General features: G+C 34.7%; 1 protein-coding gene and 1 long non-coding RNA gene across 2 annotated transcripts; both read right to left on the bottom strand.

Moving 5' to 3' along the window:
* Nucleotides 1–19,870: 19,870 nt before the first annotated feature.
* Nucleotides 19,871–57,980, bottom strand: LOC131845242 (oxysterol-binding protein-related protein 8). Its single transcript, XM_059194282.1, has 20 exons — nucleotides 57,861–57,980; nucleotides 56,994–57,060; nucleotides 55,356–55,462; nucleotides 53,996–54,166; nucleotides 53,409–53,495; nucleotides 52,504–52,648; nucleotides 51,772–51,892; nucleotides 51,046–51,143; nucleotides 35,639–35,787; nucleotides 35,017–35,195; nucleotides 28,734–28,914; nucleotides 27,781–27,877; nucleotides 27,264–27,403; nucleotides 25,467–25,523; nucleotides 24,834–24,959; nucleotides 23,946–24,086; nucleotides 23,320–23,440; nucleotides 21,980–22,022; nucleotides 20,937–21,098; nucleotides 19,871–20,475 (listed from the first exon to the last, which is right to left on the bottom strand). Exons 1-20 carry the CDS (start codon nucleotides 57,972–57,974, stop codon nucleotides 20,235–20,237), a joined length of 2,547 nt encoding a protein of 848 aa, XP_059050265.1. The 5' UTR covers nucleotides 57,975–57,980; the 3' UTR covers nucleotides 19,871–20,234.
* Nucleotides 32,307–33,251, bottom strand: LOC131845243 (uncharacterized). Its single transcript, XR_009357629.1, has 3 exons — nucleotides 33,192–33,251; nucleotides 32,733–32,867; nucleotides 32,307–32,554 (listed from the first exon to the last, which is right to left on the bottom strand). It is a non-coding gene; the product is annotated as an uncharacterized LOC131845243 (long non-coding RNA).
* Nucleotides 57,981–58,199: the final 219 nt, after the last annotated feature.

Below are 58,199 nucleotides of genomic sequence, written 5' to 3'. Positions count from 1 at the left end.
AAAATTGATGTGACGTTATATTCAAATAAAGGCAAAAAAGCAGACGAATTATTTATATATAAATGGAAGAGTCAGTTTGTTTGTCATGCTCAATCTATCATGGTTGATTGTATACAAAATCTGTTTATAATTGCAATACGGTAGAGTTGCATATATTTTGGTCAGGCTTTATATCGTCGCTTATTGCGGAAAAGTCATGGGCATTGCTAGATTTTCGTATAATTTCAGACTAAAATATTCTCGTTTTATTGCTAAAACTATCAAATCAAATCAAAATATATATATATTCATGTAGATCTAATACAGACTCATAATTTGTTAAAATCTATCGTCAGTATGAAGAGCATTCGGGCTAAGAACTGACAAGAAACTCGGCTTTTATTCTATCTAGAACATTCTTATGATATGTTTATAAATTTGTGAATTGGTTTGTGATAGTAATCAGCTTCATAGTAATGTAAATCAGTATTAAACAGTTAAGTTAATGAATATAGAAACGCAGTGGGAGGTTTCTTTACCTTTCTCCCTCGCCGCTAATATATATTTATATGTATAAACAAGGAACTTTATTTATGTAAGGCAGGTGTAATAAATCCTCATTTGAAACCGATAGAAACTCAGAATATTTCCATTATTCACAAAATCACATGTGTGTAACGGATTGTCAAACTGTTTTATCGAAAGAAGGTTACTGCTGTGTTATTTTATCAAACCTAAGTTATATATTCGGGCTGTACCGTAAAGGATGCGATAATTAAAATTCAGCGATAGACCTTATGAATAATTTTCTCCTAGGAACGTCCGTCGAAATATGAATGTTTTTTTAACTATAATTGATTTTGTATATATATATATATATATAAGTTTAAGTTTCTGTAAATATATATTTATGAAATATTGTGTGAAGTATATTTCGAACAATTGTCAAGTGCCCATTGTGTGGCTCCAGATTTGCTTAGTTTGGGACTAGGTGGCGCTGTGAGAATTATCCGGAATTAATTATTTGCTATTATTTATTTATTAAATTTAATTGTTGTAACAATTAAATTTAATGACATGTAATATTGTAAACCAATAAACAATATTAACATTCATTAATTTTTAGTTCTGCTTAGTTTTTTAAATATATTTTTTATTATAATTACAATTATCATAATTATAACTATAATAAACAATAAATAAATACATTATTATTTAGTATATATTAAACAAATATTTTGATATTTCGATTGTTTCTTGGAGAAACTGCATTTAGGATTAGAATATATAAAAATAAGTAATCTATGTATGTAGGTATATGTATATATACTTAAATATCTATAATATATAAAGCTGCATTACGGTGACTCACTCACTGATTGACATAGTTGTTCTCCCAGAAGGAGCGTCCGGGGGTCGAGACGATGTATGGGGGAAATGTTCCTTTGGCTAGGGTGACCACGAGAAAATTCCGAAATTTGGGAAAATCCAAGATGGCGGACAAAGATGGCGGCTAACTTTTACAGTTTCGCTCGGATCGATTCCGTTCAAAGAGTGATTTGGCACGTCTCGGCGGGACCCAGAATGTGGCGTAAAAACAAAAAATTAAAATCCAAGATGGCGGCGAAAAAATTGCCAAAAACTGGTTGAAAATTTTCTAGGGCGACAAAAACCGAAATTCCCAGGGTAGTTGCGGGGTGCTGGCGACACCGGTTGTAGGGCATAGGAAACTCGAAGGACCCGACCTCTAGGGAAAATTATGAAATTTCGAAAATCCAAGATGGCCGACGAGTTGGGGGCGTGTGAATTTGGTCCTAAAAATCCGGATTATTTTCAAAATCATTTTTTAGGTACAGGGCAACCCCGCAGCGAGTCGGCTTCTATGGGGCGATGATGGGTCTCGGTAAGAAGTATTGCCAGCGATAAAAAGAATTTCCGAATTTAGGGTAATTTGGGAGAAATGTCCCAAAAAGTGGGAAAAAATTTTTTCGCCATTTTTGACAAAAGAGGCATCAAGGCCTATCGAGAAACATAAAGGGTTTTAGGTGGGTTTTGTTGGAATTTGCTGGCAACACCCATACATGGTTTGACCAAAATAGAAATTGGGGTGTCTCTCCAAAAACTGAAATTCCTAGGGTACTTGCGGGGGAGCTACCGATCCCTATTATAGGGCATTGGGAGGCTGAAAGACCCGGCCTCTAGGGAAAATTATGAAATTTCAAAAATCCAAGATGGCGACCAAGCTATGGGAGATTTAGTTTTTGGAAAAAATTTGGGATATTTTCAATCGAGTTTTTGCTGCACATGGCAACCCTGCATCTAAACGCCACCTACTGACATGGGTAAGTCTGAGTAAGAAGATTTGCCAGGTCTAAAATTTTTCCCCGATTTTGGGTTAATTTTGGAAAAAGTCCCATAAAGTGGGAAATTTTTTTTTTGACATTTTAAATGAAGAACTCGTTTTGGTCTACTACAAATCGTCCCCTGAAGGGTTTTAGGTGGATTTCTTCAGAATTTGCTGGCAACACCCATACATCATCGGACAAATTTTGAAATTGAGGTCTAGCTTCAAAAACTGAAATTGATAGGGTACCTACGAGTATGCTAGCTCAACGCACTGTACGGCGTCGGATAGCCGAAGGACTCGGCCTCTAGGGAAAATTATGAAATTTTAGAAATCCAAGATGGCGGCACAGATAGGGGAGTTTTGCTTTTCGGAGAAAAATTGGGATATTTTTAAATGTAGTTTTAGGACACTTGGCAACCCCACAGCCAGTCGACTACTATGGAGAGATGATGTGTCTCAACACAAAGTATTACCTGGTATAAAAATTTTCCCCGATTTTAGGGTAATTTTTGATATAGGTCCTAAAAAGTGGGAAAATTTTTTTTTAGACATTTCAAACAAAAGAATGATGAAAATCTGTCAAAAACAATCCCCCTATTGAGTTTAGGTGTTTTTTGTCAGAATTATCTGGCAACACCTTACATCAGTTTTCTTAGAGAATAGAACTAGAAGGAGTTGAGGCTCTATACAATGTATGAACGAAATGTTTCTGTCACTGGGTGAATATGTCAAAAGTATTAAAAAGTAAAAATCTAAGATGGCGGCCGAGTTAGGGTACTTAATTTATGTTGACAATTTTAGGGACTTTTTAAAATTCAATTTTGGGGTACAATTAATCCTGACGCGAGTTGACTTCTATAGAGCAATGGAAACTCTCGGTGGAAAATTTTACCTGGTCTAAAAATTTTCCCCGATTTTGGGGTAATTTCGGAGAAAAGTAAAAAAACGTGGGAATTTTTTTTTTCGTTAATTTGAACAAAACAGTGATGAGCATTGGTTCAAAATCATCCCCCAAAGGATCCTAGGTGGTTTTTGTCAAAATCATCTGGCAGCACCATACATCGATTTTCATAGTAAACCGTACTAAGGAACTAGAGGTGTAACCTTCTGTACAATGTATATATGAAGTGTTTCTGTCACCAAAATGTATGTGTTAAAAGTATTTAAAAAGGAAAAATCCAAGATGGCGGCCGAATTAGGATACTTTATTTATTATGACAATTTTAAGGTCTTTTTAGTAAATTCAGTTTTGTGGCACCTATCAACCCTGCAGCGAACTGACTTCTATTGAGGAATGGAAACTCTCGGTGCGAAGTATTAACTAATTTTCATAGTAAACAGTACTAAGGAAGTACTAGAAGGAGTCACCTTACATCTGTACAATGTATGGACAAAATGTTTCTGTCACCAAAGTGGATAAGTTAAAAGTATTTAAAAAAAAAAATCCAAGGTGGCGGCCGAGTTTGAGTATTTTTTCTCTGATGATAAATTTACCTGGCTTCCCTGCAAGTCGACCTTATTGAGCCGTGGTAGATTTCGGTTCGAAATATTACCTAGGTTACAAATGTTCCCCGTTTTTTGGGTAATTTTGCAAACCCAAAATGTGGGATTTTTTTTTTTCGACAAACTATATATAAGAGCAACGGAGATCTATAATAAATATCATTTTAATAGTTATATGCGATTTTTTGTAAAATTAGGTGGCAACACCATGCATCGATTTTCGTAAAAAGTAATATTTACTAAGGACCCACTAGAAGGATCGTGTCTCTGTACAATATATGGACGAAAAAGGAAAAATGGTATGAAAATTTTCCCCGATTTTGGGTAATTTAGAAGACAAGTCCAAAATGTGGGATTTTTTTTTCGATATTTCAAACAAAATAATGATGGATATCTGTCAAAAATCATCCCCTTATTGGTTTTTGTCACAATTATTTGGCAACATCTTAGATCAGTTTTCTTAGGGAATAGTACAAGAAGAAGTCACCGAGACTCTACATAATGTATGGACGAAATGTTTCTGTTATTAGGGTGAATACGTCAAAAGTATTAAGAAGTAAAAATCTAAGATGGCGGCCGAGTTAGGGTACTTTTTTATATATAAATTTTCAGGTACCCATCGTCACTGCAGCGAGTTGACTTTTATGGAACAGTGGAAACTCTGGGTACGAAGCACTATCTGGTCTAAAAATTTTCCCCGATTTTAGGGTAATATCGGAGAGAAGTAAAAAAAACGTGGAATTTTTTGTTTCATCATTTTAGACCAAACAATGATGACGATCTGTCAAAAATAATCCCCAAGGGGTCTTAGGTGTTTTTTGTTAAAATGAGCTGGCAACACCATATATAGATTTCCATTGTAAACAGTATAGGAACTACTAGAAGGAGTATATATATGTACAATGTATGGACGAAATGTTTCTCACCAAGGTGTATATGTTAAAACAACTATTTAAAATGGAATCATTCAAGATGGCGGCCGAGTTAGGGTACTTTATTCCCGATGACAAGTTTAGGGACGTTTTAAAACTCATTTTTGGGGTAGTATTTTATTTCTTACAGCAAGTTACTTCTATGGAGCAAAGACGTGAAGTATTATATAGGCTACAAATTTTCCCCGATTTTTGGGTAATTTTGCAAACCTTAAATGTGGGAATTTTTTTTCGACATTTAAACATAAAAGTGACGGGTATCTATAATAAATCTCATCTTAATAGTTTTATGCAATTTTTTGTAAAATTAGGGGGCAACACCATGCATAGATTTTCGTAGAAAGTAATATTTACTAAGGAACCGACCGAATATTTTAAAAGGACCGTGTCTCTGTACATTATATGGACGAAATATATCTGTCGTCATGTAATATATACGTCAGAAGTATCAAAATGGAAAAATCCAAGATGGTCGCCGAGGTTGGCTTTGAACAAAATTTGGAAGATTTTTTTATTTTGGTACATTGTAACCATGCAGCGAGTCCGCTTTTATGGGATGGCATTGAATCTTAGTATTGCCAGCGCTAAAAACTTTCTCCGATTTTAATATTTATGATATTTTAATTAAAAGAGTGTTGAGTGGTTATTATTTATATATATTTATATATAAATAATAACCCTAAGGCTTTTATCAAAATTATATATTTACTATGAAAACCGATGTAAGTTTGATACATCGGTTTTCATAGTAAACTATTAGAAGGAGTTGACAATGTATGGACGAAATGTTTTTGTCACCCGGGTAGCTAAGCCAAAATAAAAAAAAATAAAAAGTCGAAATGGTATATAGAAAGGTAGGTTAGGTTAGGTTTTGTATTGCGACTCTTACAGTAGAAATTATGGCCTCAGAATAATATAGTAAACAAAAAAGTAGGTTAGGTTAGGTTTTGTATTATGATTTCTACATTATAAACTGTGAACCCAAATTAATATAGTATACAGAAAGGTAGGTAATGTGAGGTTTTGTATTGTGCCTATTGCAATAAAAATTAAAGCCACAGGTCGAAATGGTATACTGAAAGTTACGTTTGGTTAGATTTCTATTGCGACTCTTACAGTAGAAATTATGCCCTCAGAATAATATAGTAAACAAAAAGGTAGGTTAATCTCTACATTAAAAACTTGACCCTAGACTAATATAGTATACAGAAAGGTAGGTTAGGTTAGGTTTTGTATTGTGAACATTACAACATAAAGTTTTGCCACACTGTTACAATTTGAAGTCACATGAATGATTTCGTATCAAAACAGACAACTCTACTTGCAAACCAAGTATTCTAAAAGAAAACCGTCTTCACAAAAAAAATCAGCGACAACGCCTCGCGGGCCTCTATATATACGCGCACACACGCACCCCTAGTATTATATAAAGACAGTTATCTCTTCACAGTTAATTGCGCACAGTAAATATATTTTTATTCTAAAATATAAGATTACATAGCTTTATTCTTTTAATTATTACTTGTGTATAACAAAGGAACAAAACTATACAGTCTAATATTCAGATTGCATAATACTAGTGAAAAACGACTTCCAGATTTTGTATTGGTAATAAACTTTTTTTTTGTGAAATTGACATTACTGATGTAGATACAGTGAATTTAAATTTATACTTTGGAATGTATAAATCATAATTTAATATTAACTATTAATTGACGAAATCTAAATTTTGATATGTAGATATATTTTTTTTTATTAAGTTAATTTTTTATTTTTCATAACAAAAGAAATATTACGACTGTATTCACAAATAGAAATAACAGAGCCAGAATAAGTATTTTGTATCGAAAAAGGTATACAGTTCCAAATAATAGTAATTATATAATTTAATATTATTTGCTCGACAATAGGAAAAATTAATAATACAAAAGAAACATTTTTTTTTTCTTTTTGTGGCTTAGCACGTTGATGCATTTGCCAAAGACAAAAAAAAACATTCTAAATTAAGTATTTACAGGTTCTTGGCGGGAAAAATCTTGACTAAACAAAACCATAGACGAAGCAATTGCGCAGTGGAATATTTTTGTATCTAAAATTGTTACTGCGCATGTCACGTGGTTTCAAAATGTCGGCTCATGTTTTTTGCCGGTATTCTATACTTAATTGTAAAATAAATAATTGTCGCATAAGTGGAATAAAATTATCATTGTTAATCGTAAATTCTGTAGCAAGTCTGTCATGACACTTGATATTTAGTGAATAGTCCAAATATTTCTAAATTGAAAATTGTAAGGTTTTAAAATATTTGGCCTTAGTAAAAAAAAGTAGCAAAATTTTTACTAAGACATCTAGAATGATCGATTAGTAACTTCTTGTGACCAAAATTTACAAAAAAAAGAACTTTTTGTATATTTTTGTAGCGTGATAAAAAACAAGTTTTTATATGTGACTTTTTCTAGACTTCGTGTGTATTTCGATATTCCGACCAGTAGCGTTAGAATGTTGGCAATAGACAAGTTTTTATAAAAATTATATTATTTTCTTAATATAAATAAATTATTATTCTTATGAAGTAATATTATAAATGCGAAATTTTATCTTTTTGTCTTGTTACCTTTTTACGATACTTTTTATGTCCGAGGATAGAACTATCATCTTTCTTGAACAATAATCTGTAAAAGAAGCAAACAAAGGCAGGAAAAACTGGTAGTCTGCAATAAAAATGACGACGCCAAAGAGACGCCTATACAGACTATAATTAAAAAAAATTGCTCTTGAAAAAATAATGTAATTTTAATAAAAGCTTGTAAAATTTCATGTATCAAATCGGTTGTGCGACATTCGCGTTCGATGTTGCCATGTAAATGTAAAAAATGCAAATCTAGCACAAAAAAAATTATGAAAATGTGTCTTGAATTTCGTAGTTAAGTATAAATGTAAAGTGTAATTGCCTAATTCTACTCTACATTGTTTATAAAACTGGAAATTACCTCTTCTATAATCTAATTTAACAACATTTGTACAATAGTCACGTGGCATGCCTGCATGATGACTTCTGGATGAGGAATGAACATTTAATGAATTATAAAAATAGAAAACGCAGGTTTTTAAAAGCAAAAAAATTGTATTAACACTTTTGTCGTTTTATTTTCTATAATACCCACCGAGGTCCACTGCTGGACATACTATACCTCTACCAAGGCACGCCATTGGGCACTATCTTTAACATATAATACATATTATTTATGTACATTAATAACTTAAAACTTAAATAGAAAGGTAATTTCCAGTACTATTGTGTAAATGGTAATCAATCCGTCATGAATAGAATATAAGCTACATCATAATATTTTCATTATTTGGCATCGCGAACTAACACTAGCACTTCATACGCCATAACTCGCCATATGCTATGCATATGCATAGACGGCATATGTTTCACATGTTATACAAGTGTTGGTTTATACTTTTTATATTTATTTATTTATTTACACGAAACAAGCCCATGAGATAGAACGAAACAACAATATCATTCGTCCTGTTCTTTCTAATGTGCAGTTTCGGATCCACAGATAAAAAATGCCGGAATGTTTTGCGGTAAAAGATAAAATATAGGTTAGTCGATAAAATTTATTTCTGCCAATCTAACCTGCCGGTCTACTCGTCTACTAGACGAATTTAATTTAATGACATTAGATAACAGCATTTCTGCCTATTTTATTATATACTAGCAATGTAATAATTTAATATTTCATGATCAATAAAGGAACTAGGTAACTGATATTATAATAAATTTATTTGGTTTTAAAATTGATTTTTATATACTATTGCGATCAAATGTAACTACGGCTGTATAATCTCATCCATTAATTCCTTGCCAGCTTTATATATATTTCTCATACATAATGTACTTGTATGCTCATTTGGATGACTTTGTGAGTGAATTGTAATTGTAGGTCGTTATTACAGGTGGAAAACTTACTTATTATTTCTGATTATTCACAATTAGGACAAACCTAGAGAAATGACACACATTAAATAGAATTTTGGTGCAGTAAACTCAAAGTAGGTAGTCCTATAAATTACAAATCAAAAGTAATTGTTGTAAATTATTTTTTTATTCAAATATCATGTATTGCTACATATATAAAATCAAACATTATGAATAATTTCCCGCCAAAAGTTTTTTATTCCAACCAGCAAGCAAAAATACCTCATCCATACTGCCGAATTTCGTAATTATAGTAGGTTATAAGTACCTAAATGTTTTCTACGCCCAAGACAACGACCTATTATTACATTATGTATATTAAAGTATGTGACTATAAAGATTTTGTATCTGCTTTTTGTAATAAACTTTCCCAATGTAATAGTTGTTTTTTATATACTATCCTCATTGACAAGTAATACGATAAATACTAGGAGAGCATAAATTATAAGGCGAAACAAAGACGGTGTCTGCATTGGTGCGAGCGAATACAACTGATTCGAGCGAGTCGAAAAGTAAGCTGTTAACTTCGCCGTCAATTAGAAATTCAACAGACTGAGTGAAATAAACCTATATGAAGACAACACGATAAAGAGGGATAGCATCAACTTGTCTCTTATTTTAACTAAATTAACTAGGATAAATACTTTGATGCATGCAGTCCGCGTATACTCATCACCCCATCTCTTTTACACATCTTTTTATTTCAGTAAACTTGTGAATAAAATAATGTAACCTCACATAGATTATGCTCGCCTGGTACAGTCCGAACAAATTTTACGAAAAACTGACTACAAGCGTTTAGAATTTCTACCCCATGTGGTAGAACCTCTTTTAATTTATGTGTACCTTGTATATAGTAATGCTAGAAACGCTTGATCCCAAATCAAAAGTAATTTTAATCGCTTATGAACTTTTTGTGTTAACATTTTATTCCCTACCGTCCAGTTCAGTTGATAAGAAACTCAACAGATGTCTTTATAAAGCCAGTTTACTACTTAATGTCTAACATTAAATGGAAATCCTGTATGCGATAGGGGGCCCTTCGTATTACTGCTTTGCTTATTTTGGATGAAATGAGGGGTGGGGGAGTCTAGATGATGATTGCGTCATTGGTAGTTATTTACTTTTTTTACACGAATGGCAACCCTCACATTGTCTTTGCTAAAAAACAATACATTAATTGAAAAATGTTTACGTAAGCTTGGGGGGAGGGGGTACGATCTTTGCATACTTTTGCTGACACAGGGGATTGGGGAGGGGGGGGCGGTATATAATTGTGGTAAATCTGCTTACGTAATACTTAAACGGCTCCTAGTTGTACAATAAATATGATTTAACAGGTGTTAAAAAAATGTATTTAAGTATTTCATTTAATAGTTTACCCATAATACAATTTGGCCTTAATTTGGAATTAAATATATTGTTATAATGAAATAGAAGGTGGTGTATTTAAACCCATTAATAAAATTCTCCCCTTCATTCTACAAATTCTATTTTGGTAAAATTTCATCCTAAAATAAATTTCATCTAGCCATTTTTAAACGAAAGCTCAAATGCAATAACGAGCAATGAATTATGTACTTCTTAATTATTACAATATGCAATTATAAACGCATGAGGCGAAGCAAGTCAGGCGTTGTATTACAACGGCCACAGATTATTAATAATATTGCACTATTGTTTGCATACAGCATTGTTCACAATACATAATAAAAGCGTTTTTCATGTTTCGGCACTGAATATTAGGTATGATAATATATTTATATATATATATATAATATATAATATATATATATATATATATATATAATATATAAATTTATATTCAGTTTTTTGTATAGGTATTTTATTATAATAAAAGTAAATTGCAGACATAAATAGTATAAAATAAGTAAGAATTACGAGTACAACAATTAATCAGTATGTCTGAAAAAGAAGCCAGCCATTAGTTTTTATTTTCCCGCGCAAACGCAATGCGCCACAGATTCATAATATTGCACGGCGTGCAGCAGCAGCAGAAACAGCAGGATGACGAGCACGTCACACATGCTAATGGTAGAGAAATTAAAAATAATTTTTAGTAACTAATTAGGTAATGGAAAATAACATCTATTTCAGTAAAATGTGTAGACGGATATGTTTTATTGACTTCAACAAACAAATGTCTGCATTATACTATGTATATATATACACTGATAACTACGTAAGTAGGTATGTGTGTGTGTGAGGTAACTCGGCTAGTAGCAATAAAATTGATTGCAACAAATTTTGTTTTAACAAACATTGTGTGAACAAATTAGTATGTTGAGTATATACTTCAATTTGTTATTTCATTCTCTGTTCACTTTGGGTATGTAGTTTTTATTTAATGAATGATAAAGGAGTAATGCAACCGTTTGCGCTAACGGTATACGATGGCGCTGGCACCAGTTGAGGATGATAAGAGGAACATGAGGTCAAGTCAGTTTGCACATCGTGATAAATACACTAGGAATTTATCTATATATATGGTTTCTATGTAAAAACCATATATATAAATAATATATATAGATATTATAGATAATAACCATATTATATAAAGATCAACTTGACATAGTGCATAGCTGGCAATACGTTCATCAGTTTAAATTACTTACAAACCCCTTTCCCCCTGGTACCATAGTACATTTATTAACTACGGCCTTGATGATCTAACGGTGTCGCACACCGCCATAAGACGGTCGCGGGTTCGACTCCACGTACGATACAAACATATGTCATGAGTATGATTGTTGGTATCCATCTTGGTGTTTTCAATGTATATTATGTATGTATTTACAAAAATGTAGCTATGTACTCAATACAATCTCTACTTAACTTGGGCACCACACGTCATCGAATCTTCATATCACACCTATGATACCGCCAATGCGTTGCAATTCTGAAGGACAAATATATTCAACCACATCACACAAAGCATGGCGGTTGAAATAGGTAAGACTGAAGATTTTATACAAAAAAGACTGGATGAGACTAAAGTTTTAGCTGCACAATAACCATATTAATTGAATTTCAGTTATATTACGACCAATAGATGGCACGGTGTTACTTATAGACGTAACAAATAAATTAGTGGACGCGGTAGATCTAAATAAATTTAATAACAAATTAATACCATCAGTTAATGAATCGCAAGTAGAAACATTTAAAAAAACATCACACAATCATGAAAACAAATCAAATGACTTATTAAAGAATCTATTACGATTAATTACTAAAGATAATAATGAGAAACAGACAATAAACTGCAACAGACATTTTGGCAGTATGTACGGTACGAAAATACAAAAGTTACTTTGCGTTCAAAAATTGAAAACTATCAATAGAGTTGTGAGAAAGTTAAAAAACCAAAAACATAAAGATGTTTGGAAATATACTAAGCATAGATCTCTAGAGAATCTGAATAATAACGGAAAGAAATTCATCGATTTAACTAGGGCGGATGTGACGTCTGTAGAAGATTTTGTGAGGAATAATATTAAAGGCCCACCGTACACGCGCGATTTTTCAATGGACTACATTGATTTTAATAATTTAAGATCTAAAAGCCGTTCATTATTAAACTTTACTATAGATAGCAACGAAAATAACTATTTGAGATCAGATCGTAGAAAAGGAGTAATGAAAGTTAAACCGAAAAAGTACTATGATTCTCGTCAATCATCAGCATTGAAGAAAAAAGACCATAGACACAGTCACAGAAAACCGAAAAGATTTAAAATTATTAGCAAACATAAATCAGAAAACGATTACTCATTTAAAAAAAAGTATAATAAAAAGAAAAACAAAGGCAAAGACAAGTACTTGTACGTCCAAGGAGGCAGTAACGTTGTAGATTTAGACTCGAACGATTACAGAAGGAGGTTAGAACATTTTTTGCCAAAAAGATACCATTGGAATGAAGACGATATTGGTAATTTGGGTTATTATTGGTTTAATGGACCCCGCGGAAAATATTCCGGTGAATACTTACCTTAGTTTTATGGGCATAATAAATGATTTAATTAAAGTTTTCATCAGTTTCAAAGAATATTTAATATGCAATTTTATTTTTACATAAAACTATGACTCCCCTTCTTCATTAACGGTGGGTTCATAATCAACCCTTTCTCCAACCATAGGTGTTAGGATAGTTTTTTTAAAATGGCGACCAATCGTTTCTTCGGAATTTCGATTTGACATTTGTACGTGCGATTTGTTCTTAGTAACCCCGTAAATCAAAAGGTTTGTTTGGTATTTTATGTTAGTGCTAGTTAATAATAATAATAATCTCAGGACAATTCACACAGCGCCATCTAGACCCAAGTTAAGCTATCTAAAGCTTGTGTTACGGGTAGGTACTAGATAACTGATACAAGTACATAGATATTTTGTTTTCGTAAATACATACTATACATAGAAAACACCTAGATGAAGAGTACAAAATGTTTGTGCCGTGCGAGGAATCGAACTCGCGACCATCGGACTTAAAGCGGTGTGCTAGACCGCTAGGCCACCGAGGTCGTCACCGAAGTTAGTTTCTGCTTAATAGTTCTCTTCTTGTGCCTCTGTAAATGGTATGGTATTCGCAAATAAAACGCATATTAATTTGGAAAAAAATATATAATTCACTGGATAAAAACAACAAGATATCAACAATCTACAATTTATGTCTAAATACTCACATAATAGTCAACATAAAATATTCGATAGGTACCTACCGTGGCCGGTAGGCGGGAACCCCAATACAATTAAATTAACTACACTATAGGGAATAATACTTATAAAAGAATGGCAACCCTACATTCGGACGACAGTCCGCACCGGACGTCCTATTCATAGAATTCTATTTTATACATAATTACATTAATAGCAGACTAAAGTTATAATAATTATAATTCAATTTTAATTGAAATTGTAAACAAGCTGACGGCCTATTAGTAAAATGGAAGTTTTTGCTTATATACGCTGGCAATACCATAGACATCACATGACGCCCGTGATTTTTTATTTAAATTACGTATGGAAGCATAACTTGAAGGATTGGCAAATAATTCTGCACCACAGGCGTCACATAATGACGTCCTAACTTTTATGTATATAAGCAACAGTTGCAAATTTTATCAGGTAGGACGACAGTTCCTTTGCCATTTCAATTATATAAAAAAAAAGAATAAAGTGGCGGGAAATCATATATTCATAATACTAGAAGGTTATATTAAATACAATTTGAAATCAAGGCATAGACAATATGACGCCATCTCCAAAGTGTTTTAAGTCATAGACAAATAGGACGCCCGGAAAAGAACACAGCCGGGACAAACACCGGAATTCATGCAAGAAGATTTTCACAAAAATACCTTCGAGATTCCGTTTTTGGAAGCGCACGTTGGCAACACTGGCATTCTAATTTTGATTTTATCCGTAGCGTATATCACAAACATGTACTTAGAGCAAAATATTGTTAAGAAAATGTATTAAATTTCTTTAGCATTGCAACATTTTTTGTTTGTAATAACTTGTATACATTATTTGGAAGGTTTCACCATCATAAGCAGACCCGCGTCACTTAAAACTAAACAATTTTTGTATGAAATTGTACAAGCACATTTTTTTTAATAACATCTCTACACTACCGGTGATTGTAAAAAATTATTCAGATATAATTCTCATTAAGGGCAGTGCCAACTCTTAAAATACAGTGATTATTTGCTCGTTGGTATATAATTCCAATTGAATGGTGCTATTTTAACATCCTCATAATTGTAACGCTAAACATATGTATATTATTACTCTTATGACAAATTAGATCCAGAGTAACAAATAAATAAAGTTCTCTCTTAAGTGTGTTTGTATATTGTATATGTAACAACCAGTAGACATACAAATAACAGATAAATAATTCACTATTCAGTTGTCTATGAAATCTAATTTATTCTAATTAATTATGTCCATGATTAGTTTATTCACTAAACCTTCGTATTTATCTCGATTATGATTACGAAATTTTACATACGATCGGACTGTATAGTATACTCGCCTTTGCATTAATAAAAAATTAAAAAACAAAACCTGTCAGCCATTATAAAAATATAGGAACTCAAGAACATTTTTTACGACTATATTATTTCAACAATTCTAAACATAAAAGTATAAAAAAATTAACAATACGGAAAACAAAGAGACATGGCTATAAGTTCACAGTGCCTTTGATCTTTAGTTAAGGATAAATAGAACCAAAAAGAAACAAATATAAATATTTGTGGTAACTTCTTAGCGGGAAAACTAAAACGTATATTTAATACTATATCTACATTATCACCTCCGCCATTGTTTTGGATTGACTGGAAAAGATCACTTCTAGATATAAAACAACCTTTGCCCACATTATCTCTTAAATTATTTCAATACTGAGTGCAATAAAAAAATATATTTATCAATTGTAAAAAAACGACAAGTAATATTGTTTTTCTTATACAAATGTAAATATATGGCAACACTAGCCTCTTGCTAAAAAAACAGAAAAGAACAATATTTTTAACTTAAATAAAATTAATTTGTTCTATTGTATTGTTCTGAATATACTTTTACTGCAGTAAGTAAACCCGTTTTTTATAATAAAATAATAATTAACAAATTAATTAATTCATTACTCTGGATCTATATTTTAGTATGGAATGGAATAAATTTAATGTATTATATTTATTTGGACATTCATTACTGTAACACACGGTTGACTTAGAAACTCAACTTTAATAGCATTACATTAAGACCAAAATTTAAACGACCACCACCACTTTCACAGTAATGACCTTATTCTTTCGCCAAGATGCCAACCTATAAAGGCTCCAACACATTACTTCTATACTATGGAAATTTCAACCTTATGTCATTTTAATTAGCATTCATTTTCAAAATATACAAATTTAGAACGGCCTTTCATTCAAGATTTAATTTAAAATTTTGACATTGACATTTGAATTTGACTACTCAAATTGAGTAACAAATGGCTGTATGTATTTAGTCACTTTGCCTGCCAACGATATGAACAAAAAAGAAAAAGTTTTTGTACATAATAAATTTCAGGATTATAAATATTTATGTATTTTATTATGTACCGTAAAAGTATATACTCGTGTAATTTGCTAGCTTCGTTGAATAGTGGTACCTTGAAATACTCCCAAGAAGTCATGAATTCAATACTGATCAAAACTAAAAAAATATGTCAATTTAAATTTCTGACTCTCCGGTGATAGAAACACCGTTAAACCAAAACCCGAAGGTTACAGGCTAACCTTTGCTACGTTGTATATATACGGAGCGAAATGTGGACATGTCAAGTGTTGCGTCCACGACCACGTTGTACAGTTGACAATGACTGAGTATCCCATATGGGATTTCAGTGGTAATGGTATTTTGTGTATATATTTATATTCATGTAAGAATAATGAAAATGTGATGTAATTCTAATTTTATTGAAGACAATAATTTAGATAAGCATTTATATTATACGCAATCTTCATAATATCAATATCCTGTAAGAATGTATGACTTCCATACATTAATATTATATACAATTAATTTTTATATCTCGATAAAGAACTTAGATAAAGTAAATCTGTAACTCCACTTTGTTTATACCTTTACGAAATCGGTACAAGGTTACGGCTCGTCTAATGGTAAGTGGACAGTCATTTGTATATATAGGCAACATCAACATGTAACGTCACATCAAGTTTAATTTAAAATACGAAGTTTTACTAATCCCCCCCTCCTCTTTGTCACATATGGTCACATTTTAATAGTATTACTATTAAAATGTGTGTGTGTGTGAATTTCATTTACTAAAATTATTGTTATATTGTGTGTGGTTGGTCGCTAAGGAAATTATAGTTATTTTTGACAAATTGAGATACCTACACAGGTGCCAGTTTTCCAGAAATATTCATATATTTTTGGAATATATTTTACTTTAGTAATATATATCCAAATCGCTCTGTTGAGCTTTATGTATATTATGTCAAACTTCTTGTGAAAAAAATATGTTTTTTTAGCAATGGACGTAAAAATATTTAACAAAGTGGAGTTACAACAATTACAACTACATATGTAGGTCAGAACTATACAAAATAGTATTTTTTTATAATTAATCAATAATTTTAGTAATCTAGTCACATTACAATATACAATAAACAAGCTCAATTTAGACTAAACATCTAAAATATATGGACAACTGTAAAATATGTACAGTAAGACAACATTAATGGTGTAATGATTTCAAATTTAGATCAATTCAAAATACGCATTTGTCACAAACTCGTCAACAGTCATGACTTCAAATTTTCAACGAGTTTTAATTCGACGATTTGACTTAAAACTCGTCATAAATTTTATTCGGTTAATAATAACTCTAACATTAGACTTTAGTAAAGTAAAGTCTAATGCTTGAACTGGTGCCAACCATTAACTCAAACTCTACAAAACTTCGATAGTAAACCACGCCTGCTTTGAACACGATACCATGCAAAGTACAAAAATATGTAACTAATATTAAAACCTCTACACAAAACAATCATTAGCTTGAACTTACGCTTCAACTGACACTTATCAAACGCTCGAATACTAAAAGTCTTTAATTCAGACTCGTCAAAAGTACAAGGGGCGACGAAATTCAGTTAAAACTCGTCAAGAATTTGAAATAAAAAGACACCATTAACATTTCTAACAAATACAAAAACATAGAAAGCTCTTGCGATTAAATTATATATTGTTTGATCGTGCATCAATAATATTTCAAATTGTAATTTATAATTGAATCCTTGTTAGTAATTCATAGTTAACTACGATTGTAGTAATAATTTTAGGACTCAAGTGTCTTGTAACATGTAAACTTATATAAAAGTCTTGTCTTCTGTTTGTTTCTAGCCTGATGCATGTCAGCGGAAGAGTTCGAACGCCAAATAATAGAAAAAGGAGCAAGAACAAAATTGGCATTTTCGTTACGTTAATTTCAATACAAAACTGATATACGACTCTCTCTCTTATATTTGAAATAATAAAACATTTATTACCATTTCAAGAAACTAAATAGTACATTTCTTAGTCCTTCGAGTCGGACAAAAATTTAATTAAATTGTTTTTTGACGATTCTTTCGAACGATGTACATAACTCAATACTTGTTGTTAAGGGAAAGCGTATGCATGAATAAAGTTTCAATTCTAAACTTGAATTTCGATTTGAAATAATATTGATACAGTCAGTTCAATTTACTCGACAAAAATAATTACACCAATCTCTAAAAAATATGGAGTTTCCTTACAAATATACAATATATTATTTGAAAATGACAGGAGCCAGGAAAGCATGAAAATTTTTTGAAATTTCAATATAGTTTTTAATTTGATACTTGTCAACTTATTAGCGAATTCATTTTATGTTGATAACTCATCGTATAACTATAACCATCTATATTTCATGTATTTATAAACTGTTTAGGGATGTGAATTTATTTCCTTATCAATACACAATTACTTATCGATATTGGCATAATTATATTCGTCAAATACAAAAGTGTCTTCATAATTAACTAAATTGGTCGATGTATAATTAATAGAAACATTTGCGTGGCGTTCTCGATAAAAAAGTATCGACTATCGATAACTATAGCACATGACTAGTATATTTGTCTCTTTATTATATGTCAAAAACTAAGTGGATAGAAGTAGAAATTATCAAATCTGCTTTGCGTGGTGCGATAAGCGAATTTTCATAGTAAATATATAGAATTTCGGGAATGTAAAATTTCTAATATAATGTAAATTTATTAACATTCAAAATATAACGAATAAGGACTTTTATTCATTTTTAGATTAATATTTTTGTATCTATGTACGGGAATTTAATGAAATTACTAGGTGATAGTTGATGTGCATTGGAAAAAGGACCTTATCACTTCCAAATTCTGTTCAAAGTATCTTTCTTTCCACGTGGCGGTATTCAGCACTATATGTTTACTCATATAAGAATAATGTAATTCTAATTTTATTAGGGACAATAATTTAAGTAAGTATTTATTTTATACGGAATAATATCAATCCTGTATGAATTTAACACTTCCATACATTAAACTATGTATAATTAACTTTAGATATATCGATAAAGAACTTCTCCAAGTTTCTCCAACCACAAGACGGAACCGGCACTGATACGAGCTCGAAATAAGAATAGAAAATAATGTATTCAAATAAACTTACATGGAAACACTTTTGAATAGTCATAATTTTTTTTCAATCTACCGCTCATTCGGAAATATGTCTCATCACAAGAAGAATGAGCAAGAAACAGTTGTTGTTGTTACATTTTTAAGTTGAAATATGTGAATACAACGAATGTTAAAAATATCGTATCCATTCTTTATAAACACGCTATATTCACAATGAAGAAGACTCTAGCGTTATCTGAGGTCTAAGATGTCACGCCTCTTACCCTGTAATTTCACTCCCACATCTCTTCTAATGTTACGTTTACATTCAGCCACTTCCCCTGCCACTCGCGCTGCCGGAAATATTGACGCGTCAGCGTCGACAGGAGTCGACGCGAGTGATTGTCGTTTACATTTAGCCCTCATACTTATTTACTTTTTTATAGGGACTCTTCCTTACTTTCCGCTTAAAATGCAATGTAAACACACGTTGTCACTCGCGCTGCCAGTCCTTAGACTCGCGCACGAAAAACCAACAATCGAGGTAGCGCCGGGCAGCGCGAATGGCAGCGCCAATGGCATGAGAAGTATCGTGTTTACACTCTCGCGCTGCTCACTTCCCTGTTTACTTGGGCTGAGTGTAAATTGGGCTTAAAAGCCCTATTTCAAAACTTCAGATGAAGTCGTAATAATTGTTAAGAAGGACGAAAGCACAGTTCATTACCTCGTACATCACCATTCTGCAGTCAAACCTCGACAGAAGTTTTGCAGGACAGTAATTGTAAATATACTGTTTCATTTGATTACGCGGTCATTATTTATACGTATAATTAGTAAAAATCACGGGATCTTACCACGTTTTATATTTATTTGCTATATTTAGTTCCCGATAGTGGTAGTAGTGGTAAGATCCCGTGATTTTTACTAAGTAATTGTAAACTTTGTATTTTTTGGAAAAATAAAGCTTTAAATCTATTAAAACCCCGTACACAGTTAAAAAATAATCTATCAAACCATTCATAAACAAACGGACCACTCTATACCACAGAGTAAAGAGAAAAAATAAAATAAAATTACAATTCAATATATACAATTCCACAATAAAAATATCGCATGGGAACATTACTAACAACACTAATACCACACGTATAAGACACATAACCGGATCGGACCGGTTCAATCCGGTCGTAACTGGTACTGAACGCGGCAATATCCGCACGGAATAGCGGTGTGGGCACCGAGAACGCCACAGCGATTTAGGTTCAGTCTTTTTGATGGAATATCCAATTGAGTAACGCTTGTAGTACAATAGCGAGTACGAACCCGCCGAGGAGTTCCCAGTAGTGGGCGGCGCCCGGGGCCCGGCCCACGGCCTGGGCGCGGAACGCGGCGGCGCGATGGGTTTCGCCCATGGCTTCTACCGTTTTGGATAGACGCTCTATGGCCGTGGTGTGGTCCCGTAGAGCCGTGTCTATGGAGTGCAGCGTCTGTTTTATTGTGCGTCTGCGAACAGAAATTGTATTCTGAGTGTGCAGTAAGTTTACTTATTTTAGAGATCCCCTCTGGTCTCCGTCTAATTTAAACGGAGTTCGAAATTACGACGGCCTGAGTCGAGGATCGAACCCCTAGAGGTGCCCTCAGACAAAAGTCATATCCGTCAGGCGAGAGTTGGCCTTTAGCCGCTCCATAAGTCCTTCCGTTGGTTTGGAGTGCCATCTGATTAACAATAATCTTATGATATAACATGTTGTGTTTGAAACCACAACATGTTATATCATAAGAAGAAGAAAAGTTAACATTGTGAGTTTGAAAAAAACAATAAGAAAATCATTCACAATTGATTGGACGCGTTGCTTTTTCCATTTCGAACGGCGCCTAATCACGTGAAGATCCGTGTCGTGTAAAGATATCTAACAGTAAACTATGCCAAAGACGTGGAAGCTTTTTTTATTAGTTTTACTTACGTGGAAGCCTTCGCCCGGGGGGCGGCTCCGTCGTGGCTGTCCGAGTCGGAGGGGGGCCGGGGGGGGCGCGCGGGGGGCGACACGTGTCCCGCGCCGCCCCCCGGGAGGCTGCCGATCACGAACTCCTCCTCGTACTCCACCACCTCGTCCAGTTGCCACGGACTGTCAACGAGAAAGTATGTATAGAAATCAAATCAAAATATCTTTATTCATGTAGGTCTATTACAGATTCTTATGATATGTCAAATCTACCGTCAATTCGGAGTGCTTTCAAGCTGAGAAGAACTGACAAGAAACTCAGCTCTTATTGTTGTCAAATGTTATAAAATGAGCTTGTACATGTTCACAAAAATACAGATTTAAAATTAATTACTAATATTTAAAACGCGAAAGTTTGTGAGTATGGATGTTTGTTACTCTTTACACAAAAACTGCTGAATGAATTTTGATGAAACTTTACAATAATATAGATTATACATCAGAATAACACAGGCTATAAATTTCACGCGGTTGAAATCTCGGGCACAGCTAATAAATAATAATTCTAAAATAGCTTAAGAGTCGGCAACACGCATGTGACTTAATCTTTCTAGCGTCTATAGGCTAAGTAACCGTTTACCATCAGATGAGCCGTATGCTTGTTACCCACTTACGTAGTATAAAAACGTGTATAACAGTATGGTGTATACCACACACAAATTTTTTGTTTGATATTGCTCCCTTCACCGGAGAGTCAAAAATATTTATATGTATTTATTTATATAATCTTTATTGAACTAGGAAAATTACGTTAATAAAATTAATAGAGTAATTAAAATTAAGAGGGTACAAAAGGCGGCCATATTGCTTATGCAATCTATCTAATATCAATTAACACAGTATTTTTGGTATCAATTATATTTGAACTCACGATCTCTTGGGAGTCTTACCGCTCCGAATTAGGATTCAGGGTGATAAACCACTTGGCACTATGCGCTACCTAATATATTTTTAAGTTTTTTTTTATTTCTAGTTTGCACATAAATAGTAATAAAAATACTCACGTTGTATTTAAGTGGTTATATTTCCACCCTTGATCGACAATACCTGTAACAAAATGATATTCTAATTTGAAAATAAGATTATAATAATATAATAGATAATAATAACTCTATATTGCGCACAGATAAAGAAAAATTAAGTACATTGTGTAATAAGTGTGTAGTAAGTACGAAGTATTTTACAAAATAAAATTAATAACACAGGCAAAAGGCGGTCTTATCGCTGTTAGGAATCCGTTACAGACAACCTAGTATAGGTAGAGAGTATTTATATAGAGAGAAGGCAGGAGGCGCACACTAGACACTATATCTCATATACACTTACATAAAAACCTACGTTTTATATACTTAAACTAGGTACTCGCCTTCGCCCGGGTGTACGTGTATTATATATATAAACCTTCCTCTTGAATCATTCTATCTATTAAACAAAACGGTTTCAAAATCCATTGCCCCGTTTTAAAGATTTAAGCATACATAGAGACGAACAGACAACGACAGCGACTTTATTTTATACTATGTAATGATAAATAGATTTACACACTAATACATCATTACATAATATAAAACAAAGTCGCTGTCTCTGTCTGTCCGTCCCTATATATGCTTAAATCTTTAAAACAACGCAACGTATTTTGACACGGTTTTTTAAACAGATTCAAGAGGTAGGTTTATATGTATAATACATGTACATCCGTGCGATTAATAGATAGAGTGATTCAAGAGGAATGTTTATATGTATAATACATGTACACGCGTGCGAAGCCGGGGCGAGTAGCTAGTATTATATAAAAATACTACATATTGGATGAGAACAAAAGGAAATTCAGGTATAAATACGCAAATAGTAATCAAGGCCGGCATAGCCCGAAGAATTGCAAAACTGAAATGGCAATGGGCAGGGCACATAGCTCGTAGGACAGATGGCCGCTGGGGCAGTAAAGTCCTCGAGTGGCGACCACGGACCGGAAGACGCAGCGTGGGAAGGCCTCCAGCAACGTGGACCGACGATCTGGTCAAGATCGCTGGATGGCATTGGATGCGAGCAGCGCAGGACCGATCACCGTGGAGATCTTTGGAGGGAGGCCTTTGTTCAGCAGTGGAAGTCTTCCGGGCTGAGATGATGAAGCAAGGACTACAAGCACCATAACCCGTGTGTTAACATTCCAGAAGACTAATATATCCTACCTCTTACCCTGTAACATCACTGCCTAATCTGCACCCTACAAGCGAAACAGCTTACAAAGCAAGCTGCTTTGCGGCTGAATTACGTGAGACTGATACACGCAGACGAGTTTCTTCTGTATTCTATATAAAGCCAGGTAACGGAATACTTTACCCACCATCAAGGGTCTGCGCGTGGAGGTCCTTGTGGAAGAATCTGGGCACCCATGGAGCCACCAGGTTCCTGGCGCGAGCTCTCTGAGCCTCCTCTATTATTGTCTTCTCTTCTGTTGCAGCCACCTGGAAGAGAAACAGGATTTTTCTTTAATTAAATAGAATGACAAACAAACTGACCGACCAATTGGTGGTAAGTTAGCTATATACAGTATATATATATAAAGCACCATCTTCAACTGACCCATAGTATACTTAAATATAACGTCATACGTGCTCAATACTTAAATATATATTATGTATACATACTCGTACATTATGTATATATTCACAAAAACATATCTATGTGTACATGTATATCAGTTGTCTAGTACCCATAACACAAGTTCTGCTTAGCTTGGGACTAGATGGCGCTGTGTAAATTGAACAGAAATATTATTATTTCATATTGTTTTGTAAATGTATACATAATATACATATAAAACACCCAAATCAATACAAACACTCATGCTCAATAATAAACGTTTGCATTTTGCGAGGAATCAAACCAATGAGCATCGGATAAGATAGTATTGATCCACTACACCACCTAGAGCGCCATTAGTATTGATAATTATTTAGTCTCTCTGACCTGATCATCATTTCCGATGGCTTCAGACACCTTCAGCCAGAGCCGCTGCGATTCATACTCTTGCTGATGGTCCAGGGTCATCAGGTACCGCGGCAATCGCTGGTCCTTCAGTAAGGCCACGTCTAGAAGGTTGCTTTCCTCCTGTAATGGTAAAATCATAGAAAAATTAATAATAACCAAAGAGAATTCACACAGCGTTATCTAATACCCATAACACAAGTATTAGGGTATTAGATGTCGCTATTAAAACGTTTAAACGAGTTCAAAGCTTCATTTTGCATTTCACTGCTACAATCTGAACTAGATTGCGCTAAGGTCATTACAAATTCTGAACGCCTTATTTCCTACGGTTAACTTTTAAACGTGGTTAAAGCAGCTGTCTGTTGTCAAATAGTCGTCAATCAAATTTTTGACAATATAATATCAGGAATAAAAATAATTGTAAGTAGTGTAAAAAAATCTTTAATAAAATAATGTTTTACCTTGTTTATAGGTAAAGGTTGTTGCTATATATTTTGTAGTCAACAGAACTTATTAAATTAAAAAAACTTGTCCTAATGATCACAGGACTGAATTGCAAATACATGTATCTTAAAATAATACCCATTGCATCAACTATTATTTTATGAGCGTGTAACAATGTGAACGAATGAAAATCTAAACTTCATTTTGATAAACGCGATCTGTACAACGCTGGTGAATTCCATTTACAGTAAAACGAGATCAACGTCGTTCTTTTTTTCGAGTTTACGCTGAACTCCGTTTCCTTGAACATGTTTATACTACGATTGGTGAAATCCAGAGTTAGTGTCTAATAAATAATTGTGATAGACAACAATAACGTTTTAGTATATATATATATATAGTATATAAGAAAACATGTCTTACCCCAGTTTTCTTGTCTTTTATGTCTATTTTCCCGTCCCAATAACCTTCTATTGTGGCAACTGTGTCCTTCCCTTTCTTGATTCGTCCGGATATTGCATTTGTCTGCTCAGCGCTGCCCAGGAACGACTAGAAAAAAGACAAATTCAAAATATCTTTATCCATGTAGGTCTATTACAGACTCTTATGATATATTAAATCTACCGTCAGTTTGCAATGATTTCGAGATGAGAACTGATATAAAACTCAGCTCGTATTCTTTTCAAATAAATGTTTTACATGTTTACAATAATACAGATTCATTTTTAATTATAAATTTGGGAGAACAGAGTGACCACCAGCATATGCTATTGCAATAGCAAATAGTTCAATCAGCGTTCGTAACCTGAACAGACCAGTTCAGCTATATGCAGTCTATCACTTTCCAACCAACAATCTTTACATAGTATAAAAAATAGTATAAAAAGAAAGTCGCGTCCGGTGTCTGTTCGCTTAGATCTTTGAAACTACGTAACCGATTTCAATACAGTTTTTAGCATAGAGTGATTCAAGAGGAAGCTTTATCTGTAATACATGTACACCCGTGAATAGTCAGGGCGTGTCGCTAGTTATCTACAAATAAAATACAAAACTTACCCTTAACTTAAATTCTATATCAGCATGGTATCCCGTATCCGAACATAATATGTGTACCTAGAAAAATATAACATAAGACTTATTGTAAATGTAGTAAACCTATATTATAAACAAACTGTAGTACACAACTATATTTTTTATGTAATTATAATAATTATTGTTACGGAAGGACTGTAGTAAGGCTGGTTTAAAATGAGACACGTTCCTTGATCTGGTAAAATATGTGTAATCAGCTCACTATCAAAAAAGAATAGAATAGAATAGAAAATCATTTATTAAAATAAACTTAATTTAAGTACTTTTGAATAGTCAAATTTTTTTTTAAATCTACCGCTTATTCGGAAAGCTGTCTCATCACAAGAAGAATAAGCAAGAAATTTGTGTGTTGCTCTTTTAAACAATCCTTGTAAGTTCACATTTTACAAGTTGAAACGTGTGAATACAATATACCAGCCAGCACTAATTTATTTAGGCTCAAATATAAAAACACAATAAGATTAAATCAGTAGTAGTGATAAGAGCAGACCAGTCCCTACAAGCAGCACTCGTTCACGAGTATGACGGATGAGCCAGCCATCACTGCGCTCGACCATATTTTAGGGAGCCCAATGATCCGGCCCACCACGCCGCCACATGTCTGGACATTTTAGTGAGCATGACTACTCATTCCACTCGACCACGTCACAGCTACAAAAATTACTACATATATGGTAGTTACAGTATTCGAACTTTACATGAGGATGCATGCAGCAATCAATACAAAAGCCGCTACGCTATCATATATCAAGAAAGCAGTATGAAAAGGTAAAGACAATCAATATGGCATAAGAAAACAAACGGTATATAAAAACAGAACGTTAAAATATAAAATTTAAAAATATATAAAAAACATAAAAACTATCAAAAAGGCTGCCATCGACAACAATGATGATACGGTCTCGGTGGTCTAGCGGTTAAGACACCGTCTTAACTCCACTATTTCTCCGTTCCTTACTGTTCAAAGTATAATGCTGGCCATCAGGAATTAATTGTTTGTACATTTGTATAGAATGTCACTTTTAATATCTCAGGAATTTTCTTATGTCAACGTGTAAACTTTATCATTTTAATATATTTTAACATTTAATCTACTGCTGCTTTCTCTTATTTCCAAAACTTACTCCTTATTTGCCAATACAATCGAATTTCAACGTAAAGTGGAACCTAAGAACCTAGGAGAGTGCAGTTTCATGTTATTCCAATTGAATCTAAACCTAATCTAACCTAATCTAACCTAACCGAAAAATGAGGAGAGGGGATTGTTAGTATTGTGGACTAATGATCCCATTGCTAGCATAGCAATGTACCATGTCAGGTCGACCTCCACGCGGTTCCCCCTAGAAACCATCGTGATAAATTCCCGGTAAATTTGTCACGTTAGGCTAACTGATCTGACTTCATGTTCATCTTATCATCCTCCACTGGTGCCCCGCCAGCGTAGACCGTTAGCGCAGGCGGGTGCACCATTCCATTATCATCCACTAAAAAAAAACCGAAACATGGAACCTAAGTGGTCTCGGACAGTGCAGTTTCAGAGGAGCTTCCTCCCGCGTACACTTACATTGTGGAATGAACTACCTGCCGAAGTTTTCTTGAGAGAGTACAGTATGTGGTTTTTCAAGAAGATTATATTAAGGTTTCTTAATGGTCGACAACTCGCACGTGACACCCCTGATGTTTATCATCAGATAGGCCGTATGGTTGTTTGCCACCATTATAGTATAAAAAAAATTTACAGTATTATGTGTAATGACATACCTTCCCCCCGAGCTCCATGCTGAGTGTCCCTATGACGATGCCCTTGCAGTGCGCGTAGGGCGCGGTGGTGACGTACGTCTCACCCCAACTCAGCAAGTGCACCCTCGCACAACCCTCCAATATGGCCGACGTTGAATTACCTGCCGCGAATATGATACATTAAGAATATTTATTTCATATATTTCATTAGACGGTTTTGAATATTTAATAATAATAATAATAACTCTTTATTGCGCATACATAAACATAGGACAGTAAGTACAAAACAATGAAAATATTTAGTGTATGTAACCTAAACCTTCTTCCAAAATTCATCCGAATATTGGAATATAGAATAAAGAGAGACGAAAGCAGCACTCTCTGTTTCACTTGGTTTATTATAGAACCTTAATGAAGACTAATAACTGAAGGGAGTGTACCGACGCCATAGCGAGTGTGGTGAACACAAAGTATAAATGGATCGGACTAAAATGGTCAAATTTAAAGTTGTACTTTTTTTAACTTATTGGATACTTACCATAAAACTTAGATCTAGCTAGTAGGCTCCCTTCTATAACATAACCGTCCTTTCTGTTGGAGACATAGAAGGCTGAGACAGGCGGATGGTGAGAGACCTGGCAACAAGTGAAACACATATTTTTTTAATCTCATGTAATTAGAATTGTGGTATGGGTCGACAGAGTGTCGGTCGCCCTCCTGCAAGACGGACCGATGACATTATAAAGGTGGCCGGGAGTGGATGGATGCGGAAGGCGAAAGAGAGCACATGGTGGAAGTCTATGTCCAACAGTGGACAGACACAAGCTGATGGTGATGGTGATGAATCAGAATTGTAATGGTCCACCTGATGGGGGACCCTCCTTTTTCAGGTTTAAATGGAGGCTTCAACAGTTATATAGAATTTAGTAAAAATTGTGTTACCTAAATAAAGAATTATCAATTTTGAATTTCATGGTAAAGGGCCGTTCAAGTATTAAGTAAGCAGATTTGTTACAATTATTTACAATCCTTCTTTTCAGCAAAAGTATGCAAAGCTCTTAGGGGTAAAAATCAATATATAGGGGTCTTAGGCGCTCAAAGGGGTAAAAAAGAATATATAAACAATTAATGTATTGTTTTTTTAGCAAAGACAATGTGAGGGTTGCCATTCGTGTATAAAAGTAAATAAATATCGATGACGTAATCATGATCTAGACTCCCCACTCCGCATGTCATCCAAATAAGCAAAAGCAAAGCGGAACAAACAAACAAACAGACAAAAATTGTATAAAATATTATTTTGGTGTGTGTACCGTATTTATATTTATATGTATATGTAGTAAAAATGGTTATTTCAACATATAGATACACCTTTACTTTAGATACATACAATTTTATTTATATGTATAGATTTTGTTTCAAAATTCACCATTCAATCATATGTCATTCCTCAATTACTTTTATGAGTTTTATGTTCTATGGTTTTCTTACCTGTTCTGCTATATAATACGTATAAGTGTCAGTGTTGCGATGTTTCCAGCAGCACCTGAAGGTTTCCCCCAGCACCGGGTTGTACGGCTTCTTCAACCCCTTCGGCTTCCGGTACAACCCCGAGAGGTACCACCTCAGCACGCATTTAAACCTTTGGTACGGGTCTTCTATATTTTGGGCTCTGGAAAAAAATAACGACATCTTTTTCAACTGATTACAACAAATATTCGACGGTGTCAATGATCTAGCGGTTTAAGACACTGCCTTACTTCCAATGGTCGCGGGTTTGATTCCTCGCACGACACAAACATTTGTATTCGTGAGCATGATAATTTGAACCAGTCAAGGTGTTTACTATGTATAATATATATGTAATTACGAAAAAAAACAATGTATTTGTATCAGTTATATAGTACCCAAAAACAAGCTTTAGCTAGATTAACTTTGGTCTAGATGGCTCTGTGTGAATTGTCCGTGCGAAGTCGGGGTGGATAGCTAGTAACTTATAAAGCAAGCTGCTATGGCTGAAATAGGGGAGACTAGGGGTTAAAAAAATCCAGTATATCCCTCACGTCTATTGTCAGCATCGCAGGGGCTCATTACCCCTCTTACCCTTCATCTGCGACTGCAGAGGTAATACTCAATATTTATTGCATTCCTTTATATTCACAGAGAAATGTTTTTCTTGCTTTATTATTACCTATATAGCTTAGACGAATATATTCTTTTAAGCTATTCATGCGCCACCAACAACTTTTGTTGTTTTTCCCTACCTAAAGATTGTCTGTAAAAGATTGTTTGCTGGCGATAGTCCGCCTTTTGTACATCTATATCTATTGTCTGTGTAATTCTATGTGTACAATGCTATTGAAGTTTGTAATCTCATATACAGAAAAAGAAAATTATTTGTTACTTAGTAACGGTTGTTTGCAGGAGAATAAAATTTACATCTTTACACCGTCTAGCTTCACGAGTACGAGGAAGTCTGGCTGTTCGCGACATTGCCGAAAAATGCAGGAAAGCAGGCTGCAGGATGCGCACGTGAAACGAAGACCACCTGACTACGCTGGCAATCTGGCGCTACAGCTTTCCATCCCGGGTAAAAGAGGCAGAGGCAGACCAAGGAGGGAGTGGGAAGAGGTAATTGCTGGAGATATGGTGGAGTGCAAGGTTTCTGAAGGCGATGTCTGCGACAGGGAAAAGTGGCGAAGAAAAACAAGGAAAGCTGACCTCACCACCATGTGGGATACATAGCTGGGAGGAGAGAGAGAGAGAGAGAGAGAGAGAGACCGTCTAGCTTCAGGCCTCCCTTCCCCGCTGAGCTTACTGGGCACGTGCTCAGGGCCCCGCGATGGATTGAGGCGCCCTAGTCTAGTCTCCACTCCATTACCATAGCTACTACATATCCGATAGATACTCTACTCTCGCCTGAAAATCAGTCTTAACAAATGCACTGACTATGGTCAATTTGTTCGTTTTTGACATTTTTTTAATATAAATGTCTAGTAAGAACTTGAAACCCTCACATAACGACTTTTTAAAATTTGTTTGTCTGGTTTGTTGTAAACATAGGCCTTCTACATATCTCTAAAAAGTCATGTTCAAATATGACTTTCGTGTATTCTAACAAAATAGTGCTTTATTACTATGGTCATAGGGGCTCTATTATCCTAACGTGACCAGGGCCTCTAATAGGTGAATGACGGCTCTGTCTAGCTTGTTTCTCTAACATGGTATATAACAGAGAGGTAAAAACTACGATTTATACACACAAATCCTCTTCAAAATTACAACTTTATCTATGGATAATTTATCGGGATGGCAAATTACGGCAATTGGACATTCCAGATGGAAATGACACTCATATATGAAGATTTTAACTATTGCGTTGTCGCTACTAAAAAAAAAATACACTCATACACGAACTACTACTCAAAATGAAGAACCCGAATGCACGGACAAGCAAATCAGGACAACGTTTGTAAATAAATAAATAAAGATATTTATAATTGACTAACTACTCGCCCGGGTTTCGCACGGGTGTACATGTATTATACAAATAAACCTTCCTCTTGAATCACTATATTTATTTTAAAAAACCTGCGACAAAATCCGTTGTGTAGTTTTAAAGAATTAAGCATACATAGAGACAGACAGCGACAGCGACTTTATTTTATACTATGTAATGATGATACATAAATTAATATAGACCCTGCATACTGCAGACTATTATTATAAACTTTGCTGCAGTATTGATTCTGGCCTATACAACAGGGGGCGTATTATGAACTCTTTAAAATCCAGTCAGTTTCCAGGCAGTTCAGTTTACGGCCTTAAACTGAATTGTTCTTTTTCGTATTATGAGGGTCCAAATTCAAACCGTATTCTGCCTGGATAGTTTGTCTCTGGCTGGTTAGTGGATTTTCTCGCGCTGCGTTCGGATACGCATACATTCGTTGCAGCGTTAAGTCGAGTTTTTGTATATCACTTTTTGGACAAAATATTAATTAAATAAATGTAAATTAAATATAGAAAACAGTAAATAAGATACAATGGTAGAATTTGTGTAATATACAAAAATATTCCAGACAGTTTTATTGCCTTTTTTAATAATTCGGATTTATTTGTAAAAAATATTTTCATTGTAATATCCAAACGAACTTTGTGCATCTACTACTTAAAATTACGCGCAAAGTACTTAATTCTGATTTTAATGTACAATTTGAAACTTAGTCTTTCCATAACTTTATACGCAAGTTAAATTTAATAATTCAATTATTGTGAAAAATATACCTAATGTAACGTAAGTATTCCTAACATTTTCTTAGTAATGTTTTTTTTTAAAATGATGCAAATATTTGTACATTTATCTAACTAAATTGTAGATCACGGACTGAAACCTCTCGCCAACGTCGTGTATCGTACCGGTAATTTGAAATTATATGGGATTTTTAAAATCCCATAGGGAAATATCAAGTGGCTTTAATAAGTCCGCCCGAGAATACCATACCAATCGCTTGTGTGAGGACGTCGCTCAACAATTAAACTCTTTAGGAAAAGGGGGTTTTAAAGACTGGAAAGGATTGTCAAGTTTAAGTGTTATAAGGTAACCATCTGAATTTTAATTTATTTCATTTAATAGGAATCTCAGTAAAATCTGAAATACATGTATCTATGCAAATAAATTGAAGTATCTGTTTGTTATTTTGAAGTTCACCATACAACAGCTTTTCATTAAATTCATACATATATAAGGTAAGATAAATGACATTAAAAAAAATATATTTGTCTGTTCGTTTGTTTGTTCATGCTAATCTTTGAAACAGCTGGACCAAATTTGAGGGATACTTTCACTGTCATATGTAATGAGTTGTGTAAAGGAGTAACTTAAGTTACTTTTATTTGAGATATTTATTTTAACAAAAACTAGGTATGCCATATGGACAAAATCATAGGTAATAACTAGTATATAATAAAATTATCATATCCCTTTAATTATAACTACCAATAAAAGACATAAATTATGTAGCTATATCATTTATTATAAAAACAAATAATTAAAACATTGGCCTATTAACAATATTATTATTTATAAATGTTTCAATTTCTTAGTTCCACAACTAAACAACATGGGTTTGTCTAGCAGCTAGACCTTCATTTAGTTCTCTATAAGAGCTCAAAGTACATGTAGGCATCTAAATCTAGAAGCCCAATTGTGCTCTCAATGATATTCCATGTTCTTCCAGTGTAATATGCTTCTTGTGGTCCTGGTATAGCATTTGAGATGGGAGTATACTTCTCTAAAGCATATCCTGGTTCTCCTAAAAAAAAACAACATATATACTATAATATTAATATTTATTTACAAAAAGTATTATTTCATTAAAAACACAGCACAATAACTGTTGGTGCTGATAAATAACTATGTTTCTAAATTACTGAAGTTTACAGCTTAGATGTAATGATGTTTGTAGTTTCATAATAAAATTTTGTGCTTACCAAGTAATCATAAGGATTTATTCCAGCTTAAGTCCTCTAGATGTTGCTTAGTGCCTCTGGTTTGCCCAAATGTCATGAGTAGCTCCAGTTCCAGTTGGCATCCACACTTATAATCTCCATGTCAGCATTACTAACCTAAATTTTTTTTCCAGATTAATTACATAGATGAAGATTATTTGAAACATAACAGAATAATTAATGGATAAATATTATTTGAAACATATGAGATTAATTACATGGATACAGATTATTTGAAACATATGTCTAAGTGTTATGGTCATTTAATATTTAAGTAAACAATTTATTGTGAGTATATTAGTAGCTTTAGAGATGTATAATCATTAACATATTTTGCATGTCTAAAATCTTGTTTATTGTTAATTTATATAATTATATTAAAAAAAGATATTAAAAGTGCTTATATTATTAAACATGTCTTTTAATTTATATTTCACTTACCAATTATATATTTAATGAATGGTATTGTTTTCTACAGCAATATCTCTTCTTAATTTACAATTGGGTGGCATGTGTACAGTCAAATACAGCCCAATACACCCAGCATTCCAAATTCCAATTATAAAACCTAAAATATAATTAATTTAATTTAATTAATTGTCCTCGGAGGAAATTGCCGGAGAGACTGCACATCATCAGACTGTTGGCTTTACTTGTATGCATACATTTTACCATATATATTATCACTATATCATATGGTATGGTACATGGTACTCATAGATGTATTTGCAACAATAACAGTTGCTAATTGTATAGAAATAGACACCTTTGAATATTTATTATCTATCCTTTACTCAGATGTCCTTGGAATTTTATATATGTATTTACTTTTGGATGTTGGGTAAATGCAATAAATCGGTTATTTGCCATTGGCTGTGCTAGCGAATGGACAGCAATATCACTAGTAGGCCGTTGATAAATATGCCTGTAGCATAAATAATAATGCTACTAAAATCTGACATAGTCAGCTACTGATTTAGTGAAATAATTACAATACATTTTAGTAAAGTTATATATATACCTTAGTTTCCACTGGTAGGTCTGTAAATTTCGATGATACCGGCATATGAGTTCACACGCATATTACGCACCAAATCTTTATTGAGATTATAACGTTTTATAAATTGTTCATTGTCTATATCAATTGGATTGGATTGGTCGCGTAATCGCCGTCTTTTCACTTTCCTTCCTTCTTTTTCGTAGGGTGCACACATTTCCAAAAACTCCAATACTTCGAGTTCATCACACAATTAAAATTAAAACGAAACAAAAACAATCGAAATAACTGCACAAACATGTTTTAAACATAATAAAAACTGACATAGAAATAGAAATAATAACCAAATTACAATAATGAAGCTATAAATTAGAAAACAATTCTATAAAAGCTAATATGAAGCCACCGTAAACTGAATTGTTTTTAAACGGTCTTTTTGACAGTTGCGTCCGCTTAGATCTGTCAAATGAAACGCTCATAATACGAAATAGCCGGTCAGTTTTCGGGCAGAAGACGTTCAGCTGTCACGTGACCGCTGACTGGCTGGCTAATAGCGTTCGTAATACGAAATTGCCAGGCAGTTCAGTTTAAGCCGTAAACTGAATGGGAATAAGAGTTCATAATACGGCCCCAGGCCCTATCTGAGAGGTATATTTTTTATTTTTATTTATTTATCTATTTCAGGCTACTAGGCCCATATTATAAATATTTTATAGACTAAAATACATATAAAATAATATAGAATTACTAGCAGTCTCGGCAAACGTTGTTTTGCCTTACAATAAAAAAAAATTAGGGGTGGACTACCCCTAACATTTAGGGGGATGAAAAATAGATGTTGGCCGATTCTCAGACCTACTCAATACGCTCATAAAATTTCATGAGAATCGGTAAGTTTCGGAGGAATATGGGAACGAAAACTGTGACACGAGAATTTTATATATAAGAAGATATTGAAATTGTCTGTGTGATCACGGCACTGACGGCGGCAATCTGCCACGGTAGCGCCGGTACACCACACCCTTCGGCCAGTAGTCCTCCTCCATGAAGGTGGGCAGCATGTTGGTGGAGACCCGGGCGTACTACGATGGTGGCAATCAAGCATACAGCCCATCGATAGTAAACGATTACTGTAGCCTATGGACGTCTGAAACACCAGGGGTATCACGTGCGCGTTGCCGACCCTTAAGAAACCTTAATATACCCATTTTAAAGACCCCAGGTATTAGAGACTATGCATACAATTTAATAAGAAAAAAACAAACTTACTGTCCTAGTAAATCCGCGTGGTAATAATTATCAGATAGCTTGTCGAGGAACGACCTCGGCTCCAATATGAAGGTGGGCAGCACCACTTTGCTGAGGTCCATGCCGGGACGGACCTGCTTCAATAGGAACCAAAGCAGAGACTTATTCTCTTCTGCCACCTCCTCTACCAATTCTCCAGCCTGTAAAAGATTAAAAAAATATATAATGAGGTACGACATAGTACTGATTTGATGGCCTCGGTGTCTGGACCATCGGCGCCACCACCGGAAGAGGAGACTACCGGTTTAGCACACCGCTTTACTTCTGATGGTCGCGGATTCAAATAAAGATATTTTAAGTAATATATATATATATATTAGAGATGAAACGGATAGCGGTTTGGTCGGATACCGGATATTCGGCCAAGCACGTGGCGTGTGGCGGATATCCGGCATATATATATATAAATAATTTTTTTTACCTACAGAATATACATAGAAAACACTCAGATCAATACAATCAAACAAATATTTGCATCATGAGAGGAATCGAACCCGCAACCATTGGAAGTAAGGTATTCTGCTCAACCGCTAGGCCACGGTGACCCTCAAATATGTAGCCAGGGTAAGGTACAGTTACTCACCACACCAATCTCCCTGTCTGGATCCTCCACGTAGACCCTCTCGATCCTTGATAGGATATCATGCTTCCTGCTCGCCATGTCTGCCGTCTGCTCCTGCAGCCCAACCCTGGAACCCTCGCTGTCGGTATCAGACGCCGCGCCTGCTAACTCTGGAGTGGTGAAGAGGGGAGGTGTAATATGAGCAGAAACTCTACTAGCATCTACTACTAAACAGTCAAAATAGCTTTACTTTATATACTTCAGCGATTCCACTGTTTTGTCCTTTTCTAACGAACTAAATTCCAGTTTGAAAGACAGAGACAAAACTATGCTCGTTTATATTTTTCTATTTATGATAGAGCTATGTAATATATGTTATGTAGATTCCCCACTCTAGCTGCGTACAAACATTACAAACTAAGTGAAAATCAAAATTACTTTTAAAAATTGCTATATTTATCAGACAAACTAGCTTCCTATAAGCATAAGAAAGTTACCATATGAATCACGGCATAAATCAAAAATGGGCGGACTCTGTCTCCGTACGAACATTGTATAATAAGTCAAAATACGCCACTTTGAAACTGAAGTTTTGCCCTATTTAATAGAAATAGAAATAGAAATAATCTTTATTCAAATAAACTTAATATCAGCACTTTTGAACAGTCACATTTTTTTATTCTACCCCTCATTCGGAACGCAGACTCATAAAGAATGAGCAAGAAACTTGTGTGTTGCTCTTTTATAAATGTTGTTTTAAATAGATTTACATTAACAAGGATTAGGCATGCGACAATCAACATAGCAACCGCTACGCACTTAACCTCTGTTCAATCAGATAACATTGTCAGCGCTATGAATTTTAAGTTAGATATTTTCTACAAAAAAACAATTATCATTTATAAATTCTTAAATTTTATAATAAGCTTTTAACTGAATATTTTATAAAACTTTTGAATCTTTTTTCTGGCAAATTGAGTGCATTTATCAGACGGACTCGAGCTCCGTATCAGACTCTTTAAGTGACTTTACACTTGACTTTTATTCGATGGTTTAGGCGTGCTCTCCCCTGGACCATCGAGAACGTCAAGGTAGTTGAATTTAGCAGTGCAGATGTCTTAAAGTAGTCCTAAGAGAGAGAAAACTAAACACCATCCTTCTTCCGGGATTTTCGTCCTTATATTTTTTTAATTAAAATCAAACTAAACTTCATGTCTCGAAAACAAACCTTCGTCACTAACAGATAAGGCATCATTTAGAATAACGCCATTCTTCCATACTCCATTCGTGGTTATATCCGTTGAAATTAAGGAGTCGGCCGAATATTTCCTATCCAACCGCAGTGGCCCAACTTGAGAGGGCTCCGAAAACTGTCTGGTTAATTTTTTTTGAAATTTCAATAGAGAGAATATGCTCGATCTCCTCCTGTCGGGTTTCTCCGTCTTTTCCGTTTTGTCCTTCATTCTTGCTGATGTTTGTGATCCGTAATCCAAAACTCATAGGGACCAAAATGCCTTACTTTAAAATTCCACTTATAGAGCACAGTTCTTTCATAGTTTTCACATTGTTATTTTTTTCTCTTTATGTTTTAAGGCTTTAGATTCTTGCGAATTTGCTTCTTTTAGTAAATATTTTTATGTTATGGGTTTGATGTTAATACAATTTAATCGAGAATTGTTTTGAAGTCGGTTCAAAACTTTCATACTAGTGAACAAAGCAAATATATATATAATAAATGAAGGAAATAATAAATCATTGTAGAGACTAACGCATTATATATGTACATATTAAGATTCTTAAGTTTATAAGTTATATATGTTCAAAGAGCTTTGTAGCCCACTAGTTAACTACCCTTATTCACACTCCAAACGTCTCAAATTCTAATCTGGACGACACAAAAAAATCAACTTGTCAACATTTCCTACTAACTCTCCGGTGATGGAACCACCGATAACAAACATTCAACACGTGCTCTATTAAGTACAAGTATTGAACGTCGCAATTTCGCAGGTACTAGCGTAATTATAATTGTCCAGTGTCGGATTAATGGGCATAAATTAGGTCTACGACAGATAATATAATCTGTATCTATATCACAGATTAGCATAGATAATCCGAGTGTAGATTATAAATTGGGTCGAGTAACGTCAACATAATGCTTTTTTTTTTAATTGGTATGGCGAACAAACTGACATCATATATAAATTAACAGCATCTCGGCTACCACGTAATCATGTGATGCCCGTGATGCCACTCATGCATCACCGTTCTAGACAGAATAAGTCATAATAATAATTCACACAACGTCATCTAGTCCCACGGTCAGCAGAGCTCGTGTTATGGGTACTAGACAACTGATATAAGTACACACAATTTTTTTGTAAATACATATATGTATCTATGTATATTATATACATAGAAACCACCCAGACAAATATAAAAAAATCCAACTCATGAATACAAATGTTTGTGCGAATTCGAACCCGCGACGGAAATAAAGCGTCGTGCTAAACCGATTGCCAATGCTCTTGTGATAATTACTAACACCCAGACCAATACAATTAGATGCATTAATACAAATGTTTGATCGTGTGAGGAATCGAACCTGTGACCATCGGAAATAAAGCGGTATGCCAAACCGCTACACCACTGAGGCCGTCGATGTTTTTCTGATGATTACTACTATGAGTAACATTACATATAAATGTGAATAATATATATCTATGATAAGATATATCTTTTACTCTACTTCCTTTGATTCGTTTTACTTCTATTTATTGATATTATTCTAATTAATTGTGCTAAATCATAGAATTCACTTTTTTTTCGGCCTCGGTGGTCTAGCAGTTTAGCAAACCGCTTTATTTCCGATGTCACGGGTTCGATTCCTCATCTTTCCTCACTCATTACTTTGTAGGTAAAACATTCTTGAGTTTTAAGTCTGACTGACACAAAAATAGTGTTAACACTCCGGTGATGGAAAACACCGACAACAAACCAAACAAATCCGAGAATCGTAAATATAACGTCATACATTGAGGAAGGTAGTGCTAAATACATTTAAATGTAACTCGTTACGTAGGCAACACAGCGAGAATCGAACTCACGATTAAGGTCAATGTAACGAGAGTCAGCAAATAAATATGATATTGTATATTGCGACATATGGTCATATGACCTCATAACCATAGCTGAACGTTGCAGTTAATATAAATATACTACATAATAAACACACAAACTCGTGACAAGCCGAAACTGTCTATCAGTTAATAACCCAAGTAAAAAAGTCAATCATGATGACAGGATTACCATCAGGCGGGCCAAGCTATATAGCATTACGCTACGACCAATAGGAGCGAAGCATCAGTGAAAAATGTTGCAAAAATGTTTACCATCAGGCGGGCCGTCAGCTTGTCTGCCATTCCAATCTATACATATAAATAAAATTAGAGTGTCTGTTTGTAATATTGAAATAAACGTTTTTTACTACATGCATATGAATATAAATACGCTACACACACCAAAATAACATTTTTTACAATTTTTGTCTGTCTGTTTGTTCCGGCTAATATCTGAAATGGCTGGACCGATTTTAACTGGACTTTTTTTGGCAAGTAACTGTACATCAGTATAAGGAGTAACTGAGGCTACATTTATTTTAGAAAAATAAAGTTAAATTCAACATAGACGAAGTCGCGGGAACAGCTAGTTATTATTATTATTATTATTAATAGTTACCATCAGGCAGGCCGTCAGCGTGTTTGCCATTCCAATTACATAGTATAAAACAAAGTCGCTATCGCTGTCTGTCCGTCCCTACGTATGCTTAAAATTTTAAAACTACGCAACGGATTTTATTTTTATATTTATATAACTTCAATACACAAAATACCAAGGAAAAAGTACATATGGCGGACTTAACGCCTTACGGTATTTTCTACCAGTCAACCACAGGTTGTGCAGAGATAAATTGTAGGCGGTGCAAATGTAATCAATAAGAAACAATTTTGCAGTGGTTTTTTTAATACATAAGAGGATGGTTTATATATATAATACATGTACACCCGTGCGAAGCCGGGGCGAGTAGCTAGTAACATAGAAAAATCTGAATAAACAATACATACTGTTAGCTTCAATACCTAAAGAACACTCGGTTGACTAATTTGTTACTTACATTTCATTCATTAAAAGCCATAGTAAGTCACGTGAAGTTGGTGGCGTCACGATTATGCCGCCACCAATAGGAATAGAGATAAAGACCGGGAACAAGGAAGGACGGGCTGCCCTCTTTTTCTCCGACCGAGACGACCAGTCGTGAATGTATATACGCAATTTATCTTCATTATTAAGAAGTAATAAACTAAATGTACTACTGTATCGACGTATCATTTCTGAAACTTCCCAATAATACGTATTGTCCCTGCTAATGATAGTTTTCAATTACCAGACTGTAAACATGTCACAAACAGATGACATTTATGACGTCCCTCTCCATTGTTATTAGATATTACGTCTATGTTAACGCAATTTTTTTTCTCCATCTTTGCCTTCGCAAGTATATACTTATCTTCATTATTACATAGTATAAAATAAAGTCGCTGTCGCTGTCTGTCCGTCCTTATCTATGTTTAAATCTTTAAAACTACGCAAAGGATTTTGAAGCGTTTTTTTTAAAAGAAAGAGTGATTCAAGAGGATGGTTTATATGTATCATGTACATCCGAGCGAAGCCGGGGCGAGTAGCTAGTTACATAGTATAAAATAAAGTCGCTGTCGCTGTCTGTCGGTCCCTATGTATGCTTAAATCTTTAAAACTACGCAAAGGATTTTCCAGTTTTTGTCTTTTTAAATAGTTATTCTTGAGGAGGGTTTATATATATAATACATGTACACCCGTGCGAAGCCAGGGCAATTAGATAGTGTGATATATACAAATCTTACTCGTATTAATATTATAAACGCAGAAATTTGAGTGTATGATTGGATGCTTGTTACTCTGTTCCGCAAAAACTACCGTACGAATTTTGTTGAAACTTTACAGTAATATAGCTTATACATCAGAGTAACATATAGGCTATAATTTCATAAGATATTATGTAAATAGAGCGAAAATAATGATGAATGTTAAGTAAGTGTGATGCAGACAAAGTTGCGTGGGTTAGTAAGTCTAATAGGTATATATTATTTACTTCGTCCGCGTGGAATTTAACTTTATTTTTCTAAAATAAAACTAGCCCAAGTTACTTCTTATTACATCAGCTACCTGCCAAAAAAAGTCCCGTCAAAATCGGTCCAGCCATTTCAGAGATTAGCCGGAACAAACAGACAGACAGACAGACAAAATTAGTAAAATATGTTATTTTGGTGCATGTACCATATGTATTTATATATATGTAGTAAAAAACGGATATTTCAATATTACAAACACACTCCAATTTTATTTATATGTATATATATATACTAACTAGCTGACCCGTGTCGTCTTGCAATATAAATTAAAATCGCTTTTACAAAATAGGGGTTGTTAATAGAAGGGTGAAAATTTAGGGTTGTATAAATATTGATGAAATTTAATATGAATCTAAACAGTATCACAACCATAGACACATACTATCTTTTATCTCAAAAAAAGGCAGACAAAGTCATGGCAACACATGAGTGGTATCGCGGTGTCATATAATAAGGCGAAGTACGTTGTTACTCTATATAATATACTCATGCATATAGGTGACGGTACCATCAGGTGGGCCGTAAGTAAAAAAAATCGTAATACCATCAGACATTTTAAAAGTGACCGTTATCGACCACTTTTACTGTAACACAAAATATTTTCCAATACTATTTGAGGCATATACAAAAGATTCTTATTTATTCCAATTTGGACCATATTCCTATACAAATAAGATTCAATTTAGATGAGCAACGCATATTTTTCTTTATTCCAATATGCACCGTATTTCTATACCTCTAAGATCCATTTTAACAGAGCAATATATTTTATAATCCCACGCTGATAGCAATATGGCGTCGCATATATTATTGTACATAAATGGAGTTGAATGATTGCGAATTTATCTATAATATATACAGGGTGGCCCAGAAGTCACTTTACATTTTGAAAATTAAATAACTTTTTTTCTATTAAATATTTCTTTTTCTCTTTTCAGAATTAAAAAATATAATCCCTGGAAATTTTTATCATGGATAAGTTTACAACAGAACAAAGTGAAGATAATTGAATTTTACTTTGAAAATGGATGGTCAATTGTTGCAACGCAAAGATCGTATATGCGCCATTTTAATGTTCGACATCCCCCTAGTAGACCTGCAATAAGGAACTTAGTGAAGTGTTTTCAACAGCATGACTCTGTTAGTGATAGGAGTACAAGTGGACGAGGTCTTTCAGTACATATACGTGAAAGTACCCTGTATAAAATTGTCGTGTCATAATGTTACATACTCCTCCGAAACGGCTTTACCGATTTTTATCAAATTGTTGTGTTCATATCGGGTAGGTCTGAGAATAGAGGAAGGAAGTAAATAATGAGATGACTGCGAACAGAGATGAATAGAAGAGAAAAACATATTACGACGACCACAAATAAATTGTATAAGGAAGAAGCAGATGATGAGAATCGGCCAACATCTATTTTTCATACCCCTCAGTGATTGGGGTGACCCATACCTAAATAATTTTTTTATGATTTAACATCGAGATGACTGCGAACAGAGATGAATAGAAGAGAAAAACATATTACGACGACCACAAATAAATTGTATAAGGAAGAAGCAGATGATGAGAATCGGCCAACATCTATTTTTCATACCCCTCAGTGATTGGGGTGACCCATACCTAAATAATTTTTTTATGATTTAACATCGAGATGACTGCGAACAGAGATGAATAGAAGAGAAAAACATATTACGACGACCACAAATAAATTGTATAAGGAAGAAGCAGATGATGAGAATCGGCCAACATCTATTTTTCATACCCCTCAGTGATTGGGGTGACCCATACCTAAATAATTTTTTTATGATTTAACATTGAAAAATAATTGTAGTACAAGTTTCTACCTTTCTACCATCAACCCAATTTTTAAGGGTGATATATATTTTTATGGCAAAACAACGTTTTCTGTCTTAGCTAGTTATCTCATATATTTAACTATTTTGCACTTTCGACTACAAAAACTTTCACCCCCTTGCAAATTATTGTACCCTGTATGTTCATCCCTGTTACACCCCTTATCTTCATATCAAATTACATTTCAAAAGGTAAAAAACTTACATACAGATGGGCACACACTTGCGCATTAATATAAAGAATTAAAAACAAACAGATTATTGTATGTGATAAAATAGATAGCCTATGTTCATCCCTATTGTACCCCTTATCATATTCAAATTACATCCGAGTTGGATCAGCTATTTAATCGTAAAAAAGTTAAAAAACAGACGGACAGATGGACACACTTTCGCATTTTACATACATATGTTTATATATATTTAATATGCGATATATATTTATATTGATTGATATATTACATGCGATTATCTTAATCTTAATAATATTATAAACCAGAATGTTTGTAAGTATGGATGTTTGTTACTCTTTCACGCAAAAACTACTGAACGGACTTTGATAAAACTATAATTTAAAAAGATATAATGTAAATTGAGCAAGTGTGAAGCAGACGATGATGCGCGGGTCAGCTAGCATATGCAAACATACGATTTCAAACATAGAGCCCCTTTTTTTATTTGGTTAATATATATATATTTCTATACCAAGATACAAAAACCGACTTTAAGCACATTGTTAAGGATAACTCCTAAACTACTGATCAGATCTTTATCAAATTTATATAGAAACATGAGAAGCACCAAGATTTAAACAAAAATAAAACAAGCAAAATTCGTTGACATTGAAAAAAGTTCCTGAGATGGAATAATCAAGAACTAACTTATAAATCAAGAACACACTTGAATCACTCCACTTTAGCACAGTTTATATTATAAAGATGTTTACTTTTACACGAAAGATAAGGTAGTCAGGAGTAAATAACCTATTACGCCATGCTATATCATAAAATTACACAATTTGAAAACATTTTAACATCAAACCCATAACTTACGCCACATAAAACCATAAAAGTATAACGTAAAAAAGAAGATATAACAATTAAATCAAAATTCCAAATTAAAAACACAATTAATCGAATTCACAACACTAACAACATGATAAAAAAAAAACAATTACAATAAATCACAATTTAAAAAATAAAACCATTCATATTTGGAACGTGTTAATATGATAACAGAGAACACCACGCGTCTGCGCGGGCGATATGCAACTAATGTTTTTCGAAAAAAAATACATTATCTATGGACCAAAATGGCGGTGTCATTTCGACTTAATGGCAATAGTTACAAAGTACATTTTCCTTTGTTATCGCTAATGACTTATTGTGAATAGACGACGTATGGAGGTTAAGGATAAAATAATATTTATTTAGAAGGCTTATTTACTTTGCGGCCAATTGTTTTGTGTTTAATTATGCTGTTATAACATTACAGGTTTATTTCTTCCGCTCAATTAGAATTCTTTATAAAGAAAAAAAAATTCAAATATAGAACTAGTATTAATAACGAACAGCGTTGGTGGTCTAGTAGTTTCGCACATCGCTTTTCTTCCGATGGTCACAGGTTCGAGTATAGTGCAAATATTTGTATTCATGAGTATGTATGTTTGCCCGTACGAAGAACCGAACCTGTGTTAAAACTAGACCACCTTCCAATATATAGGATTGTCGTATATTCACTCTATTCTCCCAAATTTAAAAATGAACCTGTATTATTGTAAACATATGCAACCTTATTTGAAAAGAATACGAGCTGAGTTTCTTGACAAATCTCATCTCGAAATCATTCCGAACTGCCGGTAGATCTGACACATAAGTCTGTAATAGACCTACATGAATGAAGATATTTTGATTTGATTTTATTGTAAACACATTGTAACTTTTTCTGTGACAATTCCCTATTATTATAAGTATTTACCATTTTTTATTCGTTGTTTTATTCATCCACATAGCCACCTCTATCTATAGGGGGCTATATAGCCTATAAGGGGGCCATCTGTTAATCACGTGAGGGGTTTGACAAAAATCACGAAATATCACAAGGGAGGGGCGAGAGGGGGGGATCTCTAGTAAGACATCACGTGTATTTATTATATGCCAATCAAAAACGATTTGCAACTATTCTGTCTAGACATTTTTATCATGGTCCTTAATTTCAAAATAAAAGATTATACTTTATACCTGTATTTGAAGATAATATTCTAAAAATTTTAAAAATACACGTGATGTTGGGTGGAGGAGGGGGGGGGGGGGTTAGTTTTAAACCTCACCACGTAACACCACGGGAGAGTGGGAGTTAAAAAATGATTAAAAAAAGATCACGTGATTAATGGACGGCCTCTAATGAGAATTAGCATGCTATATATTACAACTACATTTAGCATAACTACTGTCAACCCTACAAACACACAGAAACACTATGTACAGGTATTACTCTTGTACGCTACCAACCTCACATTCACAACAACCATATCTTAATCTATACATATAAATAAAATTGTAGTTTTTTTTTCAATTTTTACTGTCTGTCTGTTTGTTTCGGCTAATCTCTGAAATGGTGGACTGACCGATTTTGACGGGACTTTTTTTGGCAGGTAGCTGATGTAATAAGAAGTAACTTAGGCCACTTTTATTTTAGAAAAATAAAGTTCCACGCGGACGAAGTCGCGGGTACAGCTAGTAAAAATATAAATGATAGATAAAAAATTAAAATATTAGAGGAAGTAAGAAAGTGACGTTTGGACATTTTTTTTATTATTTATACTGTCGTGGATATTTCACAGGTTATTTTACTTTATGAAAATACTTTCTCATCATCATCATCTGCTTCTTCCTCATCCCATTTATTTGTGGTCGGCGTAATATGTTTTTCTCTTCCATTCATCCCTGTTCGCAGTCATCTCGTTATTTACTCCCTTTCTCACCATATCATCTTTCACACAGTCCATCCATCTCTTTTTCGGTCTTCCTCTACCCTTATAACCATCCACATTCATATGTATCTTCAGTCCTACGCATTACATGCCCATACCACGATAGACGATTACTCTTTAACCTCTCCGACATCGGATTCTTCTATATGTAAACCGTCCTTAGGATATCTTCATTCCTACGCATTATATGCCCATACCACGACAAACGGACAGACAGACTCTCCGACATCGGGTTTTCTTTAGTTACGTGTAATTCATGAGACTTCCTGTGCTGAGACAGCTTTCCGAATGAGCGGATTATTTGAACAAATTTTTTTCAATTCTCACCATTCGGTATAATTTTCCCAGCTATATAGAAATTCTGAGATGTTATCCTTTCGTCTGTCTTTTGTAATTTTATAGCATCTAAACTGGTCGATGGTAATTTTCCATAGTCAATTAAAGAATATTTCTCCGGTGTATGACACGGTGTCGGTGTATGAGATTTGTATGGTGGTGATAACCTAAAATAGGGTTACGGATTACACCTTGAATGAGACATTTGTCGAACCCACGACCGTACGAAACCGGCGTAACATCTGACTCATCTGTATGAGTCATCTATACATCTATAACTCCTCCGATTGGGGGAAGGTGATTGTTAGTAATGGGAACTAGTAACCCCATTGCTAGCAATGTACCATGTTAGGTCGACCTCCACGCGGTTCCTCCTGGAAACCATCGTTATAAATTCCTAGTGAATTTGTCACGACGGGCTAACTGACCCTGACCTCATTTTCATCTTATCATCCTCCACTGGTGTCCTGCCGGCGTAAACCGTTAGCGCAGGCGGGACCACCATTTCATTGTCATCCACAAAAAAATCCCCTCCAATCGATCCCCCGTCCAATTCAAACGTGGACCGTTTATGGCGGCCTGAGCCGAGGTTCGAATCCCTAGTGGTGCCCTCAGACTAAAGTCGTATCAGTCAGGCGGGAGTTGGTCTTCAGCCGCTCCATAAGTCCTTCCTTTGGTTTGGAGTGCCATCTGCACTCGCCCCCTATCGTCCGGTGAAGCTGTAAGCGCCAGCTGCGGCCAACAGCATTAGAGTAGTCCGAAAAAAAGATCTATACATATAAATAAAATTGGAGTGTCTGTTTTTAATATTTAAATATCCGTTTTTTACTATATATATATATGAATATAAATACGGTACATACACCAAAATGACATTTTTAACAATTTTTGTCTATCTGTTTATTACGGCTAATCTCTGAAATGACTGAACCGATTTTGACGGGACGTTTTTTTGGCAGGTAACTGATGTAATAAGGCGTAACTTAGGCTACTTTTTTATTAGAAAAATAAAGATAAATTCCACACGGACGAAGTTGCGGGAACAGCTAGTCCAATATAAAAAAACTAATTCTGTGATTTGGCACAATTAATCACAACATAATAATAATATCCTGGACAATTCACACAGCGCCATCTAGTCCCAAGCTAGGCAGAGCTTGTGCTATGGTTACTAGACAACTGGTAGATATACTTAGATATCTATTTTCTGTAAATACATACATAATATAGGTACACAGAAAACACCCAGACCAATACAAAGAATAATACTCTCTTTGTACTGTTGGAGGAATCGACTCCGCGATCGTCAGAAGTAAGGCTTTATACCGCTGACTCACCGAGATCGTTTAAACTTTTATTGATAAAAAACACCAAACAGTGTAACTATTTTGTCACTGTCCTATGAGTCCTTATTGCACAATCATGATAGCAGTCTCATTCATCATCAATAACAATCATCAATAAAAGTTATTATTCACAGGTCTTAATCATAATTATTAAGTAATACTTCGCTCACATCAACCGCGTCATCATTTTCATGATTGACCGGGACAAAAATGTAGCCAACATTTCTCAGTACAAAATGATACATGTATGATAAACTTCATCATAATTGATTAAGCCGTAATAACATCTCATCATGCCCTCCGTAAACTACAATTGTAAAAAAATGCCCTTATATCTTCAAGGAAAACTTCAGTCATCAATTTTCCTGTGCCTATTGGTGACGTAAGGGAAGCAGAAGCAACGTCGTGAAAAGAAATGTAAAGCAAAAGATTGCGTTTTATGAACGGTATTGGGTACGATACGACGATCTGGTCAAGATTGCTGGAAGGCGAAGAATGCGAGCAGCGCAGCACCGATCGTCGTAGAGATCCTTGGGGGAGGCCTATGTCCAGAAGTGGACGTCTTCCGGGCTGATATGATGATTGGATACGCAATAAATTCATTAGGAATACATACAGGCCGTGATAACTATGTTTCTTATAGTTATTTAAATATTCATGAATCTGGTAGTTTACGCTCAAAGTAATTACAACTTTAGATATATCGTAAGAGGACTGAATTTAAAAGTAATAAATATACCTGTTGGAATTCTTATGACCGCAATCATCAGTCGAAGATGTACTATACCTCCCAAATGTCTCAACAGATGGCGCTGTTTTAGTTATTAATATATTTTCAGGGGTGTCGCATATAACTTCCGAATCTTTCAACCTTCTACGATTAGATAAATCGCTCTGTAAATAATCATCATTCTCGGAGTCAGTCTTAACGCCTGATTCTCTCAATTCACTTATACGTTTCTGTGTGAACGATTTGTACGTCGTCGGCGTCGAACTTCTACGTTTCGGAAAGGCAGAGATGAATTTAACGAGATTATCTTCTAGAATATTTGTCGTTGTTGATTTTTCTTTAACATTCTTCTTGTCAAATGTCAATTTCGGCAAATCAAAACACTTCAATATTGGCGTTCTTCTCTCTAATCTCGAAGGACTGGATGCAATGCTTTTGCTAGGCTTTTTATAATCTTTCGAAGTGCTGGCAACCCTGACAGATGATGTACACGGTGCGTTGCGATCTATCTCTTTCTTCCTCAAGAAATTTAGGAATCCTCCGTCTCTTTTCTCGTCAGAATCGCTCGATACGTCATGTTCTTTCGCCAGAACATCGATTGTATCTACGAATTGCGCCCACTTTGATGTTTTGACGGGTTTCTTTTTAGTTACATATGATTTTTCTAGATTTTTCTTTGGTGAATAATCCGATACGGACATTATAGGTGTTGGTGAGTTGCTACATAATGTCTGTGACATTTTCAGTACTATGGTATTAATATGTTTTAGTTTGAAATGAATTGTATAAGTATATAGTAAATTCAGACGTTCATAGTCCAGTATTATGAAGAAAATAGGCATTACTTTGTCAAAAACCGAACATAATACAACGTTATCACAGAATTCGGTTTAAAATAACCACAAATCATTGAATACTCATTTATTTTTTAAGTAGCCAGTCATAGAAGGTAAATTTTAAAATATTGATAAATTGGGAAAGAATATTTGTGTACATTTATATTATTAAATCATTAACAATATAGTTTTATAAAGACGATGGTGTTGTTCATAGGAATAGTATATTATTTATAATTTAGCATTATAGTTATTATAAAATAGTTTATTTAGCATTTACAAATTAGCATACAGTGCGTAAGGATTGAACGGGTGATAATATACATATTAGAAAATTTAGAATTTACCTTATTATATGTAATTAATGTAATTATTGCTAAATTTTGAAAACAATTATAATTATTAGTATTAAGGTAAAAAATCACCAACTTATTTATACAAATATCGAATATTTCTTATTAATAAGAAATATTTTAAACGCTAGAGTTGGATGGATGTTTGTACTCTTTCACGTAAAAACTACTAAACGTATTTTGATGAAACTTTACTGTAATGTAGCTTATACATCGGAATAACACATAGGCTATATATATACAATAATATATACTGGCAACTACAGAAGGCTGTAGTTCTAAACACATGCCGCATTGTTAGAAAGTTTCTACAGACAGATTAGGCCTACATTTGTATTATGGTATATCCACCTAAGATAGAACATTGTTATGTACTTGGCTTAGGCCCGTACATACCAAGATCACCGGCGAAGTCGAGAAAAAAATAATATAAAAAAAAACAATAATAAATAATAATAATAATAATAATAATAATAGCCCTGGACAATTCACACAGCGCTATCTAGTCTCAAGCTAAACATAGGTTTATTATGGGTACTAGACAACTGACACAAACACTTATTTACATTCTTTAAATATACGTAATATATAATTATATGTAAGAGGGGGAAGGGAATTATTAGTAATGTGGACTCGTGACCCCATAGCTAGCAATATACCAAGTTAGGTTGACCTCCACGCGGTCAGGAAATCATCCTGGTAAATTTCTATATATTGTTTTAAATGTGACTGTGTTTGATATGTACCATTAGAATAAAATCACTGGATCTTACCACGTTTTATTTATTTTTAATGGTAACGATGTTTGTATGTTATAATTCAATCAAAATAAATAAAACTAGGTAAGATCTCATGATTTTTCCTAATCCTAGTGAATTTGTCACGAGCAACGAAACTCATGCTCATCCTATCCATCCTCGACTGGTAGCAGTGTAAACTGTTAGTGCAGTCGGTGCACCATTCCATTATCATCCAACAAAATACCATCATAATAAATTCCTAGTGAATTTGTCACGATGGCCAAACTGACCTGACCTCATGCACATCTTACCGTCCTCCACTGGTGTCCCGCCAGGGAGAACCGTTAGCGCAGTCATCAGTTAGCGGGTACGCCATTACATTATCATCCATTAAAAAAAACCATCGTGATAAATTCCTAGTGAATTTGTCACGATGGGCAAACTGATCTAATCTCATGCTCATCTTTTCGCCCTCCACTGGTGCCCCGCCAGGGGAACCGTTAGCGCAGTCATCAGTTAGCGGGTACACCATTACATTATCATCCATAAAAAAAACCATCGTGATAAATTCCTAGTGAATTTGTCACGATGGGCAAACTGATCTAATCTCATGCTCATCTTTTCGCCCTCCACTGGTGCCCCGCCAGGGGAACCGTTAGCGCAGTCATCAGTTAGCGGGTACACCATTACATTATCATCCATAAAAAAAACCATCGTGATAAATTCCTAGTGAATTTGTCACGATGGGCAAACTGATCTAATCTCATGCTCATCTTTTCGCCCTCCACTGGTGCCCCGCCAGGGAGAACCGTTAGCGCAGTCATCAGTTAGCGGGTACACCATTACATTATCATCCATAAAAAAAACCATCGTGATAAATTCCTAGTGAATTGACCTAACCTTATGCTAATCCTATCACTGGCGCCCGACGTAAACCGCTAGCGCAGGCGGGACCACCATTCCATTATCATCCATAAAAAATGGTGGTAAAATGTGGTAGTGGTACTGACCGTGCTCGTTGAAGTGCATCTCCAGCTCCTCATGAGAGATGGTCTGCGTAGCGGGCGCCTCCGCTGCCACGGTCTGCTCTGGTCGAGACCGGGAACATCTACACCAATACAATTAAATTATTTATTATAATTTAAGTAATTTAGGTACAATTTTTTGACTGAATTTCGACCACAAATAATTTAAATTATAAGTTCATTCATTACATTCGGTAAGACTATAGACAGATGATATTAATGACAAACAATATTAATCTAATCTCAATTTGAGCACAGAATTTAACAATAAACAAAGTGTATATATGTTATATATGTTCGCCTGAACATGGCATTGGACAGCACTAGTGCGCGTGAGTGCCTGAGCATGGCACTGAGACAACACTAGTGCGCGTGAGTCAAGTACTCACGCGCACTAGCACGCCATTGGGGCAACACTAATGCGCGTGAGTACCTGAGCATGGCATCGGGTACCACTAGTGCGCCTGAGTACTTGAGCATGGCAATGGGGCACCACTAGTGCGCGTGAGTACCTGAGCATGTTACTGAAACAACACTAGTGCGCGTGAGTACCTGAGCATGGTATTGAGACAACACTAGTGCGCGTGAGTACCTGAGCATGGTATTGAGACAACACTAGTGCGCGTGAGTACCTGAGCATGGCGTGGGTGTACCACTAACGCGGTGAGTAATTCAGCATGGCGTTGGTGTAGCATTAGTGCGCGTGAGTACCTGAGCATAGCATTAGTGCAGCGCAGGGCCAGCTCGAGTCCGTCGAGCCAGCAGTGTCCTGCTGCCTGTGAGGGCGCGCGGAAGATCAGGTGCGCCGTCGGCAGCGGCTGCACCACCGCACCTGGACATCATCATCACCGACATGACATCATTGACTTAACAACTCACAATATAATAGAAATAGAAATAATATCAATATAAGCACTTTTAAATAGTCATATGTTTTTGGTTCCACCTCATTCGGAACGCAGGCTCATCACAATAAAACGAGCAAGAAACTTGTATGTTGAATTAATGTTATCTATACATATAAATAAAAATGGAGTGTCTGCTTGTAATACTAAAATAACCGTTTTTTATTATATTCATATGCGGCTAATCTCTGAAATGGCTGGACCGATTTTGACGGGTAGCTGATGTAATAAGGAGTAACTTAGGCTACTTTTATTTTAGAAAAATAAAGTTAAATTCCACGCTGGCGAAGCGCAGCAGCAGCTGCACCATCGCACCTGCCCACCATCATCATTACTTAAAGGTGGTATATGATATATATTTAATTAAATTAACATTCAAGCACTTTTGAATAGTCATTACTTATTTTTTTTAATCAACCGCTCATTCTGAAAGATGCCTTATCATAAGACGAACAAGCAAGTAACTTGCGTGCTGCTCTTTTATATGATTAATTTTATCTTATTATTACTATATCGGAATATTATTATTATTATTGACCTATGGTCTCGTTGTGTGGCCCCCTAGGTGCCCAGATGCTCTGCTCCAGAGGGTGGTACAACTTGAAACAGAAGCCGTCCTTCTTGCTCGGCCTCTCTATCACTTGGCACGACGTCAGTAGCACCGTGCCCACCCAGTGACTGCTCTGTACGTACAGAAAACATTACAGACGGTTAAATATAATATTAATCTATACTAAAATTACAAAACTGAAGAGTTTGTTTGTGTAATATATGGTTAAAATAAGGTAGTTTATATAACTGTCATAAGTAGGTAGTTGTAACTTGTAGCGGTATAAATAACTGTTGTATCATGATCAACTGTTTGTCGGCTAATAAAAGCACTCCAGGTGGTATTTGAGAGCAAGAGATGTTTCAATTATTACTTTTAATTATTAATGTTTCTAAGGACTGTATTTTTAATATATATTTTAATTTTAGTTTTAAGAGAAACTACGGTCGCTGATGGTAAAAAGATATATATTTTTTAAATGTGACAAATAATAGAACAATTGAAAATGGATTTTTAATATATATAAAAAGTACAATAAAAGTCTAAGAAGGTACGTCGTGCACAATTACAGTTTGAAAGCGCTAATCTCAATAACTATTGGTTCGAATTGAAAAAATATTTTTGTGTTGGATAGTCCATTTGTCGAGGAAGGCTTTAAGCTATATAACATTACGCTACGACCAATAGAACCGAAGCATCAGTGAAAAAAGTTGCAAAAACGAGGAAATTATTCATATTTGAATTATTTTAGAAGTAGACTGTTATTTTAGAAAATTAAAGTTAAATTCCACACCGACGAAGTCGCGGGAACAGCTAGTCAGAAATAAACAACGTTTAAACATTCACAATAACACAAAGAAAAAAAAACAAAAATGCTTTACCACGAAATTCACCTTAGCTTTAGGGCTCTTGTACAATAGCAGTAACCCTGGCTTCAGGACACACCACAACTTCGTCCATGACTTTAGGGAACCTCGAACCTGAAAGTAAAAAAAAAATAAACATCTCTTGATAAACTCCGAAACGAAGTAATGTTACAATACTTTTTTTTATAACACAGGGGACAATGAGCTTGCGGCTCACCTGATGGTAAGTGATTACCGCCGCCCATGAGCACCCGCAACACCAGAAGAATTGCAAGTACGTTGTCGGCCTAAAAAGGTATAAGCTCTTTTCTTGAAGTTTTCAATATCGTATCGGTAATACATCGCAATAATATACATAATCGAATGTCAGAAAAATGTTTTTAAACTATAAAAACATTTTCATATATTTAAAGTACTTGTCTACTGTCTGTTTGTCCTTGCTAATCTTTGCAACGATTGGACTCATTTTGACGAGACTTTCACTCACAGATAGGTAATATTATAGGGTGCAACTTAGGCTACTTTTATTTTTGAAATTTTATATATTTACAAGTTAAATTTCACGCGGACGAAGTCGCGGGTAATATCTGGCACAAAATAAAAATAGCAAATACCTTCAACCAATCTGATAGAACAACGACCGAGGGATCTTCTATAGAGTGCAGCAGCGCGGACGCCGCTCTCTTCTTTTCTCTTCTGTAGTGCTGCCGTTGTGCTTTGTAACTTTCTTTGCGAGATAGGGCCGTGTTTGCCGCGCGTGGTGTACCGACGGCTGTTTCTGAAGACTGCGTAGCAAATATAGAGATATTTTTACAATTATAAATGGATAAGTAATTGTTTAAACAAAAACATACACATTACAATAACCCAGCGACAAATACAGAGATATTTTTGTGTATGTGTGAAAGATGATATAGTTAGAAAGGAGTAAATAACGAGATGACTACAACCCCGCTCCACAAGTCATTCCGCGGGTTTGGAGTGCCATCTACACTCGCCCCGGTGAATATATATATATATATATATATATATATATAATATAATAACACACAGCGCCATATAGTCTCAAATAAATCAAAAACCTGTGTTTTTTTTTGTGAATGATAGTGGAATGGTGCATCCGCCTGCGCTAACGGTTTACGCTGGCGAGGCACCAGTGGAGCATGATAAGATGAACATGAGGTCAGGTCAGTTAGCCCATCGTAACAAATTCACTAGGAATTTGTCACGATGGTTTCCAGGGGGAACCGAGTGGAGGTCAAACTGACATGGTACATTGCTAGTGATGAGGTCATAAGTCCACATTACTAACAATCCCCTTCCCCCCCTAAACTTGTGTTATGGGTACTACTAAACAACTGATGTATAACTTAATACTTAAATACATTTTTCTTTAAATATATTCATAATATACATAGGGAGGGGAAAGGAGACTGTTATTAATGTGGATTAATTAACCCATTGCTGGCAGTGTACCATATCAGGTTGACATCCACGCGCTTCTCTCAGGAAACCATTGTGATAAATTCCTGGTGAATTTGTCACGATGGACTGACAATCTTCTGACTTCATACTCATAACATCATCCTCCACTGGTGCCCCGCCAGCGTCAACAGTTAGCGTAGCAGTTGCCGTTCTATTATCATGAATTAAAAAATATATATACATAGAAAACATACAGACAAATACAAACACTCATGAATACATATGTTTGTGTCATTTTATTAGATATTTTCCTATGTATATGCGCTGTAGCATGGGGTGTGACATTTACTAATTTTACATTTAACAATTACTACATTTAAGTTAATACAGTCATTAGTGGTTTAATATATTACGAATGTGGTGCAGCTGAAATACTAAGTCATAATTTGTAAATCGCGGCAACTTTCAAGAGTGAAACGAAACGTTAATGAAACTGTCAACCGCACCATGCTACAGCGCACATGGTATAAACAAATTATAGGAGCTCACCTTATCCGAGGATGTGCCGTCAGGCGGATGGTTACGACCGTCTCCTGACGCTGGTGTGGCGACGGTAGCTGCTGGTGACCGAGGCGGCGGCGTCAGAGTCGGCTCCCCTACAATATAACGTAGTAATTAAAACACTGCAATATTTTCCGATGAAAACATTTTGGGGTCAACGTACTTGCCGGCGAGGACGGCGTCATGTTGAGGTGATCAATACTCACTGATTTACCTATTTCAGCCATACGCAACTTACTTTTTAAGCTGTAATTCAGTTGTGGAGTGCGAGGTAAAATTCTATTTGCCAAGATGTGTTAACTGATCTGCTCTTCATGCTGACGACCTAATATCCTAACCTACATAACCTAATATCCTGACCTAATATATATACTATATTGATACCCTACCAGCGTAAACCTTTAGCGAAGGCAAGTGCACTGTTCCATTATCATCCATAAAAAAGAAGGATACCACTTACCATCAAATCGTCATTTTGACTTTCCAATTACATAAAAATAAAAAAAATACCAAGGTTAAATTAAAAAAACTGTTTCTAAACCTACGCAGATTTTGTCTCAGTGGCATAATGCACATTTTTTCTATGACTTCACTATGCTATGTCTGTAATTAATTAATAAAAAATGTATGTTGCTATCTAAATGTAATAAATAGAGAGAGTTTTATATCACTCTATTCCTAAACTATTCACGGCCTGTAATTCAGCCTCGTATTGAAACTGCGTCATGAACTTAAGTAAACAAATAACTAGATCAATTTAACTAGCTGTTTACACAACCGAACTGCCTTACCTTTGCGATCATAAATCCATCAGTCAGGCCACACCTTTAAATTACTAGTGCTCGCTCAGTGGTCGAAATATTACTAGCTTACTAATATTATAAATGAGAAAGTAATTATGTCTGTCTGTGTCGCTTTCACGTCAAAACTACTGAACCTATTTAAAAGAAATTATGGTCAAATCTACCGTCAGTTCGAGATATCGAGATGGAAGACATAAGAAACTCAGCATGTATTTTTTATTCAAAAAATATTGAACATGTTTACAATAATACTGATTCATTATAAATTCAAATTTGGGAAAATAGAGTGACCACCAGCATGTGCTATTGCAAAACAAAAAGTCTAATCAGTGTTCGTAACCTGAACAGACAGGTCCCCAATGTTAATCTATTCTCAATTTGACCACAGACTTCAACAATAAACAAAAGAGTATATATGCGTGTGAGAGTCACATACATGGGGCTATAACGCCAAAACTACTGAGCCTATTTTTATTCAATTTGATAAACAAATAGTCTAGACCCTGAGAAAGTAAATAGACTACTTTTAATGCGAAAAAAGAGTTGCAAGGGAGTTGAAAGAGGAGATGAAAGTTTGTATGGAAGTTAGATTTTTAAAGCTTGAAACTTATTTTTTAGGCTGTTGATTAAATATAAATAAATATGACATTCAAAGTTTGTAACAATGTTACCCTTAATGAGGTAAAAAAGGAGATGAAAGTTTGTATGGGAAATCGTCTCTTTTGAAGCTATAACGATGAATCTTTTTTCGTTGGCTTCATTGTGTTAGATTTTTTTTTATTTGGTCAAGGCGCGGACACAGCTAGTAATACTTCATAAGTACCGTAAATAGGTGGAGTCGCCGGTGCAGTGGACGGCAACACGACGTGAAGAGGGGGTTGATGCTGCTTCTGTAACATAAAACATTATCTTAATAATATTATAAACGCGAAAGTTTCTGACTATGGATGGATGTTTGTTACTTTTTCACGCAAAAACTACTAAATGGATTTGGTGAAACTTTACAGTAATATAGCTTATCAGAATAACATATAGACTATAAATTTTACGCGAATGAAACCGTGTACAAATATTTGTAATGTACGAGGAATCAAACCCGCGTCCATCGCAAGTAAAGCGTGTACTCCGCCGTTAGAATATAATATCTTTACATAGTATATAATTAAGTCGTTTCCGTTGTTTTTTCTTAGATTTTTTAACCATGTAACAGATTTTAATGCAGTTTTTAGCAATAACAAAGCAAGATGTACACCTTGCTCTTGAATCGTTCTATCATATAATATCATATTATATCTATGTTTGTGTCTGTTTGTTCCGGCTAATCTCTGAAATGGCTGGACCGATTTTGTCGGGACTTTTTTTGACAGGTAGCTGATGTAATAAGGAGTAACTTAGGCTACTTTTATTTTAGAAAAATTCTTTTATTTTAGAATCATAAAGTTAAATTCCACGCGGACGAATTCGCGAGAACAGCTTGTTACATAGTATAAAACAAAGTCGCTGTCGCTGTCTGTCTGTCCTTATGTATGCTTAAATCTTTAAAACTACGCAACGGCTTTCGAAGCGATTTTTTTTAATAGACAGAGTGATTGAAGAGGAAGGTTTATATGTATAATACATGTACACCGGGCACAGCCGGGGCGAGTAGCTAGTATCTTATATAAGAACATTATCATTATCACCAACATACCTTTCCAATGTAGTTTGGTGTCGACGTGTGGAATTGCACGCAGTCCGCCTTCAGCGCAGGGGATGAGGGTGTGGTTGACGGGGACGAGGGTTCCAATACTGGGGATGAACTCATGTTTGTGTCAGAACATCGTGACGGGTATGAGAATGTACAACGGTCACGACTCGTTTTGATTGGCACGCCAAACTGGTGTATGACTGTCCGAGTTGGCGACACAAAATGGTTGGGGTTGATCCCGGGTATTACGGGATCAAGTTGCTCCAACGTATGGGGTACAAGTGGCGATTCGATTGGATCCACGATGTCAATTTACTATGACATACAATTATGTAAATAGCG

This window comes from Achroia grisella, unplaced genomic scaffold (genome assembly GCF_030625045.1).
Source record: "Achroia grisella isolate CSIRO2021 unplaced genomic scaffold, CSIRO_AGI_Agris_v1 utg461, whole genome shotgun sequence".
In the NCBI taxonomy this organism is placed as follows: domain Eukaryota; kingdom Metazoa; phylum Arthropoda; class Insecta; order Lepidoptera; family Pyralidae; genus Achroia; species Achroia grisella.
Note: the sequence above shows the minus strand (reverse complement) of the source record. Positions and strands in the feature narration are given on the sequence as shown.

Coding starts and splice junctions, on each gene's coding strand:
- LOC131845242 (XM_059194282.1), bottom strand. CDS start 57,974: ATGAGTTCATCCCCAGTATTGGAACCCTCGTCCCCGTCAACCACACCC. Junction 51,144..51,771: donor TGCACTAATGCTATGCTCAG/GTACTCACGCGC, acceptor GTATTGGTGTAG/ATGTTCCCGGTCTCGACCAG. Junction 21,099..21,979: donor TATAACCACTTAAATACAAC/GTGAGTATTTTT, acceptor TCTCGTTGACAG/TCCGTGGCAACTGGACGAGG.